The sequence below is a fragment of the Arachis ipaensis genome, chromosome B9 (genome assembly GCF_059453495.1).
Source record: "Arachis ipaensis isolate K30076 ecotype BB chromosome B9, ASM5945349v1, whole genome shotgun sequence".
NCBI classification, from domain to species: domain Eukaryota; kingdom Viridiplantae; phylum Streptophyta; class Magnoliopsida; order Fabales; family Fabaceae; genus Arachis; species Arachis ipaensis.
In genome coordinates, this window is record NC_142444.1 from 23,980,556 (window position 1) to 24,052,644 (window position 72,089).

Consider the following 72,089-nt stretch of genomic DNA (forward strand, 5'->3'; position numbering starts at 1 on the left):
CTGAAAAACAACAATATCGTGTGGGATGAGAACTGGGGGTTATTAGTATAGTTGAAGTGCCTGCATATATAATAAATAAGGTCCCGGAAAAGCCAGAGGCAATCCTAGAACTTCGACACTTAGATTATAAAACTTAAAGAAATAAACTGAACCATAAATTTGGTAAAACTCTCTAAGGTACCCAAGTCACATTATAACTCTAACTCTGCAGTTTACTTTCTGTCTTATTTAACTCTAACTCTTGCTGTCACTTTCACCTAACATAACATTTTATACATTTTATCGCTTACTAATAAATCATTGTTAACCAACACATCCATTTATCCACATCCAACTCAACACACATGGCATTAGCTATAACCACTAATCATGCATCAAACATACAATTCAACTTATCTTAAGTCGTCTAGCCTAAGTTTTCACGACACATTATATATTATATACAAGAAATTAAACCCATACCTTGGGCGATTTTCTCGTAACACCCGGAACATTACAATTAGCACCTGTTCCGAGGGTTACCTGAAACTGGAGGTCGATCTCGGATGAGATCTTCTGTACTGGTCGGAGATGGCGTGTCCGGCTGGCGGGTGGCGGCCGGAGCTGTTGTGTCTGACTTATTGGACTTGTTGCACTGCTGATCCATGGCCACCGGAGGGTGGGGGGGGGGTACCTGCAAGAGACTCCGATGCTTAAGTTAGCACGTGTATTAAGCAGGTTTATTGTAGAATCAGAGTATGAGTTATACCTGGGTGCTCCAGTGTATTTATAGTAGAGAGATGTGACCTTCTTTGGATAAGATAAGTTAGTTATCTTATCTTATCTTATCTTATCTTTTGTTGAGGTCAGCTTATCTTCTGTGGAACTGCCCTTGTCTCTATCGGCTTGGGCTACCTTTGGATCTGGGTCGTATTCCTTGAGTTGGACCCTTCTTTGGGCTTTTCCTGTCGCTTTGGCCGACTTCTTCATAAAGAAGTCGGTCCGCTTGACCTAAAGAGGTCGGTCGCTTTGCTACTGAACATCCCGGCTCGGTCTTCTCGACCCAGGGTATGAACAGCACCGTTCCGCAGAAACTCAAGCTTTCAAGGTCACACCAAACGGATCTTCAGCTCCCCAAAAACCAACATCAAGTATCCAACACCACCAACATGCCCCAACACAACCCACAACTCAATCTAATACAAATAATCATCACTAAATCAATATAAACCTTACTTAAACACAGATTTCACAAGGGTTAGAGGTTCTTCACCTTATCGATGGAGATTTGGGTCAATACCTAGCAAGTCCATAAAGCTAATTTGTTCCTAAACACCAAAATTACATAATCTCTCAAAAATCAAAATCTAAATTCGTGAAAAATGGAGAAACAGAAAACTGGGTACACAATATCAAATTTTTTACCAAATAGTTGGGTGGGTCTTGTATAGAATTCTTAGACTAACGCGTGGCCACTGACGGCTTGTCAATTGGAGCTTCAGATTGAAATTTATGGAGGATTGAAGATTGAAATTGAAATTGGAACTCCCATTCTCACCTCTCTTCCATTTCAGCGTGTTTGTGATGAATGAGGAAGGAAGGAGGCTGTTTGCATGCTATATATATGGGTTATGTGAATGGGTTGGGGCCTCTTGGTCTGGTTTGCTCGGTTTAGCCTGTTGGCCTAATTTTTGGCCAAAACCTTTAAAATTAGTGATAAAATTTATATTTTAATTATTTTTACTTCATAAAACTATAAAATTTAATTTTTTAATTTTTTTAAATAATAATTAATTTATTAATTAATTATTTTCTAATTCTTTGGGATTTACAGTTCTGTATGCGAGCAATTGTTAGATTGTTCATTCTTCATAGATACACGAATATATAGAGGCATAAGGTTAAAAATGAATTGCGCCTATGGAGTAATGAGAGAGTATTGTTAGTTATTTTTTAAGTTTATTATGAGCTTTGTGATGATATATGTATTTTTAAATTGCTATTGTTATCTTTAATTTGCCATGCACCTCAGTTTTCTTGAAGGGATTTTTGTGAGTGAACAAATACTAAATTTTAGACATCTAATTTTTGAAATTTTAAATATGTAAAATTTTTTTTATTTAGTTTGATACTATAATCAGATAATCAAACTAGCTCCAAATCATTTTATGAAATCTGGTTATAATTAAACACGCTCAAAGTAATAATTAAATTCAAAAATGCAAATCAAATTTCAACCTCATTTTACAAAAAAAAAATGTTGAGTACCGTCGGATTTACTAACGGAAGGAATCAGACGGTATAAACTTCGCCGATAAATATTTTTTGTCGAAACTTTTTGCCCGACGGTAATTACTTCCGTATTCCGCAACAGATTACTTGATCAAAAAATCATTTGGTTAATTCCACCTGTAATTTTGGTGCCACAATATGTTATTTTCTGCACTATTACTATCGAATTATTCTTTCGATAAATCCGACAGCAATGTCAATTTTTTAAAAAAAAATTGTGAAATAAATGGTCAATTTTAATTTTTATTTAAATTTGTCTTTCACACAATTAATGATCAATTTACAAATAATAGAGAACTATTATTTAAAAAAATAAAATATTTAAATAAATTAAAAGTCAAGTATATCAAATAAATGCAATGAAACAATAAAATGAAAAATTAATAACTAAAGATTCAGGTAGTCCTCATCGTTGTCGTTGTTCCCATAGCCCTGATGAGGTGACACAGAAGACGGTGATGTCTGTGTGCCACCAGCAGGGATGATGTCAGCGGCGTGCATCTGAGCCTCCATCTGCTGAAGCCGCTCCAGCTGTTCCCTCCACTCCATCCTGAGGTCATCCGTGTCCATCACGCGTATGAGGATCTCCTGATAACTCTCCCGATAATTGTTCAGTTTCTGAGCCTACTGGAAAAGGTTACAGGTAATTGCTGAGATTGTTGAGTCGTGGCCTCTAGTCTCTGCGTGTAGGACTCTTGTGTAACACATGTTATTGTGATTAGTAAGACAGCTATACAGTTGATCTCTAATTTTATATAAAAAAAATTAGATGTATGTTTACTTACATAATGATACTGAGACTGCTGATCAGCAAATCTTGCTTTGTTCTCCTTCAACGTGTGTGTGTAATTGAATGTCTTCGCCAATGTCATCTCGCGATCTAACGACTTCAACTACACATGTTGCATTGGAATAATATAATTAGGATGCCTATTAATGACATGTAAAAGAATATAACTAAGTTAATATAGAAATTAAAGACACTATGTACTAGTCTGGCCTTAGTCTTTATGATGGTCAGCAGGACCGCTGCTACCAACAGGGATGATGCCAGCGGCGCGCATCTGAGCCTGGTACACCTCCATCTGAGCCTCCATCTGCTGAAGCCGCTCCAGCTGCTCCCTCCACTCCAGCTTGAGGTCATCCGTGTCTATCATGCGTGTGAGGATCTCTTGATACCTCTTCTAATAATTATTCAGTTCCTGAGCCTACTAGGAAAGGCTACAGGTGAGCTCCTACACCTGCAGCCTCAAATCCATGCCTTTTTCGGGCCCGACGGCTCGACTTGTGGTAGAGACAGATAATGGCTTTAACGTGAAGGTGCGGAGGCTGCTGGCGAAGAACGACCTCAGCTCGTATATGCGATTCTTGTACGGTGTTGAGGCAATCTCACGCCAATCCGCATCGGGATCAACGACTGAAGCGACATATCCATTGGCAGCGTCCTCCCCACTTTGCTGAGATTGTTGAGTCGCGGCCTCTAGTATTTGCATGTAGGACTCTTGTGTAACACATGTTATTGTGATTAGTAAGACAGCTATACAGTTGATCTCTAATTTTATATAAAAAATTAGATGTATGTTTACTCACATAATGATACTAAGACTGCTGATAAGCAAATCTTGCTTTGTTTTCCTTCAACATGTAGATGTACTTGAACGTCTCCGCCAATATTGTCTCGTGATCCAACGACTTCGACTACACATGTTGCATTGGAACAATATGATAAGGATGCCTATTAATGATATGTAAAAGAATATAACTAAGTTAATATAGAAATTAAAGACACTACATACCAGTCTGGCCTTAGTCTTCATGAAGGACGCTCAGCCGCCGGTATACTTGGACAACCTGGCTGATGCTTTGATAGCTTTGTTGGTGAAATGTCGATGCCTGAACCCCTTACTGGTCTCCCAATGAACTAACAAAGCCTTCTTTATTTTCGGTCAGAGCCAGGTCGTTAGGTGGTCCTACCCCTCATGAACATCCTCCAGCATCTGCTATAGTCACCGACCCATTCGATAATCGTATATATTCCTAATGAAGGCATCATGAGAGTTATCTTATATAAAATACAGCTACACAAAGAAACTTTAAAATTAGTTAATCAAAACAGAAGATATAATCTAGCTAAAAATGTTTAAAACTAAAAAAATAATTAATTATCACCCATTTCTGAAACCATCGCTCTCTGGTCTTAGAGGGATCTTCTTGTAGCTGGGCTAGGGTGGTCGTACATCAGCTTGATGATGTTAGTCATCTTCTGAGTAGATGTGTTGTTGTTCGGCATGAACCTATCAACAATTCACAGACAAACTAATATGGCAATATAAATTAAAACTTCAAAAGCAAATAACCATAATATATAGAGATTTTTATAGAAATTTTGGTAGAGTTTCACCTATAACTGGAATGCACCATAAACTCTTTCCATCAACAATTAACTTAAACAACACCAAATGTCAACAATCAATGAACAATAGACACTTTCAGCAATTCACTAGTTAGGAAACATAAAATATTTTCAGCCATTCAAACCTACAACTCTAAATCTACTAAACTTGAATTAATAATCAGACACTTCCAGTAATTCAATAATCAGGAAACATGAAATACTTTCAACCATTCAAACCTACGCCCCTAAATCCACTAAACTAGAATCAATAATCAGATACATTCAGCAATTCAATAATTAGGAAACATGAACACTTTCAGCAATTCAAACCTACAGGCTTAAATCCACTAAACTAGAATCAATAATCAGACACTTTCAACAATTCAATAATCAGGAAATATAGAAGACTTAAAGTGATACTTACCTCATGCCGCTATCAGGCCAAATCGTCAACCTAAGATGGGAGGTGGTGGAGGGGCATCAGCTGCCTCACTTCCGTGAGAGGACTCCAGGGTCGCGGCTTCCGTCGCTGGAGGCGGCGTCGTCGTGGCAACGGGATGCTGAGTGGTTGGAGGCGGTGGCGTCGTCGTAGATAGAGGGCCGTAGTTGGGATTAGGGGCCGTGATGAATGACTGGTCCGCTAAAAAATCCGCAACCTGTGACGTCACCAGGGTAGTCAGAGTAGAGGGAGAAGATCCAGAATTCCCAGGGATACCGAAAGAAATCCTCCCTTTACCACGACCACGACCAGCAGCCTGATTCGCAACACCTCTATCCGTCGTCATATTTGCAAAGAGCAAAACCAACCATAATACAGTGAATAATCATAATTAAGACAATTTCAAACAGCTCCAGCAACAATATTCAGCAATTTAGTTCAATAATTGAAACACTTTTCAAAGTTCAAATTCAACTCAACTAGTGCGACTAAGATGATTTCAAAATATTTGTGAGTTAAAAATAAGAAAACAATCAACAATAAGCTCAATAATGTACATAACACATATACTCAAAATAATATTTTTTCCTAAAATGTCACATTTTTAAAATAAGAAAAATTTCATTGGATAATTAGAATAATGCCAATATTTTCCTTACATTATGAATTCATATAAAACCAATTCAACAATCAACAAAACTTCAGCATATTCATAATAAGCAAAACCACTGCATATTCATATTCATAAATAAATTCATAAACCAATTTAATATTTCAACCACTGCCATATTTTAATCATCATCATGAACCAATCAACAATAAATTAATAGTAATAACATCAATGAATCAACTACTTAAAATTAATATAGCATATAAAATATTAAAATAACTAAAAAAAAACTAAAATGATTACCTGTTGTTGAAAAGGCAAAATCGATTCCAGAAGGTGGACGACGCACAACAGCGCGCAGGCAGCACAACCACGGAGGCACGGACGACAAGGGACGAGCCGCAACAACCACCCACAGAGATGGAGGAGAGGCGGAGGGAGGTGCGACGACATGCAAGCAGGAAGCAAAGTCGAGCAGAGGCGTGAGGAGGGAGAAAGGCGAAGCCAGGCAGTAGCTGTGATGGGTCTGTGGTGTGGCACGTCGGTTCCGAGAGGGGAGAAGGTGAACGGTGAAGTGACAAAAAGGGAAGAGGGAGAAGAAGAAGAAAGGAGGGGTGACGGCGGTGGGTGGGTTGACGACGACGGAGAAGGTGCTGTGATAGTGGTGGTGTCTGTGGCCACAGATGCTGGTGTTGGGGAGAGGATAGAAAACAGTGGTTGAGTGAGAGAGAGAATGAATCTCGAATGAGGAGGAAGAATGTTCACGATTTAAATTTATGTCCGGTTATTGTCGGATTTACTGTCAGATTTTTCTTATCTTGTACGCTTTCATTCTCATTTTACGTTTAAAACAAAAATTAAACATCAAATAAAGAAGCAAAATACTAGGAATAAAAGAGAAAATGCAGAGACTTAAAATGAAGCATGTGATCTTAAATATAAAAATAAAAAATACAAAAATAAAAACAGACGGAATAAAAGCTCACCTTGATATAGAGACAAAAATACATAATCAAACAAGAAAAAAAAGAATCGCACCACAGCAGAAGGAGGGGAAAGAACAATTGCACTGCGCCGGAGAGAGAAGGAGGTAGTTTTCGCATGTGGGTGAGTAAAGTGTTATGGAGTGAGAGTGAAATTTGTCGCTTTTTATTTTTAATATGGAGGTAAGTTTGGTGTCTTGCCTCGTTATGGAGTATACAGGTACTTGACCTGCATGTGGTGACAGTCGAACACAATTCGGACCGAGGGAGTTGTGGTAGTAAAACTCGGACGGTCCGTTTTTAAAAAAAATAATTTTTTATGCAAATTCGGAGAGTCCGTTTTCTAATTAAAAAAAAAAACTAATCGGAGGGTCCGATTAGTTCACCGTAAAATTTAAAATTTTCATCCCTCACATTTCGGACCCTCCGATTTGGTACCTCATTTTTTTTGGCACACAACTCCCTCCCTCCGATTTCTTGCTCCATGGTAGAGCCAAAAGCTGTTCCACACCCTTGTAAAGCACCACTTTTTTTTTTTTTTTTTTACCAAAGATAGGAGACTCGAACCCGCAACCTCTTAATTGAGTATGGAGAGACTATGCCATTTGAGTTATTACTCATTGGCTTGTAAAGCACCACTTTACTCCATACTAATGCGTTACACACATAGATGAAGCATATCTAAATTAATGAGTCGAAATTTGTTTTTGAATTTTTGTATTTGTATACGTGTTTATTACTTCTTTCCTTTAATCAACTGTTTTAAACTTTAGTACATTTTTGTGTTCTCAAATAAGTATTTTTTTCAGGTATATTCTTAAATTAATTGATAAGAGAAAATAAATTAGTAAAATAATTAGAAAAAATTATTGAATTCAAGAGTAATTTTGTAATTTAGTTTTTAAAATTAATATTCAATTTGACCTTTAAAATTTGTTTCAATTTAGATCTCAAAATTTATAATAGTAACTTGTATTAGTCCGTGAACTTATTTTCGTTAATGTCGTGCTGATTTTGTACATCAACTTATTATAATTTTAGATTTCTGACTTAGTTTTATGTAACTCAAACTTACTAAAACATCTAAAAACTTAATTGTCTCTCCAACATTTTTATAAAGACGATAATAATAAGTTCAATTTGTGAAATTTAGGAACTTTGGAGTGGCTGTCAAGTTTTCAGAAACGCTAATAAATTTCAAGCACATAAAATTTAGACAAAAAATTTAAATCGCGACAAATTAACGTACCAAATCAATACATCATAACAGAAGGCATTAAGTATTAAGTCTTTGTTTTTATCTCTTATAACTTCAACAAGTTTGTTATCGAATACAATTCAGTTAGGGCAAATACGTTGAGTCGCAAGTAGTAAGAAATTGAATGAAAAAGGTTAACATTTTCTTGAAAACTAATTCAAGTATAAGCTCAATCGAGCCTAGCACTATCTAGACAAAACCTGAAATCAACAAACTATAAACATAAGAAACAATAAATAAAAAATAGGTGACAAAATTCAACTTCATCTACAGTCTTAAACTCTTTAATATCTATTCATCCACACTTTTTTCAATATAATAATTAAAGTGGAATTGCTCTTAACTATACTAGTAATTTGATAGTTCAAGTACAACGACTTTTCTAATTAGAATAATCAGCTTAATAACTTAATTTCAATTTAAACCTAACTATCGATTAAAAAAAATGAAAATTGCTAAGACCTCAGAAGCAAACAATTCCTCAATAGGCTATATTTTAACTTATAACTATTTATTTAGGTAAACATAAATCAATTCTTAAGTTTATGAATCTTTGGAAAACATTAAGAAAAACTAAATAATTATATAATTAATTAAATCAGAAAAATAAATGAAAACAAAATTTCAAGAGAATAATTCAGAAAGATCCATCTTAACCTAAAACCACTTAGCAATTAGAAAAATTGTATCTAAGTAAAATTTTCTAGTACTCTACTTATAGGAAGCAAAAATTATATACTTATTCTCTAAGTTGTGTCTATCATATCTTCTAAATCAAATCTCTCACAATCTAGATCTTTTAAATCTCTTCCAATATATTAAATTTGAAATTTGAATCTCAACAACTCTTCTTAAAAGTCTTAGCTTTGATCTTCAAGCAAAACAATTGATTCAAAATTTTTATGATTCAAAACTGGATTACATATAAAGTTATCCAAAATAAAATAGATATCAATTCAAAATTTAACAATAAAAAAATATATTCTCACTATTTTCTGTAAATTGCCTATACTTGAGAATAATTCATCATATTTTTAGCCAATATTATCTATTAATTTAGATACATTTTATGATAAAAAAAAAAATTATAATTATACATACATGAGAGATAAAATGACCACTTAGTCAGAAGGCATTAGCAGCATTATTATCTTCTTTGGAAGACTCATCCATAATTTTAAGAAAAAAAATTTAAAAAGCCAACTACAACATAACCCAATTTAAGCTAATTCAAGTCAACTTCTTGTATTTTTAATTTTGAGATTCAAAAAATTAAGGTAATAAGGGTGAACTTTTTTTTATAACAGACTTGTTTTTCAATTAGTTGGTTCTAATTGGCTACATTTCTAGTTGGTTCTCTAATAAAACTGATTTTAATATTAGGAGACTAGATTTGAAAGAGAAATTAAGACTGAGACTAAGAAGTAGAAATTTAATTAAATTTATGTATTGTGTTTGATTTACAGTGTACAAAATTAAATTATAATTCAGTATCTTATTTAACTTAACATAAATATAAAAATTAAAACAAAAATAATTATTAAAATATTCTTTTTTATTAAAGAAAATAATAACACTACAAAGCTAATCTTTCTCAGCTTTTCTCTTTCCCTCTTAGTGAGCCCTCAGCCTCCCTCCACCTGACCTTTCTTCACCTCCCTTCACCTATTTTAATTTATTTTGGGCAAATTTTATAAGTTAGGATCTTATGATAAGGACTAGATAGGACTACTTGTCCTCTGTTCTTACTTCATGATTAACCTTTTTTGCCTCTTTTTCTTTCATTATTTTGGTTGTTTTTGTTTTTAGACTTTTTTTTTTGGGTCAATTGTTAAATTTTATGAATTTGAATTTACCATTGTTTACTTTTTAATTGGGGGTATTGCATAACACTCATGCAAACACGCAGAAATACAGACAAAAAAAGATTGAAGAGCATAGCGAAGCTCAACAGGAACATAGATGGACAGAGAAATGAGCACAAAACGCTGAACAGCGAAAAAACAATGATGACTTATCTTCGACACAACAACATCGGCGACAATGGGATGGAGCTTGAGGAGGGAGTGCCTCTGGGTAGAGTTTGCCTGAGTCAGAAGAGAAAGAACAAGTGAAAAAATGAGAGAAAAATCCTAACTTGTTATAAAAGAGGGATAAAATTGAAATTTGAAAAGTTGAATGTGTTTATTTTTAAAAAGAAATATTATTAAAATTTTAGTTTCTTTGGTTTTAAAAAATTTAAGTGCTTTATATCTTCACTTTTTTAAAATAACGATGAATAAACTAAAATTTTGTATTTTTAGACTAAAAATTTTAATTTTAATTTTTAACCATCAAATATAATATTGTCTCTACAAATAAATACAACTGAAAATTTCTAAAAAAAAAAAAAAAAGCTAAACTATCATTATAAATTCTGTTTAAAAAAATTATTCCATTGTTACTTTTTTGTGTTAACTATTTGGTTAAAAAAGTACATTTAATTTCTAAATTATCCCTATCATCTTCAACTTGTGAAGCCCTCAACCCAATTACAATGACTTTTTTTCCAAACTCTAGAATTCTAAAACCCTCTTCCATCACTACCTTACCAACACTTCTAAATTCTCAAAGTCCAAATACACCTTAAGCGTACCCTTAGCTACCACTGCACCCATCATTTGAATTAAATTATTATATACTTTAATATTAACAACAGAGACCGACATCTCTCCTTTCCCCGTGGCTTGTTCTTCATACACTCACACACATTACAGGTTTATTCTATCTCCATTTACTCGGTTATATCTTCAAATATTTTAATTTTATCATATAATATGAGAAATACACATAATATATGGGTTAATACTCAAATTCGTTCCTGAAAGATCACACGATCTTCATTTTCGTCCTCGAATAATTTTTTTAATCAAATTAGTCCCTAAAAGATAAAATGTAAGTCAAATTAGTCCTTTTGTCAAAAAATGCCACGTGGCAGGTCAGTGACTAATTTGACTTACATTTTATCTTTCAGGGACTAATTTGATTAAAAAAATCATTCGAGGACGAAAATAAAGATCGCGTGATCTTTTAGGGACGAATTTGAGTATTAACCCCGTAATATATGGTACATGATGAGATATAATAATATTATTTAATGTATATAGTAAACTCTAGTTAATAATAAAGAAAAATTGATTTTTTTTAAATAAATGAAATAAATATACTATTTATTAATATATAGAAATAAATATGAGAGTATTTACATTTCTACTTCACATTACATATATATTTCCAAATTCCATTATAATAAAAAAGGAGATAAATATATGTATATTTCGCTCACACGACGAACAAAATAAGTAGCAAAATTTTGTTATTGTCAATGTTTGTTTTTTTTTTTTTGGGTCAGGGGTTATTGTCAATGTTATATAACACTTTTGGTCTCTTTTACTCATTTTTAAAGTGCGACCATTATGCCATGATTTTTATGCTCCAATAAGAGTATCAATTATTGGCTAAGAAGTGTGAAACCTGAAACCATGGAAAAATAAAACCATGCGATGGGTACATCCGACCATGGTTTTTATTCCTCCCACTAAGTAGAATGGTATTGTCCGTATTGACCATGGAATGGGAGGCGAAAATTCACATTAGCCACCACTGCATGCAAAAACACGAACTTCTTAATTCTCAATTAATTCAATTCGTTCGAAAATATGTATAAGATTTTCTTTTATAAATACTCTAAATTCTATTGAAAATAATATATATATATATATATAGTGTAGTTAATTTTTTTTTTTTGGTTTTTTAATCAAGTGTACTATAGTTATAAATAAAGATATAAATAAAAAGTTACATTAAAATAATCTTAATATAATTAGAGTAAGTTTAGTTTGCGTTTTCAATTTTTCATACTTTTTATATTTTTTATATTTAATATTTTTTATTTTCAAAATTTATGAAAGAAAATATTCAAAAATATATTATTTTATTATTTACAGTACAAGAAAGTTTTAAAATAGCGACCGATTTTAGCGACCAACAAAATTGGTCCTATTAGCGACCGATTTTGCGACTAATCAAACTTTTCTAGGATTTAAAAAAAAAAATCGATTACTAAATTAGTGACCGATTTAACTACCAATGACAAAGCCAATGTAGTCGGTCGCTAAAATCGATCGCTATTTTTTTAATTTAGTGACCGAATAAGCAACTAAAACAAAAAAACAAGATTTTAGAATATGTTGGTGGCTAAATCGGTTGCTATTTTTAATTTAGCGACCAATATAAAAACAAGTTTAATAATGGTTGGTCACTAAGAAGTTGGTCGCTAAATTGGTTTTAAGTGTTAAGATAGCGACCGATTTAGCGACCAACTATAAAATGCTGGTTTTAAAGCATTTGATCGCTAAATTGGTTGCTATTTTATAATTTTTTTGCGACCGAATTAGCAACCGACTTAAAAATATGTTGATAAAATAGTTGGTCGCTAATTCGGTCGCTAAGGTAATGGTCACTAAATCGGTTACAAAGGGTTAATATAGCGACCGATTTTAGTGACTAACTATAAAATCTTAGCATTAGAGCAGTTGGTCACTAAATCAGTCGCTATTAACGACTAAATTTGTGACCAACTAAAAAACAAAAGTTACACATTAATTAGTATGTTTTAAATAATAGGAATAAATTAGATTTCAAAATAAATTAAAAAAACCATCACTTTTCAACCCTAACCCTAAGCTCTCTCCTCAGTCCTCACACAGCGTCCCTCTCGCCACCTCTTTCACTCTCCGGAGGAATGGAGAGAGAAGTCACTTTCCGTCGAGTCCTAGTCGGCGTCGTTTTCATCGGAGCCATTCTCGATCATCGGTGCCATCCCTCCTCCTCTCGAGTCTTTATCGCCGTCTGCCTCTCGTTGTAAACCCCATAAAATTAGCGAATAATTAACTAATAAATTAAATTTTAATAAAAGAAATTAGGAATGTAAATTTTGTAGTAAAATATGATAGAGCTAATTAAAACAAGAATTTTGACACTAATTTCAAAGAAAATTTGACCCAAGATTAGACCGAACGAGCCGAACCGGGCCCAAAATTGGCCCAAGGCCCAATTCGACCCAATAACACTTAATGAACACAGCTTCCCCTTCCTCCCTTCTCTTCATTCACGCTGCAAAACCTATTGGGGATGGGAAGAAGAAGTCAAAACCCTTGACTCCAATTCCAACCACCATATATCCTCACTCTGAGCTCCGATCGCTGCATCGTTTGCGGCCACGCGACCACCGCGTCGAGCTCTACGAATCTATCGGAACAATTTCATAGGTAAGCGACACCCTCACTCCCGTTTCTCTACCCCTTGAGTTTCGAAATTTGTGAGTATCTATGTTGAGATTTTGATTGATTTTGGTGCTCTAGGTTCGATTTAGCTTGCGAAACTTGTTGGACTTGGTTCGTTTGGTCCGTGGGTACAGTAAGGATTGTTAACCCTAGTCAATTCTATGATTTTGTGTGTTGGATATTAAGTTTTGGATATATATGTGTGGTTATGTGAATTTAGGTGTATATATATACATATTGGAGCTTGAATTGTGGGCATTGGAACTTGGTGGAGGTTGGGTGTCAATGCTTTGGTGATCTTGGACCTTTGGGGTTGTGTTTGGCTTTAGTGGGTTGCCTTGAAAAATACGTAGAAATCGGCAAAGGTATGATTTTAGTTTCTCGTATTTAATATATAATATTATGTAAAAACTTAGGTTAGATGACCATAGGATAAGAATGAATGCATGTGTATGTTGAATTGCTTAGTGTCTTGATGACAATTGTGAACAAGGTTGGGAGTTGGGTGTTATTGAATATTGGGTGTGGAAATAGAATGTTAAATGAGGCTATGATGATGATTGACATGTTGATAGTAATGAATTTGTATAGATAATGAATTATTGATGTTCTTATTGATATAAGTGTGAAATTTATGTGCTAGAGTTGTTTAAATTGGAGTTTAATGGGTGGTGGAAGGATGTAGAGTGATGTTGCTATGATATTGTATGAGTTGGTGCTGAATTTGAGTATTATAGGCTGATTTTTGAAAGGTGACTTGATAGAAAATTGAGGTTTGAGGTTTTTGTAAAAAATTAATTTTTAGTCGAACTTTGGTGAGCCATAACTCGGATTTCGGACCCCCAAATGATTCTAAACTTAATTCATAAAAAAATTGGGTCCGTGAAGTTTACGCCGTTCAAAGAACGGATGAAAAATAATTTAAAACAAAAAAGTTATGCGCGTCGGAAGTTTGGGACTCAAAACTAAAATTCTGCAGATTTTCAGACTTAGCCGTTCGAAATGGGCCAAAATGCCCGTCCACGCATACGCGTGGCCCACGCGTACGCATGACCTGAGCAAAATTACACGTATGCGTACGCATACACATGACATGCGTACGCACGGCCCTGTTTTTCAGCAAATGAACATTTTGTGTTTAAAACCCAATTTTGAACCTCTAAACCTCTATTTTCATTGTTTAGCCCCTAAACCTTAGTTGTATGCTTAGTGATGAGGTGAAGTTAGGAAGGGATGGTAACTTGCAAGAGAAGAAAGCTTGAAAATATGATGAATCATGGTTGAGAAGTGTGAAAGTGTTATGGAAATGATGAACATTTGTGATAATGATGTGATGATTGATGATTGAACTGATTTGGAATAAATGAATGTACGTTTGAGATACCTGGGCAGTGGCAAGGGCTGCGGCAAGTGCTGCAGTTCATCCCGCTTGCTCCAGGTCAATGCTTGAGATATCTGGATAGTAACAAGGATGGTGGTTCGTCCCACTTGCTCCAAGTTAGCAATTGTGACGCCTGGGTAGTAGCAACAGTAGTGGTTATTCCACTTGCTCCAGGTTGAGCTTTTTAAACACCCGCCTGGGTAGTAACGGCTGACGAAGGAAAAATGTCGGTAAAGATTTTTCACAAAAATATCGCGTTGCAAGTATTGTTCTAAACCGACAATTAAACCTCAATCAACGTTTAGATTGTTTGTCACTTAAACAAACCTAATAAAAACCGAAGTATTTAAACCTTCGGTCGTCTCTCAAGGAATTGCAAGGAAGTGTAGTCTATTATTGGTTATGGAAAAGTATATTTTTGGGGTTTTTGAAATAAGGAACAAGAAAATATAGATTGCGAGAAAAATAAACTAATAACTAAGAAAGCTCTTAGCAAGGATTGAGAATTAGAAGTCATATCCTCATTATCATCATCAATTGTGATGGTAAATGTGAATTGTCTTCACTTAGTTAACCTCTAACCAATAGAGGAATGTCAAGTGCATACAATCAACTGGAGTTCACAAGTCCTAGTCAACTCATAGTGAGAGACTAGCTTTGGTGCAGTTCAAGCTAACCGGCAATCTCTAATTACCATTCAACAAAATACTTTTGATAACTCAAGAGTCTCTAAATACTCAATCCAAGCTAAGAATACAAAAATCTAATTTAAAATCCAACCAAGCATTTTATCAAACACTTAGTAGGCACAAAATAAAAGCATAGAAAAGTAATAAGAGAATGTAAAATCTAAAACCAACAATTGCAAAGAATCAATAACACAAATTAAATAAAGCATTAATAAAATAAAAAATATGAATTGCATTAATAAAGATCAAGAGTAGCAAGAGTGCATAACATGAAGGCAACAAAGTGAAAGAAATTAACAAGAGAAGATAACTAAGGTACTAAAACAAATAAAAGTAGAAGAAAACTAAATTAAAACAAGGTAGAAATCTGAATTTGATGAGAAGGAACAAGACTAAAAATCCTAAAACCTAGAGAGAGAAGAGAGCTTCTCTCTCTAGAAACCTACATCTAAAACCTAAAATTGTGTGAATGAAAGTGATTGAATGATTCCCCCCCAGCTCCACTCTACAACCTCTATTCTGTATTTTCGGGCCTGAAATTGGATCAAAAGCAGCCCAGAAATCGCCCCCAACGAATTCTATGTAATGCAGCACGTGACGCTCGTCACGCGTACGCGTCATTTGGCTATGGCTCGGTCACGCGTACGCATTGTCCTTGCGTACGCGTCGCTATCAGCTTCTGAAATTCTCAATTTTTTGTGTTCCTTCCACTTTGCATGCTTCCTTTCTGTCCTCTAAGTCATTCCTGCCCTATGAAACCTGAAAACACTTAACAAACATATCACGGCATCGATGATAATAAAAGAGGATTAAAAATTAGCAAATTTAAGGTCCAAGAAGCATGTTTTCAATCATAGCACAAAATTAGGAAGGAAAATGTAAAACATGCAAATTATATGGATAAGTGTATGAATAATTGATAAAATCCACTCAACTCAATACAAAATAAACCGTAAAATAGTGGTTTATCAACCGCAGTAGTTGTTATTCTACTGGCTCTGGTTTAAGCGGGTAGTAGCAAGGGGGTTGTAGCTCAAACCCACTTGCTCTGCATGGGTGTTTCTGTTCATGGTTAGCTACCAGAACGTATCGGGTTGGCTATATAACTGACAGATGATATCATCAGCCATAGGACAGGCATGAATCATATGCATATTGTTTGCTTTGCTTGTTTGTGCATTAATTGAGAATGCCTAACTGAATTATTATGTTAATTATTATATTTGCTAATTGCAGTACTTGTATACTAACTGTGTTTGCCTTTGCTTGCTTAATTGTCTGTGCAGTATCATTGGTGTTGGAAGATTATTAGAGGAAATGCGGGGAAGTTAGGGAGTTCAATCTAGTTCAAGATTTGTTTAAGTTAGAACCTTAGAAGACCACCCGTTATGGTTTCTGTTTTAGTATTTTAAACTCTATAATCTGAGTGTCGGCATCCTAGGATTGCCTCTGGCATTCCCAGGGCCTTATATCTTATGTGTGTGGTACCTTTACTATGTTGAGAACCCCCGGTTCTCATCCCATACTATGTTGTTATTTTTCAGATGCAGGTCGAGAGGCACCTCGGTAGGCGTCTGGAGCTTCTGCAGCGAAGTGGATTAATTTTGGGATTTTACTTTTGGTCCTTTACTATATGTACTTAGACTCTCTTCATATATATATATATATATATATATATATATATATATATATATACTTATTTTATTTTATACTTCCTAGAGGTTTATGGAAAACTAGGATTTTAAACATGTATTTTGGGCTATTGGCTGTATATTCTGTATGTAAATATTCTCCGACCAGTCTTAGCTTCGCAGGCTGAGTTAGAAGCTTGTTATTTTGTATTTTTTACCCTCTATTCCTACTTTCTGTTTATTTATGCCTTTGAACCTTAGTTTCTTCACACGCAAGTAATCTTGTTTTCGGAGTGTTGCACTTTTTATTTTACGATTTTTGCTTTATCCATTTTTCAAGGCTCCTCGTATACTGTATCCTTTTCAATATTATTATATATATATTTTTATTTTAGAAGTCGTAATATCACACCACCTCTGTTTTACATCCTAAGTGTAAAGCTCTGTGTGGAAGGGTGTTACACTCGCTGCGTACTTCCTCTGCTCGTTCCGCCATTGTCACAGATCGTCGCATCCGCGTTCAGATCAGCCGTTGCTCGCCTTCTTTTATCAGCGTCGCCTTCTATGGTAACTGCTTCTCCGATAACAACAACAACAACGGTCTTCCGGTTAAGCTGATTTTCTCCTTCAGTCAAGGTACTTCAACTTCGTATCTCTGATTTTGATTTCTCATTATAATTTCAGAGAATATCTCTATTTTTATTTTGATTTGGTTTTATCAATTAGGATATTTATTTTCAAATCTATTGTTATTTATTTTCTTTTTGAAAAGTTTTCTTTTGTTTCATTGAATATATATATATATATATATATATATATATATATATATTATAATGAAGCCATTGGAGACATACAAAGCGGATCTGAACATTGATTTGAAGAAGCACCATACGCTGGTAACATTTCTGGACAAGATGGCTTATTGGACTATTAAATCGCTCAGATTTCCCACTAATCTATTTTTCAGGTATTCATTATTCATTGATATCTTTTTAAGTGGTACACGATGGTGCATGTGATGTTAGGTTGCTGAGGATTAGATCATAAGTTGATTAACCAGCACATGATGGGTGATTGGCTCTATTATTATTATTGTTTGAGAATTAAATCATTTAATTGATAATATAATACCTTTTATCTTTTGAAATAGGATAAAACAAATTTCTGAAAGTTAAATTATCTTCATGAAGATTAATAGCTTATAGCCTCTTTAAGGAAATTAAACTGATGATTACATAGAATACTTTGTTTAATTTGAAAAGTCCATATTACCTCTTTGTTCTTCAATATAGAAATATTACATCTTACATACCTTAAAAAAAAAAATACAAGCCTTGATAATTTCATAGTCTATAATATAAAATGCTTAATTAAGCTTTGTTCTTATCATATGTTTTATGCAAATGTAACAGCATATGAATGCTTTCCATTTTTCTTTATCCGTTTTTCTTATCATACGAATGCTTTGTTCTTATATTTATATTTCTTCTCATCAGTTTATGAAGGGGAAAAGTCCTTTTATAAGGAAGAAGACATTACTATTCCGGTAAATGTTTATGGTAAAACTAAAGTCGCAGCTGAGTAATTCATTTTCAAAAATTACTCGAGTTATGCAATTTTGAGAAGCAATATCATCTATGAACCACAAACAGTCTCACTTGTTCCAAAATCTCTTCCAATTCAGGTGGATATGCAGTATTTGAACTTTGTATGTTATTAATTAATAGTTACTCGATGTTATTAATTAAATCTATCTCTTGATGCAGTGGATGGATGGTGTCCTTGCTAAAGGAGAAGAAGTGCAGTTCTTTCACGATGAATTCTGTTGTCCGATTTTTGTTAAGGATCTTGTAAATATAATACTAGCTTTAACAAGCTTATGAATATCAGGTAATAGGAGTTTCAGAACCAAAGCTTATATATTGATCAAAATGTTTTTAAGTAAAAGAAGATCTAAATGAGAGATTTAGTATGTCATTCTGAACATTATATTGGAGGAGGTTACTTCCTATCTATGAAAATTATTCATATATTATAACTGAGTTACATATAAATACAGAATCTCAAGTAAATATAATTTTCCTTGGCATTTTCATTTTCTTTTAGCCCTTTTCAAAGGCTCTCTTTATTCTTTTTTAACTAATTTTGCAACCATGATTTCTACTTTTCTGATTTTTTTTTACAGAGGATAAGCAAATATAATTGTTACTCAATGCTGGTGGACCTGATAAGGTATCGCGAGTTCAAATGGCCATGCACAGTTTAGAGGCCATGACACCTCAAAAATAAAATCAGTGTCTGCTTTGCCGGTATGTAATCCACTTCATTTTATCACAATTTTCGGATGTAATTAGTAATTGTTTATTGGTTGCTATAAAACTGAATCAAGTAGAAAAAAAATAAAGGAAAAAAAAAACCTTTTTTTGTTCCAATTAAATTAATCAAAATAGATGGTTGCTATTGTTCATGTATGTTGATTGGTATTGATTCTAGTGTGCTTGTTTGAGTATATAGGAAATTTGTAGCTGAGGATCCTCTAAAGTTTGAATTTCACTTTAGAGAGTAAAGTGTGATCTCTCACTATTGATTCCATAGCTGGGACCAAGAATAAATATGAAAGAGAAACTATTCAAGGGTAGAAGATCACACTTTACTCTCTAAAGTGAAATTCAAATTTTAGAGGATCCAAATCCGAAAATAAAAATTAGACTCAATCAATTTATAGTTGCTTGGAGTAACAAAATATGAGGATAAATATATGTGCTTCATTTTTGTAGCAAAATGCTTATTTGTCTCTGGTTCCCACCTATGTAACCAAACATACCCTTTTTAATGGGGTTAAAAAAGGTTAGTAAAAGCTGATGCAAGATATTTGCTTTGTTATAGAGCAATTTACTGGAATGGAGCATTATGAATTTTCTGTTACTGGAGTTGTATCTCACTTTTAGCATTATGAATTTTCTGTTACAATGGCATTACTTAAATGCTATGCAAGATATTAGTCACTGTATGCAAGTTACTAAGATAGTTGACATTTAGTTTAGTTGATTATTACTTGTAACTTAAGTCACTAAGATAGTTAATTAGTTAGTTGGTGTAACAGTATGCAAGTTAGTTTATTGTAAATGAAAAAAATGGTGAGTGAAGACGAAAAATGAAGCCCGAGAAACCAGAAGCTATTGCCGGCTAGGACGAAGAGGCACTGCTTCTCGCGAGCCTCGTCGTTGAAGACACACTCGATAGAGATTTCAAACACAAGAAGCGCTCTGTCTTGAACTCTAAGACTCCACCAACCAATTCAAGAAGGTATTCTAATCCTGCTTTCTTCAACGCTTTTTGTTTGAATTGCGTTATTGCAATTATGTGATTATTGGAGTGAACTTTGTGTTTAGGAAACGCAGGGCACAGAGTTCCCCAGAATCGATACGAGTGGCTGTTTTTGATCTTGACGAAGAAGAGACTCCAAGAAAAGGTTATTTTATTTGCATTTTTTCCAATTTGGGGTTTAGGGTTCTTAGTCTTTCATAATAGATTCTTATGTTATCATTATTGTGCAGATAGTGAGAAAAAGACTAAAGAAAAGAAGGCCACTGTAAACGAAGAGAGTAAAAAAGGAGGGAAGGAATCCGGTGTTGCTGCACTTCCCTGCATTTATAAGCTCAGAGATGAGCTTTCTTGCGCGGTGAGTGGTTTTGATGTCGATATAATTGTTTTCAAGGTTCATAAATTCCTAGTTTCAAAATCATTTCATTTTTGTTTTTATTTATCATTGTGCAGATTTGTTTGGAGATATGCTTTGAGCCAAGTACCACCCCTTGTGGTCACAGGTACACTTCAAATAAAAATTTTCTGAATTTCTTACTTAGTATGATTTGTCCTGGCCGTTTTTTAAATTTCTAATTCAAAATCTTGAATATATATTTACAGCTTTTGTAAAAGGTGCTTTCGATCTGCTACAGACAAATGTGGCAAAAAATGCCCAAAATGCAGGCAATTAATAGGGTATGTATAATTTCTTTTCCTTCCTTCTTTTTTTACTTCACAAAAATCTCATATCCTTAATTAATGTAAAAACTTGAAGATTGAGCATAGTTTATTGACTTTCTTTATGAAGTGAACAATCAAAACAACTTATGATGCAATATGCATCAGTCTCATCTTGATGAAATGAGCATAGTTATCAGAATATGCAATATGCAATATGCATCACTCATTGGAACGTGCTTCTTCTTCTGTAAACCGTAGTTATCAGAATCGAACCGGTAATTAATCTGGTCATACGATTAGGTCATTGAGTTACTGGTTTAATTGGTGGGTTACTAATTCACTCGATTGATCCGGTCATAATTAAATAAAAATAATAAAATTATAAAAATAAATTAAAATCAAAGTTAAAATTTAAAATATATATCTTTACAAGTATATTAATAACGCTACGTTAATAAAAATAATTATCTTATATATTAATTGTATAAATAATTATTTAAAAAAATGATATAATAAAATAATTGTGTAAAATATTTTATAATATCAATGTATTAAAATTAAATTATAAAAATAAATAAATATAATATTATTATTAAAGAATAAAAATAATGTTTTATAATATAATTACTTTAATATTATATAATTATTAATTTTTTTAGGATGACAGGTGTTTTGTAAACAAAAAGTATTGATTTTAGTGTATATATAATTATTAGCATATAATTTAACAAAGAAAATATTACCCTAGTGGATAGCTCGTGCTTTAGTTTTGGAAAGTCCCAAGTTTGTTCCATGGACTTGCTTTTTGGATGATTAATACAAAAAAGTTGTTTCCTACTGTGATCCCACTCCCCGCTAGTGCACTGTGGAAACGCACGGATTACATTGATCCGGTCGGACTAACAGATTCGATTCAATTTAGATTTGACCGGTTCAATCCGAGTTAGACCGATTCTTTATGGGTCAATAATTCAAACGATCAGACACTTAATTAGAACCGGTTAAAGGTTCGATTCACCAGTTTTCAGGCGCCTCTTATCTTTCTCTACCTAAAACTTATCAAGGTCGAAATGCTCACCATTATGAAGATGAATGAGATGAGATGAGAGACTAATGTACCATCCTACCATAATCCTTATTAATTAAATATATTTTGAAGGAATAGCCACTATTGAGTAAAATATTATTTTATGTAGGATATGTCCAGGTCCAACTTGCATACAATAGGACTATCATTCAATATTTAATCCTGTTCATTCTAATTTCGGGCTTATTAAGTATGGAGCATGGACTATAATCTCCCTTGTATGAATTTTGATATCAATAAAAATGCTCTCTAGTCTTAAAGATTTTCTAAATTAAATGATCATAAGTCAAGGAATATAGAAATATCTCCACTGTGTTGATATCGATCACATCATTAATTAATCTGATTGTCTATGGTAAAACTAAAATAAATAACGATCTCTTTTTATTTTTGTATATAATCTTTTCTTTCTAACCCTTAAATGCTTTTTGTTACTAATAATCTTTGATTGCTAGTTAGTAACCGATTTAGTGACTGAAATGTTGGTTGCTAAAATATAGTCTCTACTTAGTGATCGAATTAGAGACTGAAACACTAGTAACAAATTAGAGACCGAAATGCTGGTCGCAAATTAGCGACCGATTTCACAATCGAAAAGTTGGTCACTATTTAGCGACCGATATAATCAGTGACCGAAAAATTTGGTCACCATTTAGCGATTGATTATATTAGCGACCGATACTCTATGATGAGGGTTTGGTGTCCTTGTTCAAAAATCGGTCGCTGAAATCGGTCACTAATACTTTGGTCGCTATTTTTTAATTAGCGACCAAGGTTTTAGCGACCACCAAAATCGGTTGCTAAATCGGTCGTTAAATTGGTTGCTATTCCGATAATTTCTTGTAGTGTTATACTGTTTTTACATTTTGTTTCTTCGCAAAATTCAAAAAATATAAAATTTAAAAATAAAAGTAGAAAATAAAAATATAAAGCAAATAGATATCATAAAGTTAAATAATCTATAGTGGTAGAAAATTTTAAATTTTTTATTTTAATAAATGCATAACAACCACTACAAGAGAAATGGTACTTAGCAGCGATTTTTATAAGTATTAGCGACGGTTTTAAACCACTGCAAAACGAGTTACTAGCGCTTCATGAAACGTTGCAGTATGGGGAGTGGAGATTTGATTTTGTGGCGGTTTCACTGAACCGCTGGCACAACCGCAACGAAATCCCTTGAATAGCGTCGGTTGATTTAACGGCGGGAACCTTGAATTCGACGACATTTTCCAGCAGTTTTTGTAAAACTCGAGATATTAGTAAATAATTAGCTAATAATTATTTATTAATCAAGAAAATTAGAAAATTAAAATTTATAGTTTAATGTGGTAGAGAAAATTAAAACAAGAATTTTGATACCAATTTCAAAGATTTTGGCCCAAAATTGGGCCAAATGGGCTGAACTGGGCAAACTGCGCCCAAGGCCCAACCCAACCAACCCTTATACTTAAAGAAGAATCACTCTTCTTCCTCATTCATGCTGTTCCACGCTGAAGCATGCAAGGGAAAAGGTTCAAAAACCCTTGTCCTCCATTCAAGTTGCCATAACTTCTCGCTTCACGCTCCGATCGCCGCACCATTTGCAGCCACGCGACCGCAGCGTCGAGCTCTACAAAGCACAGTGGTCAATTTGGTAAGGAATCCACATTTTTCTTTTCAATTTTTTATTCCCCAATTTCGAAACACAATGTGAAATTATGTTGAATTTTGCATGATTTCGGTGTTTAGGTTCGAGTTAACCTACGGGTATTGTCGGGTTTAGCTTGTTTGAGCTGTGGGTCAGGTAAGAACCCTCTAACCTTTTGTGATATGTTAATTTAGTGAACTCTATATTGATTATAGTGATAATTATGATGTTAGATTGAAATTGGTTATCGGTTGGAGTTAATTTGAGAAATTGGAAGCTAGAGGATTAGCTTTGGAGGCTGGGTATTGTTGGTGAAGGGGCTGGAGTTGTGGAGCTTGTGGTTCGAAAATGCTTGAGGTGTTTCGGGTTATCGAAAAGTCGGCCAAGGTATGGTTTTGGTTTCTCGTATTTAATATATAATGTCTTGTGAAAACTTAGGCTAGATGACCATAGGTTATGAATGAATGTATGAGGGTGTAAATTGCTTAGTGCCTTGTTGATAATTATGAACCAAGTTGAGTATGGATTTGTTATTTAATGTTTAGAATGGAAATTCAAATGTTAAATAATGATTTACTGATGGTTGATAAATTGAGAATAATGAATGTGTATGGATGATGGATTGTTGATGGTCTTCTTGATATAATTGTGAAGTTATGCATGAGAATTGCTTAGAATTGAGGTATGATAGATGATGGAAGGATGTAGATCTGTGTTGTTGTGATATTGCATGTGTTGGAACTAATTTTGGGTGTAGAAAGATTGATATTGAATGGTGAATTAATGAAAATAAAGGTTTGAAGGTTTTAGAGTAAAGTTGATTTTTAGCCGAACCTCGGTGAGTCATAACTTGACTTCTGAACCCCCAAATTATTCATACCTATTTTAAATAAAAATTGAATCCGTGAAGTTTACGCCGTTCGAAGAACGGATGAAAAATATTTTAAAATGAAAAAGTTATGCCCGTCGGAAGTTCAGAGGGCGAAGCTAAAATTCTGCAGACTTAGCTAAATTTTGATAAGACATGGTTGCATGCGAACACATACCCGTCGTACGCGAAGGGTCGTTTCTGTTTGGCAGGCATGGGTATGCATACCTTGACATACGTATACATCTTGGCCCAAAAAGTGACCTATGCGTACGTATACCTCTTACATGCGTACGCATACCCCTGTTTTTCAGCAAATTATTATTTTGTGTTTTCAAGCCAATTTGACCTCCTAAACCTCTATTTTCACACTGTTAGTTCTAAATTTAGATAGTAAGTTTAGTAATAAAATGGAGTTAAGAAATAGAGGTAACTTGGAGATGAAGTAAAGGTCGAAAGTGATGAGATTAGGCTATGGAAGGCAAGGTTACCTAGAAGTAAAGGAAGGTCTAGAGTAACTGCACTGAGATGTTAATGATGAGATTGGAGATGACTATGTGTGGTTGGATTGGTCGAGATGTGTGTGTGGCCGGAACGGTCGAGATATGTGTGTGGCCGGAATGCTTGAGAGGGCAAGATTTAGGTGCGATTCTGCTTGCTCGATAACTTGAAAAATGTATTTGGATGGCAGGTTGAGGACAGAAGTTCCCTTTCTTTTTTCGTGATGAGGATGTGGAGAAAGTGGAAAGGCACTTTCCTTCGTATTATTTTCTCACATTCTTCTCTGGTTGTAAGGTAGAAAGGCACGCTCCTTCGATGTGAAAAGGCATTCTCCTTTGTATCTCCTCCAGGAGAAGGTAGAAAGGCACACTCCTTCGATGTGGAAAGGCACTCTCATTCGTTTATGATCCTCCTGGAGATGCGCAACCTAGAGACAAATATCTGGGTTAGCTACCAGATGTGTCGGGTTCTGGCGATATAACCGACACGTGAGCTCACGGCCAGTAGGACAGGCATGTATCATGTTGCATTTGCTTGCTTTGTTTGGGTGTGCATAATTGTTTTGGTTTGCCTATCTGATAAATTCTGTGTAACTGATTACTGTGATACTTGCTGTAACTGTTCTTTAAATGTGTTTGCCTTGTATTTTCTTGTGTTTGTGATTGTCTTTCTATTTTGGGTACCTTGGTGGTGGATGGATGATAATGTTGATTTGATTTGAAATGGGCCAGAGGCCGGGTTTGAGTTTATTTGGGCCGGAGGCCGAGCTGGTTTGATTTGGGCCATAGGCCGTGACTGGTTGGGTCAGTAGTAAGGGTTAGAGTTGAATGAGACAGTGAGTGGATTGTAATTTGAGAGATTAAGTTAGGATTGAGTTAAAACCTTAAGAACCTTAGATATCTACCCCTGCTTATGGTTTCTGTTTTAGTTCCTTAAGAATTATAATCTGAGTGCCGGCATTCTAGGATTGCCTCTGGCTTTCCCAAGACCTTATTTATTATATAAGTGGGCACCTTAACAATACTGAGAATCCCCGATTCTCATCCCATACAATATTGTTGTTTTTCAGATGCATGTTGAGAAGCACCACTCTGTATTCTGGAGACGCTGATGAAGCGAAGAACTCTTAGAACTCAGGGTTGTATCTTTGTTTATATTTATATATGTATATAAGATCTCCACTTGTATTTTATGTTTGTCCCTCTTAGAGGTTGACTCGGAGAAACAGGTTATCAGTTTTCTATTTTGGTTTACTTTTGGGTTTATTTGTGTATGTATATATGCTTTGGCCGGTTTTAGCTTCACGAGCCGAGTCGAAAGCCTTGCTATATGTATCTTTGGAATTCTTCTCTCATAGTTATCGTTTACACGAGTGATGCGATTTTCTATTCAACGCTTTGCTTAACTAGTTAAAATTTCTTTCAACTATTATATATATATACACTTTTAGAGGTCGTAATACTTTACCACCTCAACTTTATGACTTAAGTATAAGACTCTGTGTGGTAGGGTGTTACAGTTTTGAACCGCTACTATTTTGTTGACCGATGTATTTTTTAAACGTATTTCGCGGTAGTTTGTAGCTGCCGCTATCTGATATTCAATAGTTTTAAATTTATTTTCGGCCATTTTGTAACCTTCGCTATTTGCCCGGCTAAATGGCTACAAAAATACTGTATTTTGCACCGTCAATCAATGCTTTTTTAATTTGAATGTACTAGGTAATATTTTTTGTTTTTTTTTTGTTTTTTTTTGAATTTTTCCTGATATTAGAAATCTTAATTATTTGTAACTGAAAAAAAATTGATGGGTAAATGACATTAGTAAAACTGATAAAAATACTCATATATTTATTCAAATATCAATAAAGTGTATTCATTACTAAGAGTTGCATAGTCAAAAATAAAAAAAAGGGTATATTTAACTAAAAAATTAATTTCAAATCCTAAGTTCTACTTTTTACTCTGTTCCTCCAACGAATTCATCCGTGCAGCCATGTCTGGTGGCAGCTCCCCACCTTGCCCTTGAATTAGACATCTCAGAGCACTCTCTGTAAGGCCCACATCGGTTGGAGAGGGGAACGAAGCATACCTTATAAGGGTGTGGATACCTCTCCCTAGCATGACGCGTTTTGACGAGTGAGTGTGGGGGGCTTTGGCTATCATCCCTATCGTCAAAGGCAAAACCGTGAGGCCTTGTGTGTCAAAGCGGACAATATCGTGCTAGCGGGTGGTCTGGGCTGTTACAGATGGTATCAGAGCCAGAACCCGGATCGATGTGCCAGCGAGGGCGCTGGACTCCCTTAGGGGGGTGGATTGTAAGGCCCACATCGGTTGGGGAGGGGAACGAAGCATACCTTATAAGGGTGTGGATACCTCTCCCTAGTATGACGCATTTTGACGAGTGAGTGTGGGGGGCTTTGGCTATCATCCCTATCGTCAAAGGCAAAACCGTGAGGCCTTGTGTGTCAAAGCGGACAATATCGTGCTAGCGGGTGGTCTGGGCTGTTACACTCTCCATTGCCTGCCTTTTTAATTTCTCGGCCGCCAGCTCTGCTTGTAGCTCAAGCAGCACCCTTTGGGTCTCCTCTCTTTGAATTTCATTGCTCGGCTGATGTGAATTCGTATAGAACACTTGACTAGAAGTCGGTCCGATACCCATGCCACGCACTCTATCCGGGTGCTCCTTTCCAAGAGCTTGAGCAAGCGAATCATTCTGAAACAACGGTCCAGATGATTCATCATGCTGCTCAATCTCTACAATTCTTTCCTACACAGTTAGATAAGCGAACATAAGCATTTATTAGCTAATTGCTAACCGAATAGACTTTCAACCCAATTTTAACAAACAAAACCTATGAGAAACAACTTAGCGATTCACAACGCATTACTTACACCAATAGCCCGAGCTGCATCATGGAGATATGAGCCATTAGGTCGTTTGTGCGTTAAGGTCCACAACTCTGCTCTACCAATTGGACGCCCTTGTCGTTCCGTCTATAACAATATAGCTAAAATAGTGAATAAGTAGAAGAATAGAAGGTTCAAAAAGAGAGTCAAACGTAAATTACCTCTTCTTCTTTGAGCATTGCCAAGCTTTTCGTCCGCCAGTGTGAGTGTATAACTGCTTCGATCGATTCACAATATTTTTTCTACACTTCTCCTATCATGCCATCAAAAGTAAAAGTTACTAGACACCATTTTGACTAAATATAACATAAATAGACTTTTTTGTTAAGAAAAAAAATATATTACTTTTGTGTCTTCACTATTGCGATAATTAAGGTATCATTTCTAACGATCCGTAGTAATTCCCGGTGGACAGCCTTCAATATTTTGTTCAATATATAATCAGTTCTGATTTGTAATAATCATGGTACAACCCGTTCCTTGTGTCCTTCCAAGCCCTCCCTAGCATTTTTAATATTGTACGCTTGATAATTCCTCCACTATCCTCATCAAAATGAAATATTTCGTGCACCAGTAAAATTAATTTGTTAGTAGGTGTCAAATTAAGATTCTCGAACTCTACAAGAATATAACGTTTTACCTTTACACATTTTTTATAGATCTTGTCCTTCGAGCGAACCTTTTTCCAGTCTTTCTCGCATATTGAAAATTTGGTGTAGTCAGATCCTAGCAATCTGAGAACGCCACTCAGTATACCAACTTTATTTTCAACTGGTTGTAGTCTCTCGTTGCACTTGAGTACGATCTTTCTACCGTTAGATGGTTTCATAGCCTCCTTCACACTCAAATGAAGTTACTTGAATGTCCCATCGAATTCTGTAAATCATAGTTAGTCTGTGTGAGTAACCATTGTGGCTAAGATGCGATAAAATCATATAAAAATTAAGCATAAAAAATTATATGAGATAAATTCTTGTATACCAATTGTTTTAACATCCAAAAATGAGGTGGTCTTGCGTCCCTTGCGCTTCGGAGCCTCCGATGGAGCAAAGAGGTTATCAACGTGTTGCTCAAAATAATCTATCTCATCTGCCTCTGGGTCTAAGTCTTCATCACTTACCTCTGAGTTTTGAGCACCATTCGTGCAAACCTGTAGAGCAGGTAGTGATTCGGTACTGGGCGGTCGAAAGGGGCGTAAAGATGAGGTTGCTTGGGCATCAGCACTATTAGAGGGGGGAATTGGACAATCTACTTGATGCACAGATGAAGCCGCAGCAGAACTTGTTTGAAGTTGCTGACATGCTGTGTCTAACTTTGATTTTTTCGTGTAATGACCTATCTTAGACATCTTAATAAACTGGATACTACCAAAGATATTCTGGACATCTTAATAAATTGGTTAACCATATTGAAAACTTAAAATTTATATATTTTTTTATAAAAAAATTTCAAAAAATATATACATTTTTTATAGTTAAATTTATGGCAGATATTAACTAAACTTTTATTGCATAATATATATAAATTTATATATTTGTCCCAATAGGTTGTTTCGCTTTTCCCACGCTAATTTTAGTTCACATTAAGACAAAAATTATTTACTAAGCTTGTATTATTACTCAGAAAAAGATATACAATTTAGTTGAATTCATAATTTTTTATCTAAAAAATATTTTTATTTTGTTTTCTTACCTTACAATTGTATAGTTATTATTTATTTATCTTCTCATATCAATTTAATTTTTTAAAAAAAATAATGTTATGATATAATAATATCAAAATTTTATGATTAAAAAATTTAAAAATTAATTCTTATAAACAAAACATATATATAATTAGCATAAGACAAAATTTTTATACAAAATTTACATAAACTTAGAAAAGCCTATGAATTGAAATGAAATATTAAAAATATAATTATTATATATCTTCTTCTATGATTATCTGTTTTGTTTAAGTATATTCTTATCCCCCTAAATAAAAGCATCGGAAGATAGCATGGTTAGAAATTTTGTAGTCTAAGTAACTGGCAGAGTAGTCAAAGAGAAAAAGGAAGTAGTAGTGACTAGTCCGGACTTCATGATTATTATTTATTAATGAGTAATTATTTAAATCAGTTTTAAAAAATTTTTAAAAATGGATATTTTAGTTCCTAAAAAATTAATATACAGATTAATTTTTAAAATTTTACTCCAACAAACACTACAAGAAAATAGAGTTATTTTAATATTTTATTTTTTAACACCATAATTAAATGTTAAAATTAATATATATTTTTGACAAATATCACAAATGTCAAATTTTCTATATTTTCTTGATGAATAATTTAACCGTAGAAAATTACTCCTCAATTTTGATACTCATTTGTTTTTAATTTACTCCACTATTTTTCTTCTTCTTTGGGCTCTGTTAATTTTGACATCATACTGCTCTCAGTTTAAGGTTATACTACTCATTCTTTATCTTCAAAATCTCAATTTATTCTTTAGTTTCAAGATCTCATTTCATTCTTTGTTAAAATTTTTTTGTTGAAAATATTTTATTGTCAATAAGTGTCAAAATAAATAGTATTTTTGACAATTAATAAGTATCACAGAAAATATGTTCTCAAAATTTTTTAACAAATTATTTTTGACAGTCAATATTTATCAAAATAAGATTTAAATTTTTTTCACAATCACTTATATGTTAAAAATACTATTTTTGACAAAATTTTTATTAACATATTTTCATAGTTAAAATAGTGTCAAAATTTATCTTTTTGACAAATTTTAATTTTCTTTTATACATTATAACCCTAAAAAATAATCTATATTGTTGTAGTGAAATAAATTTGTCTTTAATCTATTTTTTAGTAGAGTAATTATCCAAATTAATCTTCAATAATTCTTAAAGCGGACATTTTAGTCTTTAAAAAATATTAATACACAGATCAATTTTTAACGTTTTTTTTATCAGATATAACAGTTTCTCGTTCATTTTACTTTTACTATATGTCAACCTTTATTATTATTAGCTTAGTTTTGTGCATGTTGACGATGACACTATCATATTAATACACTCTTTTCATTGAAAACAAGTAAGATGAATAATAATGTTTTGAAATTCAAATTAAAACACTTTCTTTTAATACAAACATACTTTTTAAAATAGGACATCTTTTAATTATATTAAATATAAAAATATTAAATAATTTCAACTTTAAATTTTTTGTAAAATAATCTTTAATATAATTTATTATTATTATTATTATTATTATTATTATTATTATTTATTATATTATTATTATTATTATTATTATTATTATTATTGAGTGAATATATATATTTATATTTTTTACGCAAAAATTCTTATATTATAAATACATACATAAGAATTTAATGAATAAATTTATTATTATTCTTATCCTAAATACAAAAAATTATGGTAGAGTATTATTGTATAATAATAATAATAATAATAATAATAATAATTTTATTTAATTTTACTTTTTTTATAGATGAAAAATTATTATGTCTGATAGAAAAAAATATTAGAAATTAATCTGTATATTATTCTGTTAAAAAATGAAACTAATTTATCTACAGAATAAAACTTTAAAGATGTTCTGATATATTAATTTTTTTTGAGAACTTAAATATTCACTTTTAAAATATTTAAAAATTAATTTAAATAATTACTCTTTATTAATTAATAATCAGGGTGAAAAAGTTAGATCAGTATATCGAAAATGACTGAAAAGCCAAAGAATCGTCAAAGTTGAAGAGAAGTCCTTAAGATTCTCTAAAATGATCAAACTATCCAATTGCTCGAGGAGAGACTTGGTTTATGCTTGAAAATGAAAAGGAAACTTTTTCAAATATCATATCTCAGTATCCATTTAAGGTGACATTTAAGGGCAGATAAGGTACGTGATTTTATAAAAAAATCAGATTGGATGAGTAAAGGATAAAAACATATAAAACGTGAAATATTGAAAGAGAATGTTAGAGAGTTAACATAATTTATTATTTTTAATTAGTAGTTAGTTATTAATATTTAAAATGTGAATTAAAAATATGTTATTAGAATAATATTAGATTAAAAAAATTAAATTAATAATTTAAAATAATAATAAAAAATAATAAATTCTGATAATGTTTAAATATTTTTTATATCAATAAAATTTAAATATTAAAATAATCTGATTTAATCATAAATTATTATAAATAATTAATGTATTTAAAATTATAATATCATAATGTTGTGCCAAAAATTTGACACAAATAATAAAAAAAATCTTTTAAAGTGATAATACTAATAAAATAATAAAATGATGTTATAATCATTTATTATTTATGAGTCTTACTATTTTAATTTAAGAATGGTTATTAATGGTGTACTTATTTTAGAAGAGTCGGATTTCAAATGATATTAAATTTGATGGTTAAGTTACCTTATATTTAATGTCCAAATTTATTTAAGGTTTATAACTATTTGAGATTCAAATTTATTTAAATTTAAGATTATTTGAAGTGCAAGTTTGCTTGAGGGAGGGATTTGGTGCCCTTGAGGTTTAAAGTGCTCTGCTAGGGTTTAGCAGAGAAATTCTACTATCTATAATTTTCTGTGATCAATCGATCATTTCGAGTAATCTAGTGTCATTGTGTCAACTTGATCAACATGGCAGCAAACGCTGCTACCGCTGCTAGCAATCCGAGACTGCAACCTGAAGAAGAAAACACAATAATCAGTTTTGATGAGAAAGACGTGCAAGTTGGGATTGAACGTTGTGCAAGAAGTTTAGTTGGGAGACTTTTGGCGGATAAACCATTCTCAAGCGGTACTGTGGAGGCTGCTATGTACTCTATATGGAGGCAACCGGAGGGTTTTAAAGTGGTAGATCATGGAGGAAACATATTTCAATTCTTCTTTGGAGATGAGAAGGATATGCTTCGTATTGAGAGGGGTGCCCCTTGGCTATTCAAAAACTACATCCTGAATCTTAGGAGATGGAAGGAGGGTGAGAATAATGCAGAAATATATTTCACTCACGTGCCAATATGGATACAAATTTGGGGTTTTCCAGAACAATTCAAGACTAAAGAACTAGGAAGGAAGATAGGAGGCTCATTTGGAGAGGTGCTGGATGTGGATATCTTCCACGTTCGAGGCAAGGAGCATAGCATTGTTAAAATACAGGTAAACTTGGATGTAACAAAACCTCTCAGAAGATATGTCAAGCTTGCTGGTCCCAAAAACTAACAACTTGAAGTGGCATTAAAGTATGAACGGATCGGCACTTTTTGCAATTATTGTGGATTCATTGGACATGAGACAAGAGCTTGCAGTTTTCAAATTGAAGATTCGTTGAAGGGAGAGGTGGAAGAAGAAAAGTGGGGGGATTGGTTGAAAGCCGACCAGACGGGAAGAATAGAGGGTGCTACAAAGGATAATCCTAATACTAATCTGCCTAAAGGGAAAGACAGCTCACACAATAGGGCCAAAAAGCCAACTCCAGTAAACTTAATTAAGGGACTGGCTAATCTATCAATGCAGTCTCAAGGACGAGAGGGAAGAAGTGAGGAAGAAGAAGTTATGAGCAATGCTATCGTTCAAAAGAAGATACAAACAGCAAACTATCCTCCACAAATCAGTACCGGATCAGCAATAGAAAGAAACAATGCTGAAGGAAGAGACGAAAAGGAATATTCAAAGTGGATTGAAGCAACGACGTGCTTTGTGTTTGGAGAACAAGGGCAGCAGCTCACAAAATCTACCAGCAAGAGACAAAACTTAAAGCAGCTAGCAAGGAAACCTACTACAATGTCTGGAGTTAAAAGGAGTTCACATGGAGAAAGGGTTCCACTCAATAAGAAGAAATTATGTTCAGAAGAAAAGATGCAAGCGGAAGAGGGAGAGGGTGCCACCCACAATGGGCTCCCAGTGACCAATGAAGATGATGATGTGGAACTGTCGGGGTATGGGGAATCCCCTGACAGTTTACAACATACAAGGGATCTCTAGATCTCATTCTCCCGAGGTAATGTTTTTATGTGAAACTAAGAATATTACCACGAATGTTACAACTCAATGCAACAAAGCAGGTTTTCAGCAGGCATATTGTGTGGATCCTAGGGGTCAATCTGGTGGGCTAGTGCTGGCATGGAAGAATAATGCAGTTGTCTCAATTCTTTCTAGCGATGACTTCTTTATTTTCTTTGAGTGGACAGACCCTACCAAACAAAGAAAATGGGAAGTAGTTGCTGTTCACCTACATTGTGATGACAACATTCGGTTTAATCAATTCCGAAGAATTATGGAGATCAAAATGACAGCCAGCCCCTATTTTCTTGTGATAGGCGACTTTAATGCCATCTCCGCCTACCATGAGAAAGAGGGAGGAAGAATGAAGTCGGCCTCATCAATAGAGGTTTTCAATAAATTCATTAGTGATGGTGAGCTGGTGGACTTGGGTTACGAAGGGAGAAAATTCACTTGGAGCAATAGACGATACGGTGACAACCTAATCATGGAACGGCTGGATAGATGCCTCTCTACACATCATTTCAGAGCAAATTATTCGCAAGCAACAATACTACATTTAGATGATACAGGCTCTGACCATTGCCCTTTGATGCTACTGGCGGACAGGGAGGAGCACAAGGCAAAAAGAAGATTTTGATTTCAGGAAAGATGGTGTGACAATGAGGAAGTTCTTAATATGGTGAAAGAAACATGGAGGACTGAATTTCATGGCTCTCCAATGTTCAAGCTGTTCTCTAAACTGAAAAAATGCAGGCATGTATTGGTAGAATGGCAGAAATCTGGCTCTAGCAATTCGCAACACCTGATTTTAGACTTGGAAAATCAATTGAAGCTGGAAAAATTAAAGGGGACAGAAGCAACAAGATCAACTATTTTACAGCTGGAGGAAGAATTAGCTGAAGCCTACTTACAAGAGGAGAGATATTGGAAGGAAAAAGCTAGAATTCAATGGCTGAAATGGGGTGACCAAAACACAAAATTCTTTCATGCTAAATTCCAAAGTCGAAATCGAAAAAACAAGATTTTCAGACTACAAGACAGCTCGAGTAATTTCAGCACAGATTCTGGAGGTATTGCCCGAATTGCCACTGAATACTTTAAGGAGCTGTTCACTTCCTGTAACCCCTGTACTGCCTCGGCAGAACTGCAATCTCTGGAGAGGAAAATTGATGATGCTACTAATAGAAAACTTACTAGAAGCATTTCCGAGGAAGAGATCAAGAAAGCTACATTTTCCATTAACCCGTTCTCAGCCCCAGGAGATGATGGATTCACTGGAAAGTTTTATCAACATTATTGGGAGATTATTAAAGGTGATCTATGTAGTGCTATTAAAAGTTTTTTCTCTGGAGGTCGGATGTTAAGGGCATTCAATCATACCCATATTTGCCTAATTCCGAAGACGCAAGGCACAGAAACCATGAGCCAGCTTCACCCCATTAGCCTCAGCACGGTCCTCTATAAGATTATATCTAAGATTCTTGTCCATAGAATGCAGGATATTTTGGATAAAATCATAAGTGCTAATAAGAGTGCATTTATTAAAGGTCGCCTGATCAGTGATAATATACTAATAGCTCATGAGCTTATGCATTTTTTGAAAAACAAGAACCATGGGGATCATGAGATGGTAGTGAAGCTTGACATGAGTAAGGCTTACGATCGGGTTGAATGGTGCTTTGTTTGGGAAGTCATGGAGAAGTTGGGCTTTTGTTCTAAATGGATTGACTGGATCAAGGAATGTGTTACCACTGTGTCATACTCTGTTACTGTGGATGGTCAACCTCATGGTTACTTTAAACCATGCAGGGGATTGAGGCAAGGCGATCCCCTTTCCCCCTATCTTTTTATTCTTTGTGCAGAAGGGCTTTCCCATCTGCTCCACAGAGGAGAACAGAGGAGAGAGATCTCAGGTCTACGACTCAACGATAGATGTCCTACGATTAGTCATTTATTCTTTGCAGACGACTCAATCCTATTTTGCAAAGCTAATGAGCAGGAGTGCCAGAGACTATTAAAGATTTTGGAAGATTATAAGAACGCTAGTGGGCAACTTATTAACTTCTCTAAGTCTTCAGTATTCTTTAGCAAAAACACCCCAATACAGATTAGAGATGCCCTAGCTGAATCTCTACAAATTTCACATGTGGGCAGACAGAATAACTACTTGGGACTCCCAGTAGTAGTACATCGATCTAAGAGGCAGACGTTCAATTTCATTAAGGAAAAGGTGGAAAGGAAGCTGCAAACATGGAAGAGATCTCTACTATCCGTTAGTGGTAGAGAAGTTTTGGTGAAGGCGGTAGCTACAGCTGTACCTATCTATACATTGAGCTGCTTCAAGCTCCCTGATTCATTGCTTGAGGAAATACAAAAGAAGATTCTGAGTTTCTGGTGGGGTCAGAGAGGCTCTGAAAGGAGGCTATAGTGGGTGAGATGGGATATAATTTGTAGGGAGAAGAAGTATGGGGGGCTAGGTTTTAAGGACCTTAAAGCGTTCAATTTAGCTATGCTAGCCAAGCAAAGCTGAAGGATTCTTACTAAGCTTGAGTCCCTAATAAGCAAAATTTACAAGATCAGATATTTCAAATATTCTTCCTTTTTACAAGCCCCAACAGGTCAGCAGCCATCATGGGCCTGGAGAAGTCTACTAGACGAAAGGAGAATTCTGGAGGCAGGGATCGAATGGAAGGTAGGAAGAGGCAATCGGATTAGGATATTTGAAGACCCATGGCTAAGGAAGTTTAATCCTATTTCAGACTACCAGCAAAACAATCACAATCCAGACATGGTATGGGTAAACCAACTCATCAACAATTCCAGACAGTGGCAAGAAAAACTAGTTAAAAGCATATTTAGAGCCGATATTGCTACTGAGATTCTACAAACAACTATCTCAGAAGATGGGAAAGATAGCATTACCTGGAAGTGGGAACGAAACGGATACTACTCGGTGGCTTCTGGGTACCGTACTGCTTTTAGACTTTCTCACCCTCCAATCCAACAGCACCCGGAAGTGTGCAGAGAGAAGAGAGTTTGGAATAGCTTGTGGGAATTGCAATTCCCACCAAAGGTCAAAGTCTTCCTTTGGAAAGCCCTCCACGGTGGTTTACCTGTCCGAAACCGATTACACAGTAGGCTGCAGACGATCGAAGATATATGTCCGATGTGCCATGAATTAGGGGAATCAGTAAATCATTGCATATTTGACTGTAAGCATGCAAAGAAAATCGGGAGAAAAACTGAATTTGAAAATTTTGTTACCTTCAACAGCTCTGAAGATTTCTGGAGGCGATGGATAAAGCTTATAGAGGCGCTGAGGAGAAGACCCAATTGGAAGATAAATAGTGCTTTTACTGCAATTCTCGCTTGGAGGATCTGGCTAGCACGAAACCTTAAAATTTTTGAAGCTAAAGACTCTGCCATTGATGTGCTCTATTCATCTGCCGTGAAACTCCTTGAAGAATTTGGGAAGAGAAATGTACGGTAGTGGCTACAGTAGATAGATTCAAGAAATTCAGGTTGTCATATTTTAATTCTTGTAATGGGTTAGTAGTGTAATGGGTTAATGGGTAATCTTTTATTTCATTGTCTGTCTAGATTGGACCCTTATCTTTGTATATTCATTTTTTAAATTTAAATGAATATATAATTAACTTTGAAAAAAAAAAAAAGTTTGCTTGAGGGAAGGAGAATCAAGCTGTGCCGGAGAGAGAGGTAAAGAGAATTGCGTCGCGCTTAAGAGAGAGAGAAAAGGAGGTAGTTTTGGCGCGTGGGTGAGAATGGGGTGGGCGCGTGTTATGGAGTGAGAGTGGAGTTTTTATTTGAGTTTTTTAGTGTTTGTATTTGTATACGTATTTGTATACGGTGGGTTAAATTGGTACGCACATAGCATGGTTGCACTCTCATACATACACAAAATTAGAAGGAGAAAACAAAGGAGAGACACCAGAGATTGAGGGAGGAAGAAGGAGAAGAGAGGGAGAATAGGGGAGGGACGACACTGGCGGGATCGGGAGCTGCTGTTGCCGTCGAGGATGGGAACAGAGGGGGAGAGAGAGAGATCGAAGAGAAGAGAAAGAGAAGCATTGAGAGAGAAGACACGACCGAGGAGGAGGCGCTGTCTCACGCCGTCTCGCTTCGCGCTGCCGCCAAGCCGTCGTCATTGGGACTGCCGTCACCACCGTCGGAGGTCCCATCGCCGTCACTGCATGTGAGAGAGAGAAACGCAGAGAGAAGGTGCAACGAAGAAGAGGGAGGATGGAGCTACCTCGTCGTTACCATCGAGCCCCATTGCTAGGAGGAGTCGCCGCTACTACTGTCGCCATCGCTGGAGTTCACCGCCGCCACCGTTGGAGATGAACCAATTCGTGCCCTAGCTGCCGGAGCTGGTTAAGTTGGTGCTGCTATCACAGACACGATCGTTTCTTGCTTCTGGCTCCCGTTCTCTTTATTGTTGAATTTTGCTGCCATTGGAGCCAATGATGGAGGAAAATTGGTTGAAGTAGTTGCTACCTCGTGCCACTACTGTCCTGCTGGCTGAAATTATCACTGCTACCATGATCACTAACCTCGACACCTCGTTGCTCCTGCAGTCACTGTTGAAGCTCCCTAAAACCGCCACTGTTGCTGATGGAATCACCGTCCTTCGTTGAAGGTGCTGTCATTGCCACAGAGGCTCTTCTTGTTGCCACGATGTTGTTACTCCTGGTCCAGTCGTGTAATTGGGTTACGTTGAGGTATGGGATATATTTTCAAATTAAAGGTTTTGAATTCAGGATGTCTAAAAATTTTAGTGAATTTATTGCAAATGTATTGATAATTAATGTGTGGTTAAATTTTGGTTGATTGAGAAGGTGATTGATTGTGATGTTATTATAATAAAAGTTGATTGTATGCAAATCGAGGTTTTGTTAATAACATACATTTGCAAGTAAGTTTTGGATGTGAATGTCTTGTGATGATGTTGAAATTTGCATACGTGATGATTATGATGATGTTTTGACATGTTGATTTTGGTTGTGAAAGTGAAATGCATGCTATGAATGATTAATGATGATGATACTTGTATGTTGTTTTTATGGAAAGCATAGATATATGCTATAAATCCCTTTAGAGGCTGGTGATTGAACTCAAAAGTGTTGAGCTCTTCGGGCATAATTAATGATATAAAAGATGTATATAACTAAAAGAGAAAGCTAAGATTGTGGATTAAAAGAGATTAAAAGTTTAGAGCACTAAACTCTTAGGAAGAGATTAAACCAAATTCTGCAGAACCTGTTTTCAGCAAGGGCAGTAGATTCTTGGAATTTTTGCTCTCACTCCAGACCTCAAAAAATAGTAAAATTGATTTTCTATGAAACTTTGAGAAGTATACTTCATTGTTTTAAAATTTCATAATTTTTGGAGTTATAGATTGGAAGTTATACAATTTTAGATTTTGTCCTTTCTTGCTGAAAAAGCAGTTTTCTAGAATTTGAAATAGTAACTTCCAATCTGGATTTCACTTAATCTAAAATATTTTTTGAGTAACTTACAAAGGTAAATAAAAGGCTGATATGTCTAGAATGATGAGTTCAAATTTCAGAGCGATACAGATTTTAGAGAAAAAATTATGCAACTCATAAAGTAATGTGCTCACTCTTTTGTTGACACAAGCATTCTGCAGATTGTTCAACATCATATACAGAGGTAATGATAACAACCATGATAATATCAAATTAAGTCAATAAAATACCAAAATTTTCTATTATTCTTGAGGAGGTAATTACATTTTCTTTTAATTTGTTTACTATACACAACATATTGTATTACAAATAATTTCTTGTCACTTTCATGAAAAACTAAAATAGCTGGAGTAAAGTACATGACTTATGCTTTTTTTTTTTTTTTGAATTCAAGATATCTTACGGCTAAAGGTGTCCTTGTGATTCATTGTATCAAGCATTACCTTTGGCAGAGTCATTCCTTGCTTCTAATAAAATTCCTCTTTTGATTAAGATAAATATGGTGATGGTGGCCACAGCAACAACTGCAATGGTAGTGGTAGTGGCGGCGTTGTTAACTGTGGTGGTGGTGGTGGAATCATTGGGGGAAAGAAAGAATAAAAATAAGTAAATAATATAAAAATATAAAAATAAAATTGGATATAAAAAAGAATTTAAATAATAAGAATAAAATTAAAATTTATATTAAGCATCCAGATAAAATTGAACTCCGTATTAAACTATTCTTTTACAACGATAAAAAGTCTTGTAATCCACAAATTCTTCCCAACAGAATACATAAATTCATTTATAATTTTAGTCTTTATTATCTTACTTTATCTTATCTTTATATTATCTTTTTATCTTATCTTATCTTTATTTTTATCTTTCTTTCGTAGACAATGCTCTATATATATTTAGTTTTACCTTCATAATTTAATACAATTTAATCAATCAACCATCAATAAAAGTTTTTCATCTTTTCTTTTTTTTATTATTCTTTCATAATTTTAAGGTGTAGCCGTCAATTCTCCACTTTTCTGCAGTTCGGCTTACTTAACTCTTTCTCTCTATTTGGGTGTCATTGAAGAAGAAGAAGGATGGTGAGCGCTGCACTTGTTCGTACCGTTATCGGCATTATAGGGAATGTGATCTCTTTTGGCTTGTTTTTCTCACCAGCGCCAACATTCTATCGGATAATAAAGAAAAAGTCCGTGGAAGAGTTCAAACCCGATCCATATATAGCAACGGTTCTAAACTGTGCGTTTTGGGTGTTCTATGGGCTTCCTTTCGTGCACCCTCACAGTGTTCTTGTGGTTACCATCAATGGCGTTGGCCTTGTCTTCGAGTTCGTCTATCTCACCATTTTTTACATTTATGCCACTAACAAAGGACGGAGGAAGGTACTGTTCCTTCTGGGATCAGAGGCTTTGTTCTTTGCCGCTGTTGCTCTTATAACGTTGCTGGTACTACATGGCACTCACGAAAGATCGTTAGTGGTTGGTGTACTGTGTGATATATTTAATATCATGATGTATGTCTCTCCTCTTACGATCATGACAAAGGTTATAAAAACCAAGAGCGTGGAATATATGCCATTTTGGCTATCTCTAACTAACTTTCTCAATGGAGTGTGCTGGACAACATACGCTCTCATCCACCCTTTCGATATTTACGTCCTGGTAAGTAATGGAATTGGAGCATTGTCTGGATTGATTCAGCTAATACTATATGCTTGTTACTGCTCCTATAATAATGGAGAGAATAACGGTGATGGTGATGACAGTGTGTCAATTATAGTTGTTAAGGGAAAGATTGAATTAGTTTGATACATCATTCGATGATGGCACCCTAACAACATTCAAGTTTGGGATTCCTATGATTTAGATTTCTTGGAATAGTAGTAGTGCGGTTAATAGTGCTATTTTTGTGGTTTAGGAAATTGAGGAATATTTTTATGAATATTTTTAGTTGCTGTTTGTCTACTTTGTTATTTTTAATAGTGCTACTTTGATATAATATATATATATATATATAATAGAACTATTTTATAAAAAAAAATGAAGAACTTTTATTGATTGTTGATTAATTGAATTGTATTGAATTATGAAGGTAAAACTAAATATATATAGAGCATTGCCTTTCGAAAGATAAAAGTAAAGATAAGATAAGATAAAAAGATAACATAAAGATAAGATAAGGTAAAATAATAAAGACTAAAATTGTAACTGAATTTATGTATTCTGTTGGGCTGAATTTGTGGGTCACAAGACTTTTTTATCGTTGTCATGGGCTAAGGTGGAAGAGTAGTTTAATACTCCGCCTATGCTATACCTGCGGTATATAGTTGATCTCAAGTTCGGATATAGGAGGAGGGTTGTGTTAGGTCTTCGACAGCCAACATAAAAACTTAGCCGAATCTTCATGACATGGATCAAAGACGTTATTATGCTAAAGCTAGGTCCGTTGCCTAAAAACAACACGCTGTCTAGCTCGTGTACAGTGTCAAATGAGTAAGAGCCGCTGCATTGGTGCGCAGTGTTAAATGAGCATGGGTTTCTGCGTTTTCGTGAACGGACGAAGGTAAATAAGCTAGTTCACAAAGAAAAAGATAAAGGTAAAGATCGGAGAGACATAAGATTGAGATTTGAGACATAGAACATGGACACTCTAATAGAAAAATTCATGAAGGTGGTGGATAGTCTAGAAGTATCAATTTAGCCCAAACCTTAGGACTAGCCCTCAACCCTCCAAAATAATTCTAGCCCACAGCTCTAAAAATTACAAAATCATTTTTTGTAAGTCTAATCCTAATTAAGTCTTTCCAACAAAAAATTAAAATAGGGCTGGTCTATAAGCCCTACAAGTCCTACCAATTTAATTTTTGATTTTTTTTCTATTTCTATCATTACTACATTTTGAACATTTAGTAATATTTATTGTTTAACATTTGTTAAAGTGTTAGTGATTATTATAAAATTATATATAAAGTAACATTTATAATGAAATGTTAGTAAATATAATATATGTTAGACTACGTACTTTGTTCATGAAACAATTACAAGAAATAATTTGTTACTTGAAGGGAATCATCACTTACCTCCTTCAATCTGGTAGAATCGTTTGGTACGTTATTGATTTGATTTGATGAATATTTTTTCAGTATATTAACTATCACATATGCATTGAATGTTAAAGAATTAAATAACGTGAAATGAAGCAATTGCTCTTGGCATAACAAGAGAAAGGAATCATTGTCCGTTAGACATGAAATGATTTAGAGAACACATAAGAGAATTAACAAATTATTATGAAGTTTCGACTTTTTTTAATAATAAATAAATAAAAAATCATATTTATCACTTTATATTAAAATATAAATATTTATCATTTTACATAGTATTTTTAAATTACGCAGGCATTGAATTTTGCAGTCAATACCAGTGAAATAAAAAAAAAAAAGAAAATTTAAGTTTTTAATTTGGCAGGCAATGCCAGCAAAATTAGACCAGCAGAAAATAGATTATTGACACTTTAGAAAATTATACTTCATATTAATTTTTTCATCATCAAAAGTTCGGATAATAATTTTTTAGATGCTAATGAGTAAAAGAATAATTTTTAATGAATTTTACCGTTTATCGTTCTATTTTAAATTCATAAGTTTATAAAAATACAGATTTTATGAAATTTAAACTAAAACACAAATTTTAAATTTCTTTTTTTTATTTTTTAATATTATATTTGAATCCAAATGAGAATATTTCTTTATTTATATATCTATTTTTTACTCGTCCAATTTTGCTGCCACTATTTACAAAATTGAAAACTTAAATTTTCTTTTTCTATTTTGCAATCATTAATTGTAAAATTAAGTACCTACAAAATTGAGAAATACTATGTAAAATGATAAATATTTGTATTTTAATGTAAAATAGTAAATATGAATTTTTTTATTTATTTTTAAAAAAGCCTTGACATTTCAACTATTTTTAATGGTATTTATAATGCTTTTGGTAAATATAACGGACATAATTCATGGTAAACATCGATGAATTATAAGTAGAAATTAAAGGTGGTAAGTAAATTTTCAAATGTATCTAATGAAATATCTTATAGATTTTTTTCCTAAAAATAAAGCAACTAATCTTGTAAACAATTAATTGATTATAAAAATATTAAATAATACTACATGAACACAAAAAAGTTTTGATTACACTGCGATAAAAAAAATATTCATACAAAGTTTTGATTACACTGCGATAATTTTACTCTTAAATATTTTTACTCATCATAAAATGTTTGTAAAATGACTAAAATCATATTACTTTGTTGTATATGTATCATTTTTTTCCACAAGTTTATGTACTAGTCATTCTACAAATATTTTATGATGAGTAAACATTTTTAAGCGTAAAATTATAAAAAAATAAATTTTTTTAGAATAAAATCAATGTGATTAAGTGTAATTTACTTAGATGTGATTAAAAAATAATTGAATAACTATGTACCGTAAAAAATTGATATTATTGAAGGATAAAATTAAAATTTATTTTTATGTATCGTTTTTGTCCCCAACGTGTTCGTCCTATTTAAGTCCCTAACGTTTCAAAATCGTCTCAATTTTGTCCCGCCGTCAATTCTGTTAACAGATTTCCAACGGTAGAACAACATTGAGTCAATTTTGAAACGTTAGGGACTTAAATAGGACAATTCAAACATTAGGGACAACTTTAAAACTTATCCCAAATTTTGGGGACAAAAACGATACTTTACTCATATATAAATACACAGTTATTGATGTAATAACTAATTTTTAGCTAGTATCCATGAAATATTTTAGAATAATATATAAAAGATGGTTATTAGTGATCAGGTCACTATAACTCGGCGGTTATAAGCTATAATTCGAAAATTAGATCAAAAGAATGTTAGAATTTTCATGACTTATAAACAACCATAACTCGCATTGTTGCGCATAACTCGGCCATTACAATCTGGTTCATCTCGTATTACTCGATAACTGCCACCTATAACTCGGAGAACAAGTCAAACAAATAGATATAACCATTCAAATAAAATAGAAAAATAACTTCCTCGTACGTCATCCTAATAGCTCAAAAAAGTAATCAAAACAGACATTGGAACTTTAAACATTATCTCACTATAGCCCACATACGTTCTCACTAGCAACCGAATATATTTGAAAACGATAATATCTCCATAAGTAAATCTATATAAGGTAAATCAAGGTAAAAGGTAGAATATATCTGAAAATTTAATACTCACTCATGTCACTCTCATTTTTTTCTTTGAAATATTACTGACTTGAGTGTCAAAATACTTTTTTATAGTTATCCAACTCATCTGATGTTCTTTAGAGTTCGATGTATACCTCATTCGTGGAAAAGATAGGACATGTCTTCCCTTCTACGATGAGCTATCCCTTGGATAGACCATTTTATAGCAAGAATAATTAGTTTAAGTCAGATAAACAGATACTAAAAATACCCGGAATCATTAAATTTGTCTAATCCATCTATTTATATTTCTAATATAAATTGTAATATGAAAAATTAATCTTAAGGACCACCAATAAGATTTAATTATTAAAAGAGTTTTCTATTTGAATTATTAAAAAAGGTCTATTTAAAAAAGTATATAAGCAGAAAGACGAAAATTTTATTATAAATAGACAATAATACTCTTTTATTAGATTTTCCTATATTTCTCCTATCACAGGCTTGGTATGACAATTTTTTAAAAAAGTGTTTGCGTTTTTCAAAAGTAAAAACACTTTATTTGTATTTGATAAATAAAGAAGATTATGCGCTTGTATTTGTAGTTTTTTAAAGTTAACTTATGCTTGTCAAAATAAAAAAATTTAATATAATTTCATACACTAAAAATTCTGTATTTAGGAAGAAAGTAGGATAAGCTAATGTAAACAATCATTTTTCCTCTATCCTTTTATGAAATTTATCGATTTTTGGAAATACTTAGCACAATATAGAAAGATAAAGAAACATGCGACTATAGTGTGTGATTCTCGTAAATAGAACCAATTAATCACTAGACCAACTTGGTTAGATTTAGTTATCATAAGAACTTATTCATGTAATTAACAAGACCATAAATAAAAATAATAAATTAATACCCTTGTTAGCATAACTAATATTATTGAATATTTTAACAAGGAAAAAATTTAAGAAAAAAATTGAAATAAGTAATGTGATAAAACAAATATCATTAATATTAGAGAGATAATAATTAGTAATTATCTTATTTAACTTTATGAATATTTTCATGCATATAACATCTACAATTATATATTTATTATATTTAATATTTACTCAATTATTCAAATAGAAATTAAGAAACACAAAATAAAGAATCTTTGCATAATAATAAAATATTTTCGTTCAAATATACAATGAATGGATGGAATTTAATATAAATGAAGAAATTAATTTCTATTTTTCAACTTGTTAATTTTTTACAATAAATTTTATAAACATCTTTTCCCCATTTATGAAAAAAATCTTCTTATTTAATGTATTTTGACTTGAAAAAATTTATTCAAAATTTCTGTTTATTGTCCTTCCATATTTGCCATGAATTACGTCAACATTTTTTTGTTCTTTGTAGAACCATTATAAATAGGATGATTGAAAAAACTTGAAACATCACGGAGTTTGTTATTCTTATGTATTCTCTAAATAGTTTTAGGGCTAATGACTTCTTTCTCTTATCAATGCCATTCCAAGAATCGTTGCTTGGTATCAATGATTTTTCAACATTATATACAGAGGTGATGATAATGATCATGACAAAATCAAATCACTTCAATAAAGTACCAAAAATTTCTATTATTATACTTGAGGAGGTAATTATTCATATGAATTTTCTTTAAATTTAAATTTTTTAGCTATACACAACATGTCGTATTACAAATAATATCTTGCCAGTGCCATGAACAAAATAAAATAGCTGGAACAATATGTATGACTTATGTTTTTTCTTTTGAATTCAAGATGTGTTGCAGCTGAAGGAGTCCTTGCAATTCATTATCTCAAGCATTACCTTTGGAGACCATCCCTTTGTCCCAGTACAATTTATGTTTTAATTAAGATAAATGTGATGGTGGTGGTGGTGGTGAAAGTGGTGGTGGAATTGTTGGAGGGAGGAGTAGATAATAATAAGTGAAGGTATAAAAATATACAGATAAAATTAGAATATAAAAATGAATTTAGATAATAGAGATAAAATTAAAATTTATTTTAGAAAAATGTTACAAGATTATCAGAATTTATTATTTTTTAGCTATCATTTTTAATTATAGCATCAATCTAATAATTCATTTAATTTGGTAATTTAACAACATATTTTAGTCTATATTTTTAAAGATCAATGCCTAGCTAATTAATAATTAAAAACAATAAATTCTGATAGCCTTCTAGTATATTCTTATTATTTTAAGTATTTAGGTAAAATTAGAAAGCATCTTTGATTAGCTGATGATGAACATGTGGCTAGAAATGGAAAAAGAAAATTTTCAATTTGTTTAGGCAAAGATTTTTCTCATATTTACATATATTTCTCATGCAACTATATTACGTGATAAAAAAAAATACATGAATATGCCAAATATGAAAGGGCAATTAATGAAAATTTAGAATAAATTTTCAAGTCCAACTATTACATTAAGTTCCTTCTATTCGTGGTATATTTTAATTATTTTTTGTTAAAATAACTTTAATGCATGATACAAGAATGTATTTATATGACTTGACTTTTATTTATAACTTGAGATATTGGTAATATATTATCAAGGCAAAGACTAACAAACATTTTGTTTAATTTTACATAAGGGATTTTGCAACACAATTTTCACGTACAATATTTAAGAATGGAAAATTGTGGTCGTTAGCAAAGATAGATGGATTCTTTTTTTGTTATCTTTTCATTAAATCGTTATGTGCATAGACAAAAAAAAAAAATCATGATGCACATGAATCATTTTTAGCATCTTGAAGCAAAATAATATTACCACTATCTCCAAATCTTCAAACTTAGATCCAATATTCGATCTCCACTGATTGAATCCGTTCATCATATATTACATCTTTGATAAAAAAGGAAATAAAATAAATTTCAAATAAAATGAAATCATTCATAAAATTATAAGCTTATAATTAAAGAATTATCATAATTGGTATACCTTACAATTTAATGAAAATACTTAGAACATGTGTACATAGCACCATAGTACACTACAAGAAAACCATAATTTTGCTACACTTTTAAAGCATGGCAAAAAGTGGAAAAAAGCATAGCAATAACTTTTCGGTAAGCTTTTTGAGCAACCAGCACGCTTTTGAAAGGGTCACATCTGCTAGTAGCTAGAGATATGACTACGCTTTAAAGCGTGGTGAAAAGTGGCTACTGTACGGAATAGTTACGCTTTCAAAGCGTGGCTATAAGTTTGTTAAGTTCAACTGTTTTTTTTAATCTTGAATAAATGACCATTTGTACCCATAAAAGATGAAAACGCTGACATATGTACCCACACTAGATCGAAACTAAACTTGTACCCACGCAAGATGCCCTCCGTGTGACAAAAGTACACTGTCTTTAGAGGGTTGGAGTGCTACGTAGGGTACTTTGTCACACGGAGGGTATCTTGTGTGGGTACAAGTTTAGTTTCGATTTAGTGTGGGTACATATATCAGTGTTTTCATCTTTTATGGGTACAAATGGTCATTTATTCTTTAATCTTCGTAATAAAACCTAACAAAATTCATAGATAATATAAAATTTAGACAATATGCAACCTTCATAACAATTTTAATTACTATTAACAATATAAAACCTTCATAAACTTGTACACCAAATATAGTGGTTGATAACATGACAAGCTCTAACAAAAAACCAAAGTCATAAACAACTACCCATAAATTTGTAATACATGCATTACAATTCCAATAACTATTACATTATCTATTTCCTTTACATACTCAACTACAAATATGAAACTTCATGATTACTAATCATCCATAACAAATATGAGGCTCACATGCCTCCATATTGTTTGAGCTAAAAGAGTTGATCTCCAAAAGGATAGGGTTTGTGATAAGGCCATATGTTGTAGGATCAATTTTTCGTAGATCCCCTCCATACATTAGGGGAGACTCTGCTATCACCCAAAGTATTATCTGTAAGTCAATACAACCAGTCAGTGTGTACTGATAATACATGTCACACATCAAAATTTGCATGACAATTTGGGAAAGCAACTTAATTGTGCTTTTACAAATACCTGTGTCTTTTGCTTTTCTAGATTGAGTCTATAATACCTGTGTGGACCTTCATTTACACTACCGGATTTTGATGATCATCAACATTACCATGAGTATCATTTATAAAATGAGTTTGTAGCAATTATCAATGATAGATGATTTTAAACATCTTTTGTATTTGTAAACAAACAGAATCAGTGAAGCAATAATATCTTCATATTAACAGAATAAATATGTTTGATGAGAATCCTCCATAGTTCTAGTGCTTTATGATTCGGGTATCTAACAAAAAGTAATTTCTATATAATACCAGGATCTGCTAGCTATCCAAATGGAAGCATGTCCAAATAGGCCAGGATTTCCCATTTAAGCCAGTTGCTCCTATCAGATTAGCAGTTGCAAAATTTCTGATTCAAAATTGAATAAACTAACTTTATTGTATAGCCAAGGATGGAGAAGCATCATTATTGAAAGGTAATATAAAGTGATACAATGCAAGCACCCAAACTGAAATAGAACAATTATTTAATAACCTCGTTACGTCAAAGTGACCTTTTACATCCCACCATGTATCCCATTCATCTCCTGTAATACGATACATGATGACCAGTCCAATGACATCCTTGGCCATGGCTGGTGTCACACTAGTTCCAAGAGACAAGGAACATACAATGGAGCGATCAAGCTTCCTTAGAACCTGAAATGACATGTCACATTGTAAATTGGTCAATGAATCTGCCAAGATATTTACTGATCAGGAGTAAAGGAAACTGCATAATACCTCTGATACATAGCTTATTTCACTTAAATCCAAGTCATCACCAAATACATAGTCATGTTTCACTGCAAGTATAAAACAAATTACTGGTTGCTAAATTTTAAATACCATTGAGTAATTTCTTCATACATGAATAAACAAATATAATCTTCTTTACCTTTTTTAATTCAGAGTATCCCCTAATTAGTACATAAAAAATAATCAATCTAATCTTCAAGATTTACTCAACTCTCTAACAAATGAAAACATAATCCATGGTTGACTATTTTAAAAGTGTGGCCAAAAGATAATCCTTTTCTTAATTTTAGTTGAACTAGAAGCTTTGAAATTTGATATATGAAATCACTGACTGAAAGTTATAGAACCACTAAAATATCAACTCTATCTCACTCTTCCTAAACAACAATCTCCCAAAAACAAATAGTACACATAGTGTATAGAAGAAAAGCTGATGCATTATATTGCTTAAATTTATCTGAGACATGAGTATGATGATATATCACATATATAAATTGACTATAAATTATATCTCAATTACCAAAATCAACACCCCATGAAGCATACTGCTCATAAAGGGATCTCAATAAAGCTTTCCCAGCTCCCAATGATGTACTCACACTCATGAAACCATGAGGCATCCATGCACAAGTCCTTGCTAGGATTGCTATCTCTTTGGCACCCCAAACTCGACCAGATTCTTGATAAGCACCTCCCTTATAAATTGAAAGAAGAGGAATTGAAGATCAGCAACAAAATTTAGCTTAAGGTAAAAACAACATTCCCAAATCTTTATCCAAGAAACTTAGCTGCCATGACCAACATTAGCTTAGAAAGAACAATGACTTATCTCTAAAAACAACATTCCCAAATCTAATTTTTTTTATATGCGCTATTGTGATTAAACTACAAATAGTAGTTAGATTAGTTGTTTACTGATTAACAATGCTTAGTTAAAGTAGTGATTAACTAGATTAGTAGTTTTTCTGGAGTTTAGGTAGGTTTCTAATGTTAGGTTAAATAGGCAGTAGAAATAAAATGAGAATGTAAATTAGTTTAATTTTTTATATTTAATGTAATTCTTAAGCTTTAGGTTAAAGGCCTAGTAATTTAGTTAAAAATCTAAGTCGTTCAAAATTTATTTAGTTTGGGTTGGTTAAAATTTTTAATAATTTAATTTAGTTTAATTTATTTAGAATTAATATATTTAGGGTTATTTAGGATTAATTATTTAGGATTAAATTATTAAAGATTAATTTATCAAATTATTGAATGTAGTTTAATTTTATTAAATTATTAATTTATTTAATGTAACTTGTGATGGTTCTAAAAGAAATTTTTTCATCATGGTACAACCACATCGATGTATTACCAGCATGAGGAAGCAGCATGGTATGACCCTAGATGACAAGATTATACCATACCTGCACATGGCCGGCTTAGCCCCCCTTGCGAGGCTCAACGACCACTAGTTTAGGTTGGATAAGCCACTGGTCAGTGCATTTGTAAAGCGGTGATAGCCCGAGACTCACACTTTTCATATGCCATTCGGAGAGTGCACGATTACACTTTAGGATGTTGCGTACCATTTAGGGCTTCCCATCGACGGACATTACATCAGCAGATACTTGATAGATTTCCAGCGGTTTATTGATGGCGGGAGACCTGCATGGGATTGGTTCCAGGAGTTGTTGGGTGTGTTGCCTTCGGCGGACTGCATCGACAAGTTCATGGTGAAGTGCTGATAGACCCATATTTTATGATATATTTTGTGCTCAATTTAAGTGATTTATTCAATCCTTCACCCACTTATTCATGTAAATTGTATGGTTTTACTTTCCCTTCCTTATTATGTGATATATGTGAAAAACACGTTTCCTATGCTTTAAAAATATTAATTTTAATTACCCTTTATTACCATTCGATGCCGTGATTTGTGTGTTAAGTATTTTCAGATCTCCTAAGGAAGGAATGGCTTAGAGGACAGGAAGGAAACATACAAAAATGAAATGAAAGCACAAAAATGGAGTTTTGAAGAAAAGGGCAGCGACGCGAACGCATGGACGACGCGGCCGCGTGCCCAGCGCGAAAAGGCACTGACACGAACGCGTGACTGACGCAGACGCGTGCCTTGAGCAGAACGTAAATGACGCGTACGCGTGACCGAAGCGAACACGTGATAAGAAAAACTCCCAGATGACGCGACCGCGTGACCCACGCGGACGCGTGACAGACGCCACGCACCAGAATCTGCAGAAAATGCCCCCAGCAATTTCTGGACCCTTTTTCAGCCCAATTCAGAATCCAGAAACACAGAATATAAGCCAGAGAATGGAGGAATCAAATAAGAAGAGAACATACATTCACTTTTGATATTTTAGATGTAGTTTTTAGAGAGAGAGAGGCTCTCTCCTCTCTCTTAGGTTTTAGGATTATGATTCTTCTTAAAGGATTTAGGACTTCAATTTCCTCTCAGGTTCAATATTCTTTTTACTTTATATTTCTCTTCTACTTCTAGATACTTTAATGCTTTTATTTGTTAATTACTTATGTTGCCAAATTGGCTTATGAACCATTCATGTTAGGATTTTCTTTATTTAATATAAATTGAGGTATTTCAGATTTATGATTCTTATTTAGCTTTTTATATTCTTGGCTTAAATTGATTAACTGGAGACTCTTGAGTTATCAAACTTATCGTGATTGATAATTGTTATTTTTGCTAATTGAATTGAATTCCACTAACTCTAGTCCTTTCTTAGGAATTGACTAGGACTTGAGAATCTAACTAATTAGTCCACTTGACTTTCCTTTGCTTTAAAAAAGGTTAACTAAGTGGGATTAAAACTCAATTCTCATCACCATCGATAAGGATAACTAGGATTGGAATTCCGAATTTTCATACCTTGCCAAGAGTTTATTTAGATATTAATTTATTAATTCCTGCAATTTATTTTCCTTGTTCAAAACTTTTAAAACCCAAAATTCTACCTTTTCCATAGCTAATAATAAGTCATACCTCCCTGCAATTCCTTGAGAAGATGACCCGAGGTTTGAATACTTCGGTTTATAAATTCTATTGGGTTTGTTACTTGTGACAACCAAACGTTTGTACGAAAGGATTTTCTGTTGGTTTAGAAACTATACTTATAACGCGATCACTTTTATTCTTTACCGATAGGAAATCAATTCGTCAAAATGGCGCCGTTGCCGGGGAATCGCAAACGTGTGCCTTATTATTGGTTATTGTAAATATTTTTCTTTTACTTGTTTATTTGTTTTTGTTTTTCCCTTTTATTTCTATTAGCTACTATGAATTCTCACCCCTCTCGCTTTGAGTTTGGTTCTAAATTTGTTGAAAGGAGTGGAAGCTATAACAGGAATATGCATCAAGGTCTAAGCAATCAAAGATGGATGGAGCCAAGAGGATCTGATCAACCCTTTAGGCAACAACACCCTCCAAGATATCATGGGCAAGGACCACTCTACAATGCATACCAAGCTGATAGATATGGTGGACCCCCTTGTAATTACCAACAAGCCCCACCCTATGCTTATAGACCATCCTCTCAACGCAGCTTTGAACCACCACACTCACAAGTTCCTTTTCACCATTCACCATCGTATGACCCTTATCTACCACAATCCCAATCCAATTACTCCCAAGAACTACCATATTCTTATTATGAACCCTCTCTCCCAACCAATGAATCCTCATATCCACCCCAATCTCCAATGAATGACAACCTTCGTGTTCTTCTTCAAGGGCAAGCGAAGATGCAAAGGGACGTACTGGAACTCACTACTGCCTTAACCGAGGTAGTAAATATAATAGCTTCCCGACATCTGAGCACTTAGAGTACTCCCATGGCTACATGTGGAGAATCAAAAGAAGAGCGTAGCATGAAGGAGACACTAAAAACTTCGGTGGACAATGAAGAGCATAGATTTGTATTGGAACAAGTGGAGGAAGCCATAATAGTTGTAGAGGAAGAGGTGGTTGAAGATTTAGGGGATGCTGAACCTCCATGGGAATCGAGAACTGTAAAGGATTCCGCCGAGAAGTTCGAATTTGATGTCAAGGAGGATAGTGCACAACCTCCAAAGCATATACCTTGTGAAAAATTGGACGGAACAGACCAAGAAGTTGATTACATAGGCAATGATGATCATGAATTAATCTCTCCTAGTCACAAACTCACATCCGCAACTGAACTCCTTGAGCTTGAAGAGCCTTATCCAAGTGAAAACGAAGATGATGTCGAGGTAGATTTCTCTCAACCTCCAATGTATGACTTGAGTGACGAGGAAGACATAGAAGACTTTGATCAAGATTCAGTTGCAGTTGAAGAATTTTGCAAAGAAGTGGAGGAATTCACAGAAGAATACAAGAGAGTAGAGCTTACAGAACCACTGGAAACACCTATCCCAAGGCCATTACCACCTAATACAAGCTTCAAGTGGGTACAATCCTTAACCTTTGTCTTTACTTTTCCACTTGAATATGGTTTGCTTGAAACAGATGGCCAGCTTAGAGCTCTCTACAGCTTTAAGAGTAAGAGAGAAATGGCTCGTACTCAGAGCTGGTGTGCAAGATTCAATAAGGTTCCACGCTTCAATTCGAAGTGCACGGATTGGTATCAAGTTCAATTGAATGGGTCTCGGAAGACGTTTGGTCATTTTGGTGAGAATACAATTTCTAAACCGCCCGGATGGAAGAATATAGATCAAGACAAAGACGGATTTCAAAGCAAAGTTTGGGATCCTGGAATCTATTCTGACATTCGTCACCCCGGGAGCCTGAGAATTTGTTTAAAGCTGCTCAGAAGCTTTACATGCCTAGTTTGGGACTCCGGAGGCTGTTGGCGTTCCAAACATTGGTGGAGATTTCTGGATGAATTCAAGCATAAGCCACCATAACAGGAAACTCATCAAATGTCCAACTTAAGGACTTTAACTAAAAGTGCTAGGTGGGAGACAACCCACCATGGTATGATCGTTTCTCTTTTTCAATTTTATTTCGTGTTGTTTGTTTTTATTGTATTTTATTTCCATTGAACCTGGAGTTATTCATAGCATCTACATTAGCATTGCATAATTGCATAATTGCATAAAAAAAGAGAGAAATCACGCCACACGAGTGCGCAGGCCACGCGTGGGCGTGAGAAGGAAATCAGCGTAAAGATCCAATGCCCAGAAAGTTGGGCTGGAATCGTGTGGCTGTTGTGCGTTTAGCACAAATGGCCCACGCGTTCGCGTCAATGCAAAACACTCATCCCACGCGAAAGCGTGAGCGACGCGTCCGCGTCGCATGGATATTATGGCCCCCTAAATGGAGACAGAGAGTTGCGCTGAAACGACGCTGGAAGTGTACGTCTAGCACAATTTTCAGTGACACGGTCGCGTGCCTCACGCGTCCGCGTCACCCATCTTTTACCCAACCCACGCGATTGCGTCAATCACGCAACCGCGTCGAACCCATTTCACCCTAGTCACGCGATCGCGTGCCCCACGCGTTCGCGTGGATTTGAATCCACTAACCCCAAGTCACGCGAACCCTAACCCCATCGCGTCACCCATACCCCCTTCTCCTTCTCTTCTCCGCAACCCCTCCCTCCTCTGCCACCCAACCACCAACACTTCCAGTCACCACCGCGCCATCCCCACCACCGCACCCCATCGCCGAAAACCACCCTCTCTCTCCTTCTCTTCTTTCTTTTTTTCCTCCACCACTCCCAACCTTCCCTCTCACCCACCGTCACCCTCCTCCGCCACTGCCCCCCCACCGCGGCCAACCTCCGACCGCCGTAACCCACCACCACAGCCCCCACAACCCTCACCCCCCTTCTTCCTTCCTCTACCCCCTCACCCAACCCAAACCCCAACCCGCCCCAGCTCCACCACCGCGCCACCGTGCTCCCTCCCAGCGCCACCGCGTCACCACCACCATCTCTCTACCCTCTTCTCTGTTCCATACATTTGTACTTCTACACACCAGGTTCTGCCATGCTGCGATTCCTCTTTTCGATTCCTTAGTTAGTTTTTCAATTTTTGTTCAGAATAGGATAGTTAGAGATGCATGTTTGTAGTGGATTTTAGGTGGTTAGGTAGCTAGGATGTGGTTAGTGGATTTAGGCCTGATAATTGCGCTGTTCTTGCTACTTGTTTTATCTATTTCGCAATTCTGATTTTGCTGTGATGCTCATACTGTTCATATGCTGTTCTTTCATGTTTCATGCTGCTGTTAAGACTGTTCTTTACTGTTCCTACTGTTTGTGACTCTTTGCAGCAATATTTTTTTCATATGAACTGTTTTTCTCGCTGTTTATTACTCGGGAACACCCAATTTTAGCCGGAATGCTGCCCAATTTTCTGAAAATTATTTTCATGTATTGAGTTTGGAAATTTCATATTTTGCCTTACCTGGCTACAACCACACCAATTCATGACTGCCCGGGCTAGCATTATTATTCATTTTGATCCCCTAGTTAATAATTTGCACTATTGATAATTTCATGTTAATTTTGCAACTTTTCTATCCTTCTGAATTATCATCAATAACCTGATATTTTTGCTTGATTATGAGTTGATTATTCTTTAAATTTGTGAATTTAGTGTTACCTAGGAAACATTATCATGCCACTTACTTTTTCTAACTCAAGGCATGATTATTGTTTTTCTTAATTAACATGAATTCTACCTATATTATATTTTGGATTGTGATTTTTCATCTTTGATTTTTTAACTCACATACAGTCCAAAATGTACATATATTCAACTCATTTCATAACTCTACTGCTCGTTTGCCTTTATGCTTAAATTGCTATAAATCCTATTTGCCTACTCGTTTTCCTGCTTTTGTTCTTTAATTATATCCTGCAATTTCTGCTTTTCAGGATGTCTGACCCTCAACGCAAAGGAAAAGGCAAAGCAACCGCTGGAAAACGAAAAAGAGGCGAATTCTCTATGTCCATCCTGGACATTTTGCATGATGACTCCTGGCGGGAAAAGCACTTTACCCCGCAGGAGAAGGCTGACCAGCTCTTCACTACCAATGATCCAGTTAAATTTGCAAACAGATACTGTAAGCTAAAGTATCCAGTGTTTGCCATTTCCAGGAACCTGTACCTGGAGAGAACTCTAAAAATTCCAGAAGAACTATAGCATTACACCTCCGAACAGATAAAACAGAGAGGCTGGTTCTTCTTGGGGAGAAACTTGACAGAGATCAATGCTTCCTGGGTTAGAGAGTTTTACTGCAACTATTTCAAGACTTCCCTGGATGCAGTGCACCTCAGAGGGAAACAGATTTTGGTCACTGAGGAAGCCATTGAGGACATCCTCCACCTTCAGCCTAAATCAGATCAGCCTGACGGTTACCAAAAGGCTGAAGAGGATATGCGCTTTATGAGATTTGACTGGGATGCTGTCAAGCAGAGAATAGCCCTTGATCCTACTATCCCATGGGTCATGGGAAAGAACACAGTGATACCTAAGGTAATCAAGATGATTTACCTAAATGATGAGGCTCGGCTCTGGCACCAGATTCTGAGCAACTATGTGATGCCGAGCACTCATGAGACAGAGCTACCCGCTGCTATGATCACCCTCATCTGGTGTGTGATGGAGGGTAAGGACCTGTATCTTCCACGATTCATCCGGTATTACATGGCCAGGGTCCATGTCAGAGGCACCCTCCCTTTCCCTTATCTGGTCACCCAGCTAGGCCGTCGAGCTGACGTGCCTTGGGAGCTTGTTGATGAAAACCCACCTGCTGCGGACTGCAAGAAGATTATCCCTCACAGCAGGAAGTTTTAGGCTTTGGGCCACAGACCCCCATTCCTCACCGCTTCTGATGAGACTGCCACACCTTCGGCTACCCCTTCCTCATCCACTGCTGCACCAGCTACCACCACTGCACCTCCACCTGCCTCAGAGCCCATTTACTGTAAGACCCGGTTAATGAACAGCTAATTAACCCATAAATGAGAATTTATTCTAGAAAGCCAAAAATGTTATTTTTATGGCTAAATATGATAGAGGAGATTGAGACGAGAGTTTCGGTACCAATTTTATAGAAATCGGACCAAGATTGGACCAAACGGGCCAAACCGGTCCAACCGGACCCAAAGTGGGCCCTTGGCCCAACTAAACTAAACCAAAACCCTAGTTTTCAGCACTCTTTCTCCTCACAACACACAAACACACGCTGAAAATTAAGATGGAGGGGGGGGGGGGGAAGAACACTCTCTCAAGTTCTCTCCCTTGGTTGATCTTCAAACCACCATAACTTTTGATCTAGAGCTCCGATTGCTGTACCGTTTGCGGCCACGCGTTCACCGCGGAGAGCTCTACAAAACCCATACAATCAATCTTGAGGTAAGCCACGTTTTGTTCTTCGAATTTCCAGCCTTGATTTCGAGTTTCATGAGCAAAAATGTTGAGATTTTGGGCTCTTTGATGTTATAGGACCCAACTCTCTTGAAGGAGAAGGTTAATCTTGTCTCCTTGGACCTTGGGTGTGGTAAGATTCTCAACCCTAGTGTGATTTGTTGTTCTATGATGTTTGGGTATTGAGATGTTGTGTATGGGTATGGTGATTGTAGCTTAGGTTGTGTATATGTGAATATTGGAGCTTGATTAGTGATTTTGGAAAGCTTGGAAGAGGGTTTTGTGTGATAAAATCTGTTCTTGGAGGTGTTGAGACCTTGAGAGCTTGAGGAAAAGTGGTTTGGAAGTGCTCCGGTTGAGCTTGGGAAATCGGCTAAAGTATGGTTTCGGTTTCCCGTATCTAATATGTAATGTGGTAGGAAATACTTAGGCTAGAGGCTCTAAGATAGGCATTGAATTGTTGATGTTATTGAATGGTTGAGATATATGATGTGATCATATATGTGATTATAAATATTGATGCCTTGATTGTGTGATATATGAGAAATGCATGTTGTGATATATGCTTGATGGATGATTGATGTTGAATTGATGGGTGATACCATGTTGATGGTGAGTATGATATTGATTATGTATAATGATGGTTGATTGGAAATGATATTATTGGAAATTGGGGTGAGGGAGGATGTATGACATGATATTGTGTTTGTCCTTTAGCCATTTGATTGAGAAGTGTTAAAATGGTTGGATGTGGTTTTGGAAATTTTGGTAAAGTGTCAATGTGTGAGTTGAGGATGGCTTGTTATTGATTTTGGTACATTTTGAATGATTTGAAAGAAAAGGGTTGAAATTGGCATGTTTTGATTGATTTTGAAAAGAGTTGAAAGTGGCTTGTTTTGAAAATGGCACTTTGTGGTTTTGTATGAAAATATGATTTTTGGGCATACTTTGACGGGACATAACCTAGAGTACGGATGTCTGATTTGTGCCAAATCTGTTTAGAAATGAAATTGGATCCGGGATGTCAATGCCGTTCGAAGAACGGGGGAAAAATGATTTAAAATGAGAGAGTTATGACCGTCGGAAGATTGGGGGTTGAATCTGTGAATTTTGCAGCTTTTAACTTAGAAAATTTTTAGCAGAATAACCCTCCGCGCATAGGCGCACTTGGCGCGTGCGCGCCATTCTTCTAGGAAGCACCATCCACGCGTGCGCGTGGTGTCGCGGGCGCGTCGATGCGCTGCGCCATATGCCCAGCTATTTTCCAGAGAGTTGTGCCAGAATTGTGCCAGTTTTGTGCCTGGACGCAAGAGCACCCACGCGCACGCGTGGCTGACGCTTGCGCGCCGTTTGGATATTTTTCAACTCGCGCGTTCGCGCGTATGACGCTTGCGCGTCGATGAGTTTTTGGCCATCCGCACGTGCGCATGGAGTGCGCGTACGCGTGGCCCTGTTTTCATCCTAAAGTTGATTTTTGAGTTTTAAAAGCCAAATTTCATACTTCTAAGCCTCCGATCTCACCACTTATGTCTTAAATCATTATGATATGCCTAGCATGAGAAAAAGGGCTAGTGAATGTGGTAACTTGCGAGTGAAGCAAGGGAAAATGGATGATCATTGAGGATCAAGATGATTATGTGAGGTGCGGTGGATGGCGGTGGAAGTGTTTGTTGTGCCATGGGCCGAAGGGCCGTAATTGTTAATGAATTGGCTGGTTATGGATTTAACCGTGAGCCGGATGGCTAGATTATTGCCGTGTTACGGTGGAGCCATGATTATGGCTAAGTATAAATGCATATATGCTATTGAATGAATTGTGAATGTTTGCACTTCCACCATCGGAGATGAGGGTTTCCCTGGGAGGAAGCAGTGGCTAGCCACCACGTGCTCTAGGTTGAGACTCGAAGCTCTTTTGACCCTTTGTTGTAAGTGTGGCTAGGCACTTTGAAAGACCCGGATGAGCTCGCCCCTGTAAATATTCACCAGTGAGGGTGATGGATATGGATCATGATTATGATCAAGTTTATGACGAGTATAACTCGAGTTGGGGATGCGCGACAGAGGGACAGTCCAATGGTTAGCTACCAGGACTTGTCGGGTTGGCTCTATAACCGACAGATGATATCATCAGCCACTAGGGACAGGCATGCATCATAAGCATACTACATGAATTGTTTGAGATTGCCTATTTGACTGCATATTACTTGCTAATTGTCTAAATGCCTTATATGTTCTTATTTGTAAATCTCTTGTCTGATATAACTGTGTTTGTTATATTATACTCCTGTTGGTGGTTGGGAGGTTTGAAGGAATTGGAAAGGGAAGTATTAGTTAGACTGAAGGATCTTTAGTCAGTTGCCACTTACGGTTTAGTTTGTTTATAAGCTTTGATATTATCTGGAGGAAGTTCTAGGATTGCCTTCGGCTTTCCTCTATTATTATGTATTATATATGTGGAAGCTGTTACCGTGCTGGGGACCTCTGGTTCTCACCCATGCGGATTTTATGGTTTTCAGATGCAGGACGCGAGGCTTCTCGTTAAGGCATGCTGGGGACTTCTGGATTAGCGAAGATCCTTGTTCTCGGGACTCTGTTTTGGTTTATATATCTTGTTTAGATACTTTTATCTCCATTAAATAATACAAACTATGATGACTCTTCTTATAGGAGGTTTTGGAGAATAGGTTTCTGTATTTGTGTCCCTTTGGGTTTCCTTTGGGGTTTTCCTTATTTTATTATATGTATATATTGCTATGCTCGGACCGGTTATCTTCGCAGCCGGATTTTGAGTCTTGATATTCCTGTTTTTGACACTCCTTTGTATATATATATATGATCTCGCGTTAGCTTATCCCTGTTCGTTACGTTATCGATCGGAGTGTTGCGTTTTCGAGTTACGGTTTTTGTTTACCCCTTTTTCTACAAGGCTCCTAGTTATAATCAATTATTCATACTACTATACGTACTAAATTTTTGTTTTAGAGGTCGTAATACCTTGCCATCTCTCAATTATGACTTAAGCATAAGACTCTGTATGGTAGGGTGTTACATTATGGTATCAGAGCAGTTCGTTCCTGTAGAGCCTGAGGAATGGACTGACTATGTTTCTGTGCATTCTCTGTATATGTGTCATGTGCTGTTAGTATATCTGCTTGATATAATTGGCATAAACGTTCATGAGCATGCATTTGGGACTTTGAAGCACTAGACTTCCGATATTGAGACTGATCAACTTAATATCGATTGTTTGGTGTGTATAGGAACCAGATGGCGCCTCGTGGACGCGGTAGAGGCCGTGGGAGAGGTCATACGAATGCTCGTGCGCCAGGGATTAACCCTAATGACCCGTGAATTTTATGACTGCGCTGGAGAACATGGCTGCTACTATGCAAGCCACTGCTGAGGCTCTTGGCCAACAGATGAACAACCACGGTAATGACGGAGGTGGAGTTCAAGGCCCGATGACACTGGCGAACTTTTTGAAGGTTAATCCCCCGAAGTTCAAGGGAACTACTAGCCCGACTGAGGCCGATACATGGTTTCAGGCTATAGAGCGAGCACTACGAGCACAGGTGGTGCCTGAAGGACAGCGTGTTGAGTTTGCTACCTATTTGCTCACTGGTGAAGCGTCGCATTGGTGGCAAGGTATCCGACGCCTCCTGCAGCAGGGTGATGATTATATCACCTGGAATGTCTTCCAAGAGGAGTTCTATAAGAAGTACTTTCCGACTTCTGCTAGGACGGCCAAGGAGCTTGAATTGTTGCAGCTGAAGCAGGGTATTATGTCCGTATCTGAGTATACTGACAAGTTTGAGGAGCTGTTCAGATTCTCTCGTATGTGTCAAGGGACTCCGGTGGAATATGAGGAATGGAAGTGTGTTAAGTACGAAGGAGGACTCCGAGCGATATTTTCAGTTCAGTGGGACCAATGGAGATTAGGATTTTCTCCGAGTTGGTGAACAAGTGTAGGGTTGCTGAAGAGTGTGTGAAGAGGGCAGCCACTGAGAAAGGAAGTCACAAAGGATCATTTCCACAGAACCGAGGGAAGAGTTTTGCACCTAGAGGTCCGCCTTTCAAGAAGGGAGGTTCCTTTAGGAGGCCCAACAACAACAACTCCCAAGGGAAAAGGTTTGGGAAGCAGCTTCAGAATGATCAAGCTTGTACTAGGTGTGGAAGTCACCATCCGGGAGTACCATGCAAGGCCGGATGGGGTTTGTGCTACAATTGTGGAAAGGCGGGGCATAAAGCTGCAAGTTGTCTGGAGAAGCAAAAGCAAGGTGCTGGGAAGGCACAACAGACTGGTCGGGTGTTCACCACCTCAGCTGTGGGTGCAGAGGGATCCGAGACACTCATTCGAGGTAACTGTGAAATGGCTGGTCAAATTTTAAATGCTTTATTTGATTCGGGAGCATCGCATTCATTCATTGTATTTGAGAAAGCCCATGAGTTAGGATTGAAGATTGTGACCTTAGGTTATGACTTAAAAGTGTATAATGCTACCCATGAAGCCATGGTAACTAGGCTAGGATGCCCGAAAGTTTTGTTTAGGTTCAAGCAGCGTGATTTTGTCCATAATTTAATCTGCTTACCGATGACCGGTCTTGATCTTATCTTGGGATTGGACTGGTTATCTGAGAACCATGTCCTGCTTGATTGTTCTACAAAGTCGGTGTACTTTATGCCGGAAGATACAGACGGGCCGGTCGTGGTGAATAATTATTACTTGACTTCGATGATGGTGAACTGTTCTGGAATCGAATGTCAAGGTATCCTGTTGTTAACCGCTGGTGTTTCGGGTGATGATCAGAGGTTGGATCAGATTCCGATAGTGTGTGAGTTTCCGGAAGTGTTTCCCGATGATATTGAGAAATTTCCACCTAACCGAGAGGTCGAGTTTGCTATTGAATTGGTGCCTGGGGCGGGACCAATCTCAAGTGCTCCTTATAGGATGTCACCGTTAGAGATGGCCAAGCTAAAGTCTCAGTTAGAGGAATTGTTGGGTAAGAACTTTATCCGACCAAGTGTTTCCCCGTGGGGTGCTCCAGTGTTACTGGTAAAGAAGAAAGATGGAAGTATGCGACTCTGTGTGGATTACAGGTAGCTGAACAAGGTCACCATAAAGAATAAGTACCCATTGCCGAGGATTGAAGATCTCATGGATCAGTTACAAGGAGCTGGGGTTTTCTCTAAGATCAATTTGCGATCCGGTTATCACCAGATAAGGGTGAGGGGTGAGGATATCCCTAAGACTGCTTTCAGGACTCGTTATGGTCATTACGAGTACACTGTAATGTCCTTTGGGTTGACGAATGCTCCTGCGGTATTCATGGATTACATGAATAGAGTGTTCCGTCCGTTTCTGGATAAATTCGTTGTTGTCTTCATTGACGACATCCTGATTTACTCCAAGACTGAAGAAGAGCATGCGGAACACTTGAGGACCGTGTTGCAGATTTTAAAGGAGAAGAAACTCTATGCGAAACTGTCTAAGTGTGAGTTCTGGAAGAGTGAGGTGAAGTTTTTGGCTCACGTGGTGAGTAAGAAGGGAATAGCCGTAGATCCAACCAAGGTAGAAGCTGTGATGGATTGGAAGCAACCAACCACAGTAACTGAGATAAGGAGTTTTCTGGGTTTAGCTGGCTATTACCGAAGATTCATCAAAGGCTTTTCGCAATTGGCCTTGTCATTGACAAAGTTAACTCGCAAAGACACTCCGTTTGTTTGGACTCCTAAGTGCGAGGAGAGCTTTCAGGCATTGAAGGAAAAGTTGACCACTGCACCTGTGTTGGTGTTACCTGAGCCGAACGAACCATTTGAGGTGTACTATGATGCCTCACTAAAGGGTCTAGGATGCGTGCTGATGCAGCATCATAATGTGGTGGCGTATGCCTCACGACAGTTGAGACCTCATGAAGTTAGTTACCCTACGCACGATCTGGAACTCGCTGCGGTCGTGTTTGCCTTGAAGGTATGGAGGCATTATCTCTATGGGGTTAAGTTCCAAGTCTTCTCCGATCACAAGAGCTTGAAATATCTCTTTGATCAGAAAGAGCTTAATATGAGGCAAAGGAGGTGGATGGAATTATTGAAAGACTACGACTTTGAGTTGAATTACCATCCGGGAAAGGCAAATGTAGTGACGGATGCGTTAAGTCGGAAGTCGTTATATGCGGCTTGGATGATGCTTCAAGAGGAGAAGTTGCTCAAGGGATTCGAGAGTCTAAAAATTGGTGTTCGAGAAGTATCTGGAACCTTGTGTTTGAGCCGATTAGAAATCTCGAGTGACTTTAAGTCCGAACTCCTAAAGGCTCATGAAAATGATGAAGTGTTATGGAAGGTGTTACCAGCTATCGAGCAAGGAAAACAGTGGAGAGTGTCGGAAGAAAAAGATGGGTTATGGAGATTCAAGGGTAGGATCATTGTGCCGGATGTTGGTACTTTGAGGCAAGATATCTTAAAGGAGGCACACAAAAGCGGATTCTCCATTCACCCGGGAAGTACTAAGATGTACCATGATTTAAAGGCGATGTTTTGGTGCCCGAGTATGAAGAATGATGTGGCGGAATATGTTTCAAAGTGCTTAACTTGTCAAAAGGTAAAGATTGAACATCAAAGACCTTTCGGGATGTTGCGACCTTTAGAGGTTCCGCAATGGAAGTAGGAAAGTATTGCAATGGACTTTGTGTCAGGATTGCCAAGGACTAGGACTGGTTTTGATGCTATCTGGGTGATTGTGGACCGACTAACGAAGTCAGCTCACTTTTTGCCCATTCGGATGACTTACACCCTTGAGGATCTAGCACGGTTATACATAAAGGAGATTGTGAGACTCCATGGTGTACCTGCTACTATAATCTCTGATAGAGATCCTCGTTTCACTTCGAGGTTCTGGGGTGCATTTCAGAAAGCTTTTGGAACCCGATTAAGCTTGAGTACAGCGTACCACCCTCAAACAGATGGTCAATCCGAGAGGACGATCCAAACCCTAGAGGATATGTTGAGAGCTTGTGTTTTGGACCAACCGGCGAGTTGGGATCGGTATATGCCGTTAGTAGAGTTTGCATACAATAATAGTTACCATGCGAGCATCGGAATGGCTCCGTATGAGGCATTGTATGGGAGGAAATGTCAATCTCCGCTATGTTGGTATGAAGCTGGAGAGAAAGGCTTGTTGGGGCCGGACATGATAGCTGAGACCACTGAACAAGTTAAGAAAATCCGAGATAGGATGCTTACGGCGCAGAGTCGCCAGAAGAGTTACGCCGATCGGAGGCGGAAGCCCTTGGAATTTGAGGAAGGAGATCATGTTTTCCTTAAGGTTACTCCGACCACAGGAGTAGGTAGAGCGATTAAAGCAAAGAAGTTGAATCCTCGATACATTGGTCCATTTCAGATCCTGGAGAGGATTGGGCCGGTGGCATATCGGGTGGCTCTACCACCTCATCTTTCGAACTTGCACGATGTGTTTCACGTGTCGCAGCTTCGGAAGTACACCGCTGATGTTAGCCATGTGTTAGAACCTGAATCAGTTCAGTTAAGGGAAGATTTGACGCTTCCAGTGACTCTAGTCAGAATTGATGATACTAGTATCAAACGGTTGCGTGGAAAAGAGGTTTCATTAGTCAAAGTGGCGTGGAGTTGAGGCGGTGTTGAGGAACACACTTGGGAACTTGAGTCGGAGATGCGAACGGATTATCCGCACTTATTCTCAGGTAATTGAATTTGAATTTTGTGGGCAAAATTCCTAATTAGGTGGGTAGAATGTAAGACCCGGTTAATTAACAGCTAATTAACCCATAAATGAGAATTTATTCTAGAAAGCCAAAAATATTATTTTTATGGCTAAATATGATAGAGGAGATTGAGATGAGAGTTTCGGTACCAATTTTATAGAAATCGGACCAAGATTGGACTAAACGGGCCAAACCGGTCCAACCGGACCTAAAGTGGGCCTTTGGCCCAACTAAACTAAACTAAAACCCTAGTTTTCAGCACTCTCTCTCCTCACAACACACAAACACATGCTGAAAATTAAGATGGAGGGGGGAAGAACACTCTCTCAAGTTCTCTCCCTTGGTTGATCTTCAAACCACCATAACTTTTGATCTAGAGCTCCGATTGCCGCACCGTTTATGGCCACGCGTTCACCGCGGAGAGCTCTACAAAACCCATACAATCAATCTTGAGGTAAGCCATGTTTTTTTATTCGAATTTCCAGCCTTGATTTCGAGTTTCATGAGCAAAAATGTTGAGATTTTGGGCTCTTTGATATTATAGGACCCAACTCTCTTGAAGGAGAAGGTTAATCTTGTCTCCTTGGACCTTGGGTGTGGTAAGATTCTCAACCCTAGTGTGATTTGTTGTTCTATGATGTTTGGGTATTGAGATGTTGTGTATGGGTATGGTGATTGTGGCTTAGGTTGTGTATATGTGAATATTGGAGCTTGATTGGTGATTTTGGAAAGCTTGGAAGAGGGTTTTGTGTGATAAAATCTGTTCTTGGAGGTGTTGAGACCTTGAGAGCTTGAGGAAAAGTGGTTTGGAAGTGCTTCGGTTGAGCTTGGGAAATCGGCTAAGGTATGGTTTCGGTTTTCCGTATCTAATATGTAATGTGGTAGGAAATACTTAGGCTAGAGGCCCTAAGATAGGCATTGAATTATTGATGTTGTTGAATGGTTGAGATATATGATGTGATCATATATGTGATTATAAATATTGATGCCTTGATTGTGTGATATATGAGAAATGCATGTTGTGATATATGCTTGATGGATGATTGAGGTTGAATTGATGGGTGATAACATGTTGATGGTGAGTATGATGTTGATTATGTATAATGATGGTTGATTGGAAATGGTATTATTGGAAATTGGGGTGAGGGAGGATGTATGACATGATATTGTGTTTGTCCTTTAGCCATTTGATTGAGAAGTGTTAAAATGGTTGGATGTGGTTTTGGAAATTTTGGTAAAGTGTCAATGTGTGAGTTGAGGATGGCTTGTTGTTGATTTTGGTACATTTTGAATGATTTCAAAGAAAAGGGTTGAAATTGGCATGTTTTGATTGATTTTGAAAAGAGTTGAAAGTGGCTTGTTTTGAAAATGGCACTTTGTGGTTTTGTATGAAAACATGGTTTTTGGGCATACTTTGACGGGACATAACCTGGACTACGGATATCTGATTTGTGCCAAATCTATTTAGAAATGAAATTGGATTCGGGATGTCCATGCCGTTCGAAGAACGGGTGAAAAATGATTTAAAATGAGAGAGTTATGACCGTCGGAAGATTGGGGGTTGAATCTGTGAATTCTGCAGCTTTTAACTTAGAAAATTTTTAGCAGAATAACCCTCCGCGCGTAGGCGCACTTGGCGCGTGCGCGCCATTCTTCCAGGAAGCACCATCCACGCGTGCGCGTGGTGTGCGTGGGCGCGTCGATGCGCTGCGCCATATGCCCAGCTATTTTCCAGAGAGTTGTGCCAGAATTGTGCCAGTTTTGTGCCTGGACGCAAGAGCACCCACGCGCACGCGTGGCTGACGCTTGCGCGCCGTTTGGATATTTTTCAACCCGCGCGTTCGTGCGTATAACGCTTGCGCGTCGATGAGTTTTTGGCCATCCACGCGTGCGCGTACGCGTGGCCCTGTTTTCATCCTAAAGTTGATTTTTGAGTTTTAAAAGCCAAATTTCATACTTCTAAGCCTCCGATCTCACCACTTATGTCTTAAATCATTATGATATGCCTAGCATGAGAAAAAGGGCTAGTGAATGTGGTAACTTGCGAGTGAAGCAAGGGAAAATGGATGATCATTGAGGATCAAGATGATTATGTGAGGTGCGGTGGATGGCGGTGGAAGTGTTTGTTGTGCCATGGGCCGAAGGGCCGTAATTGTTAATGAATTGGCTGGTTATGGATTTAACCGTGAGCCGGATGGCTAGATTATTGCCGTGTTACGGTGGAGCCATGATTATGGCTAAGTATAAATGCATATATGCTATTGAATGAATTGTGAATGTTTGCACTTCCACCATCGGAGATGAGGGTTTCCCTGGGAGGAAGCAGTGGCTAGCCACCACGTGCTCTAGGTTGAGACTCGAAGCTCTTTTGACCCTTTGTTGTAAGTGTGGCTAGGCACTTTGAAAGACCCGGATGAGCTCGCCCCTGTAAATATTCACCAGTGAGGGTGATGGATATGGATCATGATTATGATCAAGTTTATGACGAGTATAACTCGAGTTGGGGATGCGCGACAGAGGGACAGTCCAATGGTTAGCTACCAGGACTTGTCGGGTTGGCTCTATAACCGACAGATGATATCATCAGCCACTAGGGACAGGCATGCATCATAAGCATACTACATGAATTGTTTGAGATTGCCTATTTGACTGCATATTACTTGCTAATTGTCTAAATGCCTTATATGTTCCTATTTGTAAATCTCTTGTCTGATATAACTGTGTTTGTTATATTATACTCCTGTTGGTGGTTGGGAGGTTTGAAGGAATTGGAAAGGGAAGTATTAGTTAGACTGAAGGATCTTTAGTCAGTTGCCACTTACGGTTTAGTTTGTTTATAAGCTTTGATATTATCTGGAGAAAGTTCTAGGATTGCCTTCGGCTTTCCTCTATTATTATGTATTATATATGTGGAAGCTGTTACCGTGCTGGGGACCTCTGGTTCTCACCCATGCGGATTTTGTGGTTTTCAGATGCAGGACGCGAGGCTTCTCCTTAAGGCATGCTGGGGACTTCTGGATTAGCGAAGATCCTTGTTCTCGGGACTCTGTTTTGGTTTATATATCTTGTTTAGATACTTTTATCTCCATTAAATAATACAAACTATGATGACTCCTCTTATAGGAGGTTTTGGAGAATAGGTTTCTGTATTTGTGTCCCTTTGGGTTTCCTTTGGGGTTTTCCTTATTTTATTATATGTATATATTGCTATGCTCAGACCGGTTATCTTCGCAGCCGGATTTTGAGTCTTGATATTCCTGTTTTTGACACTCCTTTGTATATATATATGATCTTGCGTTAGCTTATCCCTGTTCGTTACGTTATCGATCGGAGTGTTGTATTTTCGAGTTACGGTTTTTGTTTACCCCTTTTTCTACAAGGCTCCTAGTTATAATCAATTATTCATACTACTATACGTACTAAATTTTTGTTTTAGAGGTCGTAATACCTTGCCATCTCTCAATTATGACTTAAGCATAAGACTCTGTATGGTAGGGTGTTACATTTACCACCTCGTGCACCGCCTATTTCAGCAGCTGGACCAAATAGAGCGCCGCAACCGGCGGCGATATGAGAGATCTGAGCGTCGCAACAAGCGACGCTATGAGCACCTCAAGTTGATGATCCGATCTGACGGCGACATCCCCTCCGAACCTGACACACCATCAGAGCCATCTGAGGAGGAGGCGGATGAGCATGAGGAGGAGACACATGCATAGAGAGAGGCTGAGTAGGCAGGACCAGAGCAGGCTGTGCCACAGCATGTGGAGCCACACCAGATCCAGGCCGCAGACCCAGATATTCCTCTACAGTCAGCACCTCCATTGCAGCAGACAGATCCTCCTACACTTATCCAGTCTGCAGACCTTCAGGCTTCCACAGAGACACCAGCAGCCCATCCTTCCGGTGATGACACTTCTTCACACCCAGCTTGAGTGAGCATCGAGGACGATGCTATATTTTAAGTGTGGGGAGGTCGCCATCTCTGGCCTATCTTTTTGGTGAACCACTACAGACTCTTTCTTATCTTATTTTGTTTAATTTTCTGTATTTTTATCTTTATTTTTATTTTTCAGTACTTACACATTGTTCTTTTGTTGTATTTCTACTTTATTTTCGCATTTTGCACTTTAGTTTATATCTTAGACATTTAGTTTAGTTTGCAATTCTAACTTATTAGTTATAGAATATGTGGATTAATTAGTATAGTTTACCCATTTAGCATATAATAGTTTGGTTTAATTGAAAATAAAAGGAAGTAAACTAGAGACTTTAACAGAATCAAACATCCACACACCTTGTATATATAGCATAACATGTTAGTTAGTTAACAACATTTCATCAAGGAGGAACACTAAGATTTTAAAAAGCCACCCTAAGATTTACATTGAGAATAATGGGAACTCTTGATTTCTACTTGCATGACATACATAACTGATATATGATTTTTTGAGCTGGAGAACACACAGCCTGTGAGTTTTGAGCTTAATTGTATGGTTACATTCAAACCATAAATTTCATTCCTGTGTGTTTTGCCCTTCTTTTTCATTCTGGTGTTCTTTTCTTTGTTTTAATTTATATGTCCAATATAGAATATAGATACATAACAAGAGATGATTGAGGCCATCATTTGAATTTTTCCTCACTTATCCCAAATTAGCCTACCTTTTACATCACCCTTGTTAGTCCCCTTGAGCTTTTTAGTCCCCTCTTGTTCTATAACCACATTACTAGCCTTAAGCAGAAAGACAAAATAAAAATCCCAAGCCGAATCCTTGGTTAGCTTAAGATAGATATTGTGTACAATCTAAGTGCGGAAAATTTTATGGGAACATGGGATGATAGAAACAAAGTAGGAATTTAAATAGAATAAGTTGTTTCAAAAACAAAACTTGGGAAGCATGCTCATGTGAAATCAAAACAATTGAATTATCATGTGCATTAATGATTCTAAAAAGAATATATATATATATATATATATATATATATATATATATATTTCAGTATTTAAATAAGGGGATACAAAAAATTCTCCAATTGCAAAATAAAAAAAAAAAAAATCAATGCACATGGGGGCAAAAATTTCAAAATTAAATTTAATGGATGAGCTTGTAATCCAAGGTGGAAAATTTTTGGGTGAATAGGTTAAGAAACTTTAATTTATATAACGTATGTATGTTAGGTGAGATCTTAGACTAATCAAGGATTCACTTATTAGCTCATTTAGCCTTATACATATACCCTTACCTTTACCTTGGCCCCATTACAACCTTGAAAAGACCTCATGATTTTTGTATGTCTGTATTCCATATTTGTTGATTGGTTAGATGAAGAACAAAATTTTAGAAAGCAAGGATAGAAAAAGAATAGAGTGATTAACCCAATAAACACTGAGTGACTAGAGAGTAAACACAAAATCCAGTGAGGGTTCAATAGCTCATCACCATATATCTCTGCTTAATTGTTAATTGCCTTGCAAGTTTGTGAAATACTTTTACCCATCTCAATTGTAAAAGTGCTTTAACATTATCTAGGGTTTGGCTATGCATATATGATTCCTTGAGGATATGAATTAATTTAACTACATGTAAGTTTTATATACAAGTGAATAAAAACTAGAATTGCATGACTCATTTAGGTAGCTTGCATTTAGAATAGAATGCATTGCATGAGATTCTCCCATTCTAACTTTACCCTTTCTCTTGGATTTAGCATGAGGACATGCTATTATTTAAGTGTGGGGAGGTTGATAAACCCATATTTTATGATGTATTTTGTGCTCAATTTAAGTGATTTATTCAATCCTTCACCCACTTATTCATGTAAATTGTATGGTTTTACTTTTCCTTCCTTATTATGTGATATATGTGAAAAACACGTTTCCTATTCTTTAAAAATATTAATTTTAATTACCCTTTATTACCATTCGATGCCGTGATTTGTGTGTTAAGTATTTTCAGATCTCCTAAGGCAGGAATGGCTTAGAGGACAGGAAGGAAACATACAAAAATGGAAGGAAAGCACAAAAATGGAGTTTTGAAGAAAAGGGCAGCGACGCGAACGCATGGACGACGCGGCCGCGTACCCAGCGCGAAAAGGCACTAACGCGAACGCGTGATTGACGCAGACGCGTGCCTTGATCAGAACGTAAATGACGCGTACGCGTGACCGAAGCGAACGCGTGACAAGGAAAACTCCCAGATGACGCGACCGCATGACCCACGCGGACGCGTGACAGACGCCACGCACCAGAATCTGCAGAAAACGCTCCCAGCGATTTCTGGACCCTTTTTCAGCCCAATTCTGAATCCAGAAACACAGAATATAAGCCAGAGAATGGAGAAATCAAAGAAGAAGAGAACATACATTCACTTTTGATATTTTAGATGTAGTTTTTAGAGAGAGAGGCTCTCTC

General features: G+C 36.0%; 2 protein-coding genes and 2 pseudogenes across 3 annotated transcripts; 3 read left to right on the plus strand and 1 right to left on the minus strand.

The window, feature by feature from the left end:
- The first annotated feature begins 20,135 nt into the window (after nucleotides 1-20,135).
- LOC107617148 (uncharacterized) lies at nucleotides 20,136-26,327 on the plus strand (annotated as a pseudogene). The gene is made up of 6 exons (XR_001614825.3): nucleotides 20,136-20,287; nucleotides 20,374-20,453; nucleotides 20,539-20,663; nucleotides 20,759-20,808; nucleotides 20,909-20,983; nucleotides 26,124-26,327. The product of XR_001614825.3 is annotated as an uncharacterized LOC107617148 (transcript).
- A 7,661-nt stretch (nucleotides 26,328-33,988) lies between these two features.
- Nucleotides 33,989-34,627, plus strand: LOC107615206 (uncharacterized). Its single transcript, XM_016317306.1, has one exon. It carries the CDS (start codon nucleotides 33,989-33,991, stop codon nucleotides 34,625-34,627), a length of 639 nt encoding a protein of 212 aa, XP_016172792.1.
- A 3,312-nt stretch (nucleotides 34,628-37,939) lies between these two features.
- On the plus strand, nucleotides 37,940-41,418 carry LOC107615204 (bidirectional sugar transporter SWEET5-like). The gene is made up of 2 exons (XM_088500109.1): nucleotides 37,940-38,729; nucleotides 40,567-41,418. Exons 1-2 carry the CDS (start codon nucleotides 38,623-38,625, stop codon nucleotides 41,303-41,305), a joined length of 846 nt encoding a protein of 281 aa, XP_088356235.1. The 5' UTR covers nucleotides 37,940-38,622; the 3' UTR covers nucleotides 41,306-41,418.
- A 7,108-nt stretch (nucleotides 41,419-48,526) lies between these two features.
- LOC107615203 (alpha-galactosidase-like) lies at nucleotides 48,527-55,230 on the minus strand (annotated as a pseudogene).
- Between the last annotated feature and the right edge of the window lie 16,859 nt (nucleotides 55,231-72,089).

Excerpts from the sequence above, each read along its gene's own strand:
- LOC107615204 (XM_088500109.1), top strand. The coding sequence starts at position 38,623 with ATGGAATCACCGTCCTTCGTTGAAGGTGCTGTCATTGCCACAGAGGCT. Across the intron at positions 38,730-40,566 it reads TGTAATTGGGTTACGTTGAG|AAGAAGAAGGATGGTGAGCG; the intron begins GTATGGGATATA and ends GTGTCATTGAAG.
- LOC107615206 (XM_016317306.1), top strand. The coding sequence starts at position 33,989 with ATGTTTTTATGTGAAACTAAGAATATTACCACGAATGTTACAACTCAA.